The sequence below is a fragment of the Urocampus carinirostris genome, chromosome 7, assembly GCF_059441175.1.
Source record: "Urocampus carinirostris isolate Australia breed hairy pipefish chromosome 7, RoL_Ucar_1.0, whole genome shotgun sequence".
NCBI lineage: Eukaryota > Metazoa > Chordata > Actinopteri > Syngnathiformes > Syngnathidae > Urocampus > Urocampus carinirostris.
Genome location: NC_142355.1, coordinates 44,599,330 through 44,671,418, shown reverse-complemented (window position 1 = coordinate 44,671,418; position 72,089 = coordinate 44,599,330). Strand labels below are relative to the sequence as shown.

The following is a 72,089-nucleotide window of genomic DNA, read 5'->3' as shown; positions in this document are numbered from 1 at the left end:
TACATAATTATTTTTAATTATATTTCCAGTAATGGAGTAATCTAACTAATTATTAATTTTGCCCTTACAATGTCGTTACCGTTACTGACGGTCAAAAGAGGTTCATTACTTTTTCTAGTAGAAATCAGCATGGATATGCAGGACATTCTCTGTCAGCCTTTTGGCACATTTATTCACCAACAACACGTTTTCATACAACATAACACTGCAGGGGGCGGCAGTAGCTCAGGAGGTAGAGCGATCGATTTAGGATTAAGGGATCCCAGTTCGAATCCCGGCTTGTCCGTGTTACATGTCGAAGTGCCCTTGGGTAAGACATTGAACCCCCAATTACCCCCAATAAGCAGGTTAGCGCCTTACATGGCTGCACAGATCACGGCCGCTATTGGGAAATGTGAAGCACAATGTAAAGCGCTTTGGGAAGTCATTGACTTGAAAAGCGCTATATAAATGCAGATCATTTCATTTCATTGCAGCCATCTACAATAACACAAAACAATATGTGCGTGATGGCATCACACAGTTGATAGCTTGATCAAATTGACAATACTTAATTCAATTAATATCTCATTTGAGGAAACTAGTGTAGGATTCTTTCTCAGTGGTTGCATAGTCGGTTTATATTGTTTTACTGTTGACTTTTGTTGTTGCTGTTGACCAGTTTCCTAGGTTGTGAGAGTTTGATGTATCTAATTTACACTGCAGTGTTATGTAAGCTTTATATTGTTAAACTGTTTACTTTTGTTGTGTGAAAATACTTGAAGTACAGTAGAATATGTCTACTTGAGCAATTGTCTTACTGGAGATTGTGATTTATTCTATAGAGTGAAACTCAATTTATATTGTTTTACATTTGACTTTTGTTGTGTACAAGTTACTTGAGTTATGTAGGCTATGTCTAATTGACCAGTTGTCAAAGGTTGTGAGAGTTATATTCAATTTATTAAACTCACTTTTTATTGTTTACTCCTGACAGTTGTTTTGATATATTCTTTAGTGTTTGTTTTTGTTGCACTTCAAGTGTAGGATAAATCAGTTGCTGGTGAGGTGAAATAAATATGAGAATGTTCTATAACACAACTACCTGTCTATTCTTCTCTATTCAACTGACTCGAATACTGCTCAGAACATTTCTAATTCTTTGACATACAACTTTTTTTTTAAAGCAACGAAAATAGTTACACTTCCTGGTAACTTGTTGTTTACTATGGATTAACTCAGTTAGAAACTCTGTTACTTTTTGGAAGAATTAGTGAGTAACTGTAGCTCTTTACTTTTTCCCAGGCCCAACACTGTGCCTATACAATACTAATTTGTTTTTAACCCAGCAAACACGGGATCTTATTTCAGCTTTAGATTGTGCTTTGTTACAAAACTGTTACAAAGTCATTTATCATTTATTTCCATCATTTGAGTTAACGTTGGGCTCTGTATTATTCAACGGAATGTTTGTAAAATGAGGTAGTTTAAATGATGCATATTGCTATTTGCTACAGTTCGGTTTCATGACAAAGCTATCCAAACAGTCATAACTTAAAACCTGCCAAGCTTAGAATTTGAGACAGACAGAGACTAAATGTTCTATCTTGATGTATCTTGTACAGGCCATAGTCTGTTTTTTTTTGTATACAAATGAATATTAAAGCCTGTTTCCGATCATCATTTAAGCTGCAATTTCAGGGCCTCTTCTGAAATATTTTGGAAAACTTTCTGTCACTGATCAGGCGGATGTGACAACTACCTCCACTAAAAATGGACCATTTTTATGTATATAGTGTATTTGTAATTTTTTATCTAAGCATTCTTCATACAAATTTGCCATTTTTACATATATAGTTTGGTGGGGAATGTTTAGTTGTTTGGTGGGGGTCTCGTACATGGGGTAATTTAGTGTAGAACCACCACTAACTGCAGCCTACATGTGAAGGAAAAAAAAGACTGTCCTGTCCTTTTCTACGCTGCAGCCATTGCACTGTGTCTTATGTATTGATTTTTGCGGGGTATGCTCATCCTGAATAGCCGCTGATAGACTCGCAACTAATCCGCAGTTTAAATAATTTTTTAGGTTTGTCGGTCCCGTTGCTGTTTGCACTTTTCTGAATGACAACATCATTAGGTAGACCCTGTCTTAAGGGTAGAGGGGCAATCATTTGTCAGTCACGCGTCAGCCAAGAATAATAGACACCTAATCAATAGAGCTAATCCCTAGACTACTTTTGTAATCGCCTCATGACAAATTGTAAATCTGGGGCCCATATTGGTCCTCTGTAAATGCAAAACGATTTAATCTTACCATCTGTGCACCAATCCCTGAAGGCGTGAGCTGTAAAAACTTTGTTATTCACAGTAAAGAATCACACATTCTGGAATTAGAGTAGATAGGAGAGCTGGAGAATGATTGTTATTGAAATATTTCACCTGTTATTGATTAGTAAAATCCATCTTCTAGCTGCTTTTCATGAACCAGCTTGAAAGTGACAAAACAAACTCTACCCGGCAGAGTAAAAGCCCACAGTAAACCACACCACCTACATTGCATATTACAGAATCTTATTGCAACATGTATTCTGTGTAGCACTATTTAGTTATTCTATATAACACGCTACAGTGGGCATTTGCACGTCACACTGGGTATTTGTATATTGTATTCTTTTTGCTTTATTATTGTATTGTTCTCAGCTCAGGGATGCTGCTGGAAATGTGAATTTCCCTTCGGGGATGAATAAAGTATCTATCTATCTATCTATCTATCTATCTATCTATCTATCTATCTATCTATCTATCTATCTATCTATCTATCTATCTATCTATCTATCTATCTATCTATCTATCTATCTATCTATCTATCTATCTATCTATCTATCTATCTATCTATCTATCTATCTATCTATCTATCTATCTATCTATCTATCTATCTATCTATCTATCTATCTATCTATCTATCTATCTATCTATCTATCTATCTATCTATCTATCTATCTATCTATCTATCTATCTATCTATCTATCTATCTATCTATCTATCTATCTATCTATCTATCTATCTATCTATCTATCAAAGTCCGACAATTTTACATTGCCCATATCTTTCCTTTTATATCCTTTATGTAATTCCTTTCCTGCCAATTAGTCTGCCGTTTTACCCTCATTGTGTTTGTTTCACTACAAATGAATCTTGTTTTCCTCTCTCAGCTGACTGGCTGGCATGCCTCTCAAGAGTTCAAAGTCCCAAAGTTAAAAGAGAGAACAAATCACACGCACATATGCCTGCCAGGACCAGTTTTGGAAATAACGCCGTAATGAATAACCCTGTTACATAGCGGCATTATTTTTAACGGGGTAATCAAACTCATTATTCCCCGCCGTAACAACGCTGTTATGGTCAAAAGTGGTGTGTTACTTTGGCTGCAGAACGGCGTGCCCCCGCAAACCTGATGCTGTTTTCAGCGGACCAGTTTTCCGCTCTCTGCTGAGTTGTTTACATCACTTTCTTTCAAATCATGTCAGCATTCAAAATATCAACCACCATATAGTTATAACGATTATGAATTCAGTATTTACCAAAGCACCGAAAAAAAAGGTGAATAAGGGCTGAATCGCGGAAAATGTGATCCACCTGTGCTGTTAAAATTCGTGGATGAGATGGCAACTGACCCTTGTCTTCCACGAACGAAACGGCTCTATTAAAGTGAACAAAGGGACCGTGTTCTGCCCCCCACCAATCAACAGCTGGTTCCTGCTAAGATGCTTTTTTTTCTACTTGTGATTGGTTAATATGCATTTTTTGAGGATTCTATGTCGTTGACTTTAAATTTGTTGAAAATGAAAAAGGTTCAAATTGTTTTGTATCTTATCTATTTTTTGTAGATTTATATATATTTCAATTATATTTTCAGTGCTTTTAGTGTCAATATGTTTAGATGAAATGTAAAGTTTATTCTTTTTGTCTTTTTAAATATTGTATTTTTCTTTTGTTTCTTTTTTTTTTTGTTTATGTCTTTTTGTTCTTTGTTTCCCCGCCTTTTTAAGTCATTCAATGCAACATGTTACATAATAATTGGTAATGTAGGGATAAAAGCAACCAAAACAACCGAAAGAGCCTCTTTGTAGTCAGCTCAACCAAAAGAGACGGTTCTCTAAAAATAGTCAAAATTCTCCGGTCAAAGTTTTGTTTTGTTTTTGTTCAGAAAATGTCAAACATTTTGGCATACCCCAACTTTTTTTTTAAAGTTGCAGAAATAGTTACTTCCCTTAGTAACTAGTTACTTTCACTATAGAGCAATTCAGTTACTCACTCAGTAACTTTTGGGGAGAAGTAGTCAGTAACTATACTACTTTTCTAATGTGCCCAACATTGGCTGGTACATACATAATTCTACATTGTCATGCTAATACTGTACATCTTTTAGAAGACACAAATGAATACACAAGGAATATGGCAGACCTGCGTACACTTGGGCGGCCACTTTAAAAGTTGTAGTTGTATGCCTTCTGGACCAACACTTGATGTATCCTGGTGTGAGTTTGACAAAAGAAGAAACAGTTTACACAAGTAAGCTCAGGAGAATTGGAATTATGCCCAAATCTGAAGGGTGCTCAGGCCATTGATGTATAACTCAAAGAACATTTGCAAGGAAATTAAACACTCAGAATCTAGATTTATTTGTCCATGCGTCCTACCACCCTTCCATCCACCGATGCATTCATTGATTTAAGTAACATACCAAATAACAAAATCAAAACAACATGATGAATGAATGGTAGTTATACTTAGAGTTTCACAGTTAATCCGTTCCATAACCGCATTACTGGGTAAGCACTGTTTCCTTCATCCAGGATAATCTGATGTGGCAAACAATCTGGACTTGTAGTACAAAGACGACTAATCGACACCAACTCTAGTTTACTTTGCCAGAAAAACCTAATGTTGCTTTCTTCGAAACATTTTCATTTGGTTTTTTGCCTTTAAAGCGAAGATGCCACAGTTCTATCTATCTATACACTGAAGATTAAAATCAGAGAACAATTTACAGACATTTGAATAATTCCGAAAACAATAAATATCCGTATTCACTGCTCAACAGTTTAAATACATTTTGGTGTGTTTATACCATGCTACTACAACATTTATTTCACAAAATGGATAAGGCATTTGGGCCGCACGGCAGCACAGTGGTTAGCGCGTGTGAGGCACAGTTCTGAGGTCGTGAGATCAAACCTTCCTGTGTGGAGTTTGCATGTTATCCCCGTGCTCGCGTTGGTTTCCTCCGGGCACTCCGGTTTCCTCCCACATTCCAAAAACATGCATGTCAGGTTAATCGGCCGGTCCAAATTGTCCCTAGGTGTGACTGAGCAATTGAGCTGTTTATCAATGTGTGCCCTGCGACTGGCCGGCAACCAGTTCAGGGTGTCCCCTCCCCACTGCCCGAAGTTAGCTGAGATGGGCTCCAGCACCTCCGCGCCCTACTGAGGATAAGCGGTGCAGATAATGGATGGATGGATAGATAAGGCGTTTCAACAAAAAAAAATGTATTTTGCCAAAAATGCACTGATCAAAATTAAAGAACACTTTCATGGTGCTTATTTCCTTGATTATCTGTCAAACCCTATTTAACTGGAATTTTAACAGCCAGTTTAACTGACTTTGCAAGATAGTGGGACATTCTTAAAATCTTCTAAGCCTCCGGCAGCATGTTGTAAGGATCAAAAAAAAAAACGTGTTTCCCTGGGACACCTCTGTTGGCGATCAACACCCGGTCTCCCAAGACGAGGGGTGATCCTTTGGCCCCTACAGAGGAAGTTGCACTCCAACGCCTGCAGATGATGTTTACTCGCCTCAAGGAACACAACCTCAAGCTCGCACCCAAAAAATGTTTTTTCCTCAGACGGACTGTGAAATTTTTTGGGCATGTCATCAGTGAGGATGGAATTCGGACTGACCCCGAGAAGGTGAAAGCGATAAATGGCCTAAAAGTCGCTGACCTAATGGAGTCTGACTGTAAGACGCCGTGCCCTAGTAAAATCAGATATTTTCTAGGCATGGTGATGTATTACCAAAGTTTCATTTAAGCATGTTCTGCGAAGGCAATGTTGTAGAAAATAGACTTGCATTTGTAGAATAGGTTTGCATACATTTAGAAAGAAATGTAGAAAGACTTGCTTACAGTTGTGAGAGAAGTCATGTTGACATCATTTCGGGAAGGTCCTTGGCAGACAGTTGAATTTCCTTAAAAGGGCATGGGACCTGCAAGGACTCTCTGAGCAAACTGAGGCGAACAACATGTCCTAATAAGGGTACGACAGCATCTTCCTTGATGTTGCGTGAGGACCGGGCCGCCTCTTGGGTTGTACTCAATTGAAGCTATAAAAGCATTGTTATGTCTAAAGTTCTCTGAGTTCTTTGGGATGATGCAATAAAGAACTCCCTCTCATGGCAGCCTCCGTGCATTTGTTGAACCACGTACGAGAAGACTTAATCGATTATCGAACCTGCATTTTCTCCAACATTGAGTGGCGCCCAACGTATTGATTGGCTCATATTGACTTCTCGTCGTGAACGCTGCCCCGACGAGCGGTTGAGGTAAGGACAAGTTTTTTCTCTCCTTATTTAGGTTTGCTTGTCGGGGTAAGTTGAGGTGCATTGGGACTGTGACGTGAGAGCTAAATTTGAAAAGTCGTGCACGTGGATTTTATTATTCGTCTGTAGTCGGGCCACAGTTCGGACGGATTGTATAAATTGAGTTGAGATTTATGTCCGGCAACAATCTTGTGCTCAGGGATTGTTGTGGTGTTTTTTGGACGGGCTGCGAAAATCTGGATAAGAGATAACAGCCAGAGTTGTGTCGGTATGTGTACGTTTAGAGACGGTTAATTCCGGTCCGTATAATTGTCTTGAGATCTGTGTAAAAAGCGGTGATGAGACATCATCATGGCTGAAGTGACAGTTCGGGAGTAGACCATCTATATATAGTTCATACGGGGCATGTTTTATATGTGTTTCCCTAGTCGATTGAGGATTGGGGGGCTGACATGCAAGTTACATTTAAAGACAAGTGTGGTACATGAAACCTCGCCATTTTCTGCAATCTGAAAGGTAGGAGAAAATGCAGGTTCGATAATCGATTAAGTCTTCTCTTACATGTTTCAACAAATGCACGGAGGCTTGCCATGAGGGGGAGTTCTTTATTGCATCAGAGAACTTTTGACATAACAACGATTTTATAGCTTCAATTTGAGTACAACCCAAGAGGCGGCCCAGTCCTCACGTCCCAAAAAGTAAGATGCTGTCGTACCCTTATTAAGGAAACTCAACTGTCTGCCAAGGACCTTCCCGAAATGATGTCAACATTCTCTCACAACTGTAAGCAAGTCTTCCTACATTTCTAAATGCCTGCAAATCTATTCTGCAAATGCAAGTCTATTTTCCACAACAATACCAGCGTTAGAAAAATGAGTAGTTAATCAGATGTTGTATTATTGAGATAAATTCGCATATGAAAAGCGATTAAGAGACTGTATGTGTGAATTGCTGACATATTTTCGCTCTGAACGATATCTTGCTCGGAAAATTTTTGGCTGATAGTGTGTGCGTGAGTGAGGCTTGTGCTAATGGTGATGTGCTCTTTTGCCTTTTATGGTCTTTCGCGTGTCTTAATGTGTGTTAGAGACGGGAGTATGTTTGAAACATGTGTAATCAGAGCGTGGAGTGGGCAAGTTAATTTAGCTATTGCTTTTCTCCCCCTTCTCCGTTTGACCCGTTCTGCTCTCCATCCACCCCCCCACCCCCCCCCATCTGCCTTCTTATCTCCCTAGACAATGGTTTCAAAACAAGGTGCGAACAAATTTTGTAAGAATTTCACAAAATACTCACGACGAGGATACCTTTTTTACCTTGGGTACAGACAGCACTGAAAAGGGGGGTATTTGGGACGAATGGTCATGCTGTGTTTTTTAATGAATGTTTTTTTTTTTTCTCCTTGGCTGCGCGTGTGAGTATTAACAATTTGTGTGCTGAACGGGTTGGTGTGAGAGACACGCTGGCGAATTTAATTATTTCTTTTTTTGCGGCTGGGGAGGGGGGATTTGTAAAGAAAAAAAGGAAAAAAAGGACAAAATAATAAATATTGAGTGGAGTGACTATTTTTTATTGTATGCAAATCTCGCCCACTTCGTCTGCGTGTGGCCTCTTGATTTGTGAGATCTTGTTCCGTTAAACATCTTGATGCTTAGGCAGTGTGATGGTTTAAAATTTGAATTTGAGCGTGTTAAATGTTGATATGTATAGTTTGGGTAAATTAAGAAAACGATTTGTCAATGGAGAGAGCATTTTCAAAAGACAATGAGGAGCAGATTAATCGATCTTGAGGAAGACCATGGAAAATTTAAGAATATAATTGCAAAGATAATGTCTGCATGGTCATTTAACCTAGAGTAAACATCCGAGTTTGTAAACGTGACCGATTTAACAGGATTCTGAAGTCGAACGGACTGTTGAAAAGGACTGAAGATGGACAATATACTGGTCGCTGTGAGGGGATTACAGCAGGGAAAAAAAACAAACAAAAAACAAACAAGGACGTTCACTCATCCATTGTCTGCGCCGCTTGTCAACGGCAGGGTCGTGGGGACACTGGAGCACATCCAGGCTGTCCTTGAACAGTGAGCAGGGGGCAATCTGAACTGATTGCAGCCAGTTTCAAGAAAAAAGAGAAAGAAAACCGACAACGACCAAGGTCAGTGTTGCACTGATAAGGCTCATGGACACATTCAAGCAGCGTATTACGGGTGAACGTCACAATGGACTGAGCCAGACGTCCAAGGCCGTCAACGAGGCGGGAAGACAAACAACACGAGTCTGCATTAAGTCACATTAGGGTCTTGTTGATTGACGAAGTGTTTACAAATCTGAGGAAGATTGATACATTTGGATTGTAAATTATTTTATTTTTAACACAGGAATACTGCTAAAATTGTATTTTGAATATGCTTTCCAGGAAACGGTGATGTGTCTTTCCAGATGCAGGAGCATCAGGAGGATTTTTAAGGAGAATAGGTATCAGGGAAATTCCTTTGATTTTATATCAGTTGACAATAGCACAATTTAGATCATTGTGCAAAAGGGGGAGGTTGTAAAATAGCTGAAGAAAAAAGGTTACAGGTCTCCTTATTTACAGGCCACGGTAGACGAAGTGCTCAACCAGTGTGAAATCGGTGCAGAGAATAATATCAGGAAATGTAGCAGTTCCATCAAAAGATCTAGGTGCGGAAACAGTAATTAAGTTTTTGATCAGAGAAGTTATTCCGCGATTTGGTATACCGTCAGAAATAAGCTCAGATAATCATAATAAGCATTTGTTCAAAAGGTCGTAAAGGGCATCCTACAAGAATTACACATTAAACAACGGTTTGGTGCAGTGTATCACCCACAAAGTCAGGGGACGTGGAAAGAGTAAATGGAACATTAAAATCAAAGATAAACAAGATCTGTGTGAGTACTAGGCTCAACTGGGTGGATGCGCTACCGTTAGCGGTGATGAGTTATCGCATGCAAACTTTTCGGATCACACATTTAACACCGCATGAAATGCTAACAGGCAGACCAGACCAGCGCCGCATCTGGGAGGTCCCTATAAGGGGCCGCCGCTTGAGCAACTACAAACTGAACTGAGAGACTTTATGAGACAATTGACGGCTGTCCAGAAGGCCATCTACCGGCTGGTGAAGAGACAAGAGTCCAAGGTCGAACAACCATTCGAGAAGACGGTGGTCCCAGATGATCTCGTCTACATCAAGGTGTTTCGACGAAAGTGGAACCAACCGAGGCGTGAGGGACCGTACACCGTCGTGAGGGCAACGCCGACCACAGTCCAGGTCGAGGGCAGCTTAACCTGGTACCATCTGAACCACTGTACCAAGGATCACGCTGCCACCGTCAATGGGACCAACCAAGATCAACAGGGCAGTAATGTTAAATTAGGAAAACAAGATGTGTATGATAAAGTTGTGTGTGGTAATAAGTTGTTTGATATGGTTGTTACTAGGAGCAGAGCTCGAGAAATTGCAACGGCGGATGGAAATCGCGGGTCCGGATGTGCAGCCGGAGATCCGAACAGCGGCGCTGCAGTTGCAGACCTTGACGCATCAAAGAGACAGCAGCCCGGTTAAGTGTGACACTACTGTACAACATGCCAAAATGGTTGAGAATTTGGAAAGTACAAGTACGTTTTACCTCATGAAAGGCTCACTGGCCCCAAGGTATGGAAGCTCAAAAGTACCAAAATGAAATTATTACGGGGAAAAAAAATAAAATGTGAGATAAGACGAAAACGTGCAAAACTGAATACCAAATTAAGTGCAAGCAGGGCATTTCTGAGCCGGCTCTCTTTAATGAATTGAGCAAAAAAAGCCGTTTTGTCTAATGAACAAGACTGACTTAACCAATTGAATGAATGAATGAATGAATGAAAACTTTTATTTCGAACATAAAAATAAAAACAGAACAAAAACAATGAGTCAACAACAAAATAATGTCACATAACATGTTCGAAAAGGGGTAGTCAGAAGCAGATGCTTATTTTTCCTACCCCTTTAACTTCCCTATTAAATACATTTTATAGATAGCTCATCTTACCAACAACAATGACGTAATCTCGAGGCGACGAAATCTCGTTAGACAGATATATTGCAGAAATGTTCGTACAGAAATTCTAAAAAAAAAAAAATACAAATGCAGTAACACTACAAAATACTACATGAATACTACAATTATACCACAAGAAACACTACTAAAGAAATCCTTCAAACATAAAGCCTCAGGTGTACTACAACCTACGTCAAAAATATTACAGAATCTTATTTTGTAAATATTATAAGATACTACGGCAAAAATTGTTAAATTAAGTGCAGACCGGACCAGAACTCAACCGCGTAACGACCAGTTACTTTTATTTAGCAAAATTGTCCAACACCCAGGGACAAAACAAAACAAAAACAGGCTTACAGGCACACAGGAACTCAGACAAGGAATGCATGACAGAAATACTACATACATGCACTACAGTAACACAGTTGTACCTCTACTTATACGTTTAATTGGTTCTAGCAGTAAATATGGAATAATGAAACTGTTGTAAATCGAAACACGTTATCCAATTGAAATTGATTGAAACGGGATTAATCCGTTCCAAATGCAACCGAACCCTGTTAAATCAACTGCAACTGCCCTGAAGGTATGCTGGTGTTCAGTAAAGGTTCATACATATACACAAAATAAATAAACATGAATTAATATAATGAAATATAACATCATAAATGTAAATGAGAAAAACTGGATGTGTCCCCAGGCCCGTGACGCCAAAAGTTTGCCCACCCCTGACCTAGAACCTTTTTTTTGGGATGATGGACTGGTGGTTAATTGCACTTTTAATGACAGATTTCTTAGGTTCTTTCTAAGAAGCAGAATGTTGGCAAAACTTTGAGCTGTTTATAGGTGATGATGAAATAAGTCAATGTATTCTCTATAGAGCGTGCCGTCTCGTTTGGTCTCATGTTATAGTCAGCATAGTTCCATTCCACTCTATTTAGTTATTAATATATCGATACGACAAAACACACACACACACACACACACACACACACACACACACACACACACACACACACACACACACACACACTGCTTTCGTCTTAATAAAACTGAATCGTCTCCTTTTTTTTCTTGGTCTGGAAGCAAATCTATCTACTCCTCAAACACTTCATCTCGAAAACATTCAACTTTCTTCTTAAATCTGCGTTCAGGCTCCAAGTCTCTGCACCACACAACACAGTCGGCACAATCACACTCTCATACAGTCCACTCTTAGCATCCATACTCATACTCTTGTTGTTCATCACTCTCCTCAGAGCACCCAAAACCTTGTTATCTTGATTAAGTAGAAAGACGTGTATAAATAGTGCAATTCGCAATAGAAGACAAATTTGAACTACTGAAATCCTGAGTATTATGGGATGAGTCAGACAAAAGGGAGACGTGCAACCAGTCGAAGTGCCGACTGAATACCAGAAACCAAATATGTTAACGACAGTACAGACTAAAGTGACGGATAATAAACCAAACCTTAACAGCTGGTGGACCAATTGGTGGGTCACTCCAGCGCCTAAAGTGACGATACAGACGAGAGTGGTAACGACACACCAAAGATCAGAGAAGCCTACACCTACGGCAACAACACTGAAGAGTGAGGTTACAACGCCAACGGACAAAAATGAGTACACTGCCAGTGTTGTGGAAAATAGACTTGCATTTGTAGAATAAGTTTGCATACATTTAGAAAGAAATGTAGAAAGACTTGCTTACAGTGTGACAGAATGTTGACATCATTTCCGGAAGGTCCTTGGGACCTTCAAGGACTCTCTGAGCAAACTGAGGCGAACAACATGTCCTAATAAGGGTACGACAGCATCTTCCTTGTTGTTACTGAGGACTAGGGCCGCCTTTTGGGTTGTACTCAAAATGAAGCTATAAAAGCGTTGTTATGTCTGGAGTTCTCTGAGTTTCTTTGGGATGACGAAATAAAGAGCTCCCCCTCATGGCAGGCTTTGGTGTACTTTATTAAATCACGTAAGAAGACTTAAAAGATTATCGAACCTACATTTTCTCCTACACCAGTACGTAAAATTCAGGAAAATTGTGTAGAAAAGGAAAAAAATAACCAAAACTCAGTAATTGTGTAAACGCATGGCTTCAATGTGCACTGACTAAGTCAGCCAAACTAATTTTTCTGGGCCCTCTGTCTTGTCAAATGTTTTACGTTTGTTCAATGTTGTAAATGTTTGTATTCTTTCCTGTATTCTTATCTTTCTTGTCTTATATGTTTGTCCAGCGCTGGCGTTTAATCGGCCCACGTAACTGAAAGAAAAAATAGAAAAAGATTTTAAAAAAATGTCGCAAACGGAAGTGCTCATAGAAACGAGAAAAACGTTTTTTAAAGAGTAAGACCGTTTAAAATGTATTGTTTTAGATGGAACCGATAGCACATCTCGTAAGGAATCGAAAATGTTCACTTTTTGGGAAATTGGCGTTTCACACGAACGGTGCGCAACGTAATGACCGCGGGCCTATGGAGTTCCCCAAAAATATTTTTTCCGGTCCAAAATGTTTTTTGTTTTTCAATTGGAAAACGATAAATTTAGGGGTGAAAAGTTTAGAAAAATTATGTTTGAGTTATTTTAGATGCATTAAATTATGTTAATGCCAGAATAACACCAAGAAAAGATAAAATAATAACAAAAAACAAATACAAATATTTCGGTTTACAGTTCAAAATTGGAAAATTAAGGAATGTAAAGACGAGGAAAAAATCCAATTGAGTGAATTGGGATGGATTAATTTGAGATGAAAGCATTGTTATACGAAAGTAGTGAAAAAGCGTGAATAAATACTTTCTTTTCAATGAATATGGAGGAAAAAATTCGTTGAGTGGAATACAAATGAGTAAAATAACCCGTTGTAGATCAATGCACGTCATTTTCACATTAAATAGGTAAAGCTAAAATAGTAGATTTAATTCGTTTGAAGGAAAGAATTTTTTTTTTTTAAGGGAGGTAGTTATATGTCAATCTCCTGTTAAACTGGTGGGCTAAAAAGTAAGTGTTGTAAGGCGCAGGAGAAGGGAATGTTATGTTGAAAATGATTGTTGGCAGAGCAAGTAGGGAAGTTACAAATACAGAAAGATAAAAGTTAGTAATAAGGAAGTATAGAGGGGAAAAGAAAGTAGATATTGAGGAAAAGAGAAGAGAGGGACATACAAGTAAAAAGGAAGGAATGTAAAGGGGAAGAGTTAATTAAATAAAATATTTTTGTTGACAATTGGCCGGAGTTAAGAGAGCATACAGTCCGGATGGACGAGTGAATCTAGATGCCATCGGACAACCGAGAGGAATTCCAGATGAATTTAAAGCTAGGAATGAAATTAAGTCTGGATTGGAATCAAATTTTTTTGGATAACGCCGAATAAGAACGCAGAGTGGATTAATTACATTTATTGAATTATTACAACAAACAACGTTTTATTAATTACACTAACGAGGCCTTTAGTACAATAGGAGAACTTCATGATTTTTATCTGGCAACATCAACAGTCGGGAAAACCTACACTAGATAATGGAGCATCTGCGGGAAGGGACACATAAGATGATCTGGACTAAGTGAAATATCTAATAGTACTTTCGGTTGACACACAACACACTATAGCGCTAGGAATAATAGCTACAAATATGATGTTTTCTAATTGTGATCCTCTTGTTGGTATGTCACACTGCCGGGGAGTAAGCTGCTGTCTAGGACGGTCAGGATGCATCGTCGCTTCCGGGTTTTGGGCTGCATGGAAACTGCGTGTGATGCCTGATGGGATGATCTCTCACTCCAACATCTGACTTCACGACACCCGATGACGAATACGGCAAAGCATGGTCTTCAAAATGTTCACGGGGGTCAGGCCAAAGGCCAATGTGTATACTGTATCACTATCCAATCATGCACTCATATTGAAATGTATCAACGACTATTACCAAAATTTGTTATCACTTATCAGTTCATTTATTCATTTACCTTTATCACGTACCGATCAACCATCGACAGTCTACGTGTATAATCCAGTATGTACGGATAAAGATAAATGAAGGGGAGGTCAGGTGTTTGGAGTGTTGGAGGTTTTTGTAATCAAAACATGAATAACAAGAGTTGGGATAATCGCAGCAGGCTGACCGCCAGGATTTTATTTTTATTTTTGATTCCGATAATTCTGTCTGTGTAGCTACGATTTAAGATATTTTACCGCTACCCTGTAGTGATTTTTCATTTTTAATTTCCATTCAATGTGTGAGATAAACTCCCAAAGGGGGGATATGTTGTAGAAAATAGACTTGCATTTGTAGAATAGATTTGCATACATTTAGAAAGAAATGTAGAAAGACTTGCTTACAGTTGTGAGAGAAGTCATGTTGACATCATTTCGGGAAGGTCCTTGGCAGACAGTTGAGTTTCCTTAAAAGGGCATGGGACCTGCAAGGACTCTCTGAGCAAACTGAGGCGAACAACATGTCCTAATAAGGGTACGACAGCATCTTCCTTGATGTTGCGTGAGGACCGGGCCACCTCTTGGGTTGTATTTAATTGAAGCTATAAAAGCGTTGTTATGTCTAAAGTTCTCTGAGTTCTTTGGGATGATGCAATAAAGAACTCCCTCTCATGGCAGCCTCTGTGCATTTGTTGAACCACGTACGAGAAGACTTAATCGATTATCGAACCTGCATTTTCTCCAACAACAAAACCTCTGTTCAGGCTCACATCTGAATCTGGTGCCCAGCATAAGCGCAAGAGAGGCAGCAAACTAGTGAGGAAAGGTCAAGTGAAGCTGACGCCTGCTGATTGGTCCGATGCATGCCAGAACGCATTTGAAACACTTAAACACGTCCTCGTGACAGGTGTCACTCTGGCCCACCCAGATTTTGATGCGCCGTTTATTCTGGCTGTCGACGCATCCTTCGATGGGATTGGAGCAGTCCTGTTACAGCTGCTACTTGGTGTAAAAGTAGCCAGACCAGTCGCTTTTGCAAGTAAAATGCTCTCTTGCTCCCAGCTCAACTACCCTGCACACCGGCTCGAATTTTATGCCTTGAAATGGGCGGTATGTGATACATTCAGCCATTGGTTGAAAGGATGACACTTCACCACGTGGACCGACAAAACCCCTACATTTTGACCAAACCAAGACTTGATGCGTGTGAACAGCGGTGGGTAGCGAAGCCTACCTTTCCTCTCTAAAGTACTTGAAAAAGTAGTGGTACAGCAGCCGAATGTTTTCATATCCGAGAATAACCTTTTTGAATCCATGCAATCAGGATTCAGGGCTAACCACTCTACTGAGACAGCTCTGATATAGGTAACAAATGATCTCCTACTGGCAATGGATTCTGGCGCTTCATCACTTTTGCTGCTGCTGGATCTTAGTGCTGCTTTTGACACAGTGCACCACAATTTCCTACTAGAACGGTTGGAAAAATGGATTGGTCTCTCAGGAACCGTCCTCTCGTGGTTCAGATCCTACCTCTCAGACAGGACGCACTGTGTTAAATATGGTGAAATGACATCTGAGCCCTTTAATGTTACCTGCGGTGTTCCGCAGGGTTCAGTGCTTGGCCCCCTTCTTTTCAGCATTTACATGCTTCCATTAGGTGATATTAGTCGCAAGTACAATATCAGCTTCCACTGCTACGCAGACGACACTCAACTATATCTTCCGTTGGAGGAATCTCCCACACTAAACTGTGGAAATTTGGAGGCCTGCCTCATTGAGATAAAAGAGTGGATGTCACTCAATTTCTTGCGTCTTAACTCTGAAAAGACCGAAATGTTAGTCATTGGCCCATCTAAATGCCGTGACTTATTCTCAAAAACTGCTGTGAACATCGACAAATATCACATCACACAGAGTGACTCAGTTAAAAATTTAGGTGTCATATTTGACCCTGATCTATCCTTTGAAATGCATGTAAAGAAAATTACTAGAACCGCTTTCTTCCATCTTCGTAACATTGCTAAAATCCGTTCAATACTGTCTCAGTCTGATGCGGAAATTATAATTCATGCATTTGTTACCTCCCGTCTCGATTACTGTAATGCACTACTCTCTGGTCTCCCGAAGTCTAGAATCAAGTCTCTTCAGCTGGTACAAAATGCCGCAGCGAGGCTTTTAACTAGGACAAAAAAGTAGGATCACATAACACCGATTTTGGCTAACCTGCATTGGCTCCCAGTTAGCCATAGATGTGATTTCAAGGTTCTCTTAGTATTGCACAAAATCATACATGGACTTGCTCCCTCTTATCTTTCAGATCTGATTTGCCCCTATGTCCCGGTCCGAAGCCTACGATCTGAGAGTGCCGGTCTTCTGGTGATCCCAAGAGCAAAGAAGTGTTCTGCTGGTTCGAGAGCGTTCTCCATCCGGGCACCGGTGCTGTGGAATGCTCTTCCCCCTGAGATCCGATCTGCAACCTCAGTGGAAATGTTTAAATCCAAACTTAAAACTCACTTCTACTAGCATATGAATAACCTACTCTTCTCAATATTATATTATTATTATTATTATTCTCGTCGGCTGAAAAATAGTCTGTGTAATATAGTGTAATAATCTGTAAAGCCCTTTGAGACTCTTCGTGATTTAGGGCTATACAAATAAAAATGACTTGACTTGACACATGTGTGGGTCATCGCCTTGTTACCGAGCCCTATACCTCGCTGTTGGACTAGGTCAACAGGGTGAACAACAGTACTGTGCAAGAGGTGTTCAGAGTATCTAACAATTCTCACGCTGTTGTAGACGAGAGTGCTGAGACATCAGATGAGTCAGTGAAAAGGGCAGTTCCACCAGGCACATCAGAAGAAGTTGAATTTTATTGCAATATGTGACATCAGAAGAACTTGCTGCTGTCCTCAGTGCTCAGTCCACTGGCGGCGTGGGTCAAGTGATGGGAACGGATGCTAACTTCAATCTTCTGCAGAAGGAAGATCAGTCAACGGCACTGCCACAGAGTCAGCTTGTTGGTCTACAAAAACACGACAACACAATAAGCAGAACCATGTACTTTGTGCATAGACACAGGAGACCTACCAAGCGTGAGAGAGCTGTCGAGTCGCCTAGTGTGATGAAACTACTGAAACATTGGAGCAGACTCACCATACAGAATGGCATGCTCTACAAAATAAGGATAGATCCTCGCATGGCCAAGAAGATCTTCCAGTTTGTGGTGCCTGACTCAGTGAAGCAGAAAGTCTTCCACGGTTTCCATGACTCAGCAGGTCACCAAGGCCAGAACCGTACTTTGTCTCTAATGAGGCAACGATTCTACTGGAATGGCATGGAACGTGATGTTGTGAACTATGTTAAATCCTGCCAGCGTTGTTTAGTAGGGAAAACACCGGAACCACACAACCGTGCACCACTCAAGACTATGGTCACCTCTGAGCCTATGGAGTTGGTCTGTGTAGACTTTTGGCCTGCTGAGCAAGAGAACAAGTCTGTAGATGTCCTGGTCGTAACTGATCATTTCTCCAAGATGGCGCACGCCTTCCCTTGCAGGAATCAAACCGCCAAACAAGTTTCTCGCCGTCTGTGGCAGGTTTTCTTTCTTGTCTATGGTTTCCCTCGGCGTATCCACACTGATCAGGGAGCCAATTTTGAGAGCAAACTGATCAAAGAGCTTCTAGAGATGGCTGGGGTGCAGAAATCCCATACGACTCCATACGATCCCATGGGAAATGGTATCGCAGAACGATTTAACAGAACATTGGGAGATATGATCAGAACCCTTCCCTCAGCGCAAAGCAAAGTGGCCACAAATGCTGCAGCAGCTCACCTTCTGCTACAACTGCACAGAGCATGAGACAACAGGGTTTGCACCGTTCTACCTAGTGTTTGGGAGGATCACTCGTCTCCCTGTTGATGTCATGTTTCAACATGCTAGTACCAATGATGCTACTCTGACTTTGTAACCCATCTGAAGAAGGATCTACATGAAGCTGCTCAGATTGTACGGAGGAATACTCTCAGAGAACAGACTCGCCATGCCAAGCTGTACAACCGTGGGGCCAAAGGATCACCCCTCGTCGTGGGAGACCGGGTGTTGATCGCCAACAGAGGTGTCCCAGGGAAACGCAAGGTTGCAGATAAGTGGGAGTCGACCCCGTATGAAGTCATATCAGTCAAGCCTGATCTCAATGTCTATAGAGTCAAGGATTGCCTGACGGGCAAAGAGAAGGTAGTTCACAGGAATTTGCTGCTCTCTGTTAGCTTCTTGCCCTGTGAGGGAGATCTGGCCAGCGAATCTGAACACTCAGGGTGTGACGCTGCTATGCACGGAAGTGATGTATGCCCTGATGTATCTGACGCGGTCGAAGACAGTGATGTCCGTACAGTAAACTGGGTGATACAGTCAGGTGCAGAGCAAGTTCATTTAGAGGTGGAGGATAACTCACTCCACAGCAGATCTGATGCTCAGTCTGAATCTCTCACAGTCGATACATCCAGTCAAAGAAGACAGCACATCCCCGAACAAGATGTTGATTATACTGCAAGTGACAATGCGGAAAGCCCATCACGGTGCTCTGAAAACATGATCCTTTTGGGTATGGGCCCTCAAGACACTGTCCTCCGAGACGAGACCCCATTGAACACTGAACCCCGGGACATTGTCTCCCCTGATACTGACTGTTTAGACTTGACTGTCCCAGGCCCTCAAGCTCAGGTTATTTGTGCTCAACCGAGCCGTTATGATCTTAGGGTCTGCCAGTCCATCAGGCCTCCCAGTCGTCTTATTTGTCAGATGAATGACCTGTTGGTAGGTGACAATTCTGTGTCCGCAATTTCTGCTAGTTCCTTGTTTAAGTTCTTTAGAGATGCACTTTCAGTTTGAGTAACAAAGCTTGAGCAAGAAACAATAATTGTGCCTATGTGAGTACTTGAAACTACAGGAACAATGTTTTATATTTCAGAGATGTAACAGTCATCTTTGAGTCTGTGCTGAGTTAGGAGTTTGATCGCCTCCTTTCTTTTCACGCTCCTTTTTGGGAGAGTTTTAGAACTGACATGCACTTCAGTTTGTTCCTTGAAATACTGTACCAGTTTTTGTGTCCTTTTTTTCATCAGTATTTGCACCTCTGGATGTGATTTTTTTCCGTTTAGTGTAGCACTCCCATTTTTAGCAGAATTTCAGGGGGGTATGTAACGCGTGTAATAATAACTTTTGTTTTATTGAAATTCCTGCTGAAATATGTGTATAGTTTTTGGTAAGTGTTCTGCAATGATGAGTCCAACAGTGCCACCTGCTAGTATGGGGTAGGGTTTGTTTTGGCGTTTGACATGTGACCGGAAGGCGGGGTTTTGTTGGCAGTCTACAGTGCGAGCTGCCAACGGTAAGACACATCTTTTAATTTCAAACATTATAACCACAGCTGACAAATCTCTCAACATGCTCAGTAATGTGATTGATGTTGTCAAGCTGTTTGGATTTATTTCCGTTTTGTTTCTGTTGTGCTAAAATGTTAATTCCCCTTGTAGAGATCAGAGATCAAAGCCAGCAGAGAAGCTAATGCTGTGACACATTTCATCTGCAGGTAAATTGTATCCGTTTTTATACTCATTAGTTGTGATTGCTTCAGCAAGGCACGACTACATTGCCAAATGCTGTAAGCACAGGGCAATGTAGTTGTGCTTGCGAAACTATTATAATCCCCTGAGATATTATTATTATTAGTTGTGATTGCTTCAGCAAGGCACGACTACATTGCCAAGTGCTGTGTGCTGTAAGCACTTGGCAATGTAGTCGTGCCTCAGAAGCAATCACAACTAATAAGAAGAAAACGGGGGATTATAATATCAAGATCAACAACTGGCAGCTTGCACACCCCGACGGCAGCTTGCACACTCCGACGGAGCTTCTATCGTCGCCGGCAACTTTAATCAGGCATGCTTAAGGACTGTACTTCCCAAATTAATTCAATACGTGGACTGTGCAACCAGGGGGGACAAAACACTGGACTATGTTTACAGTAACATCAAACTTATGTACACCTTACCCCACCTAGCTGGATCCGACCGTCTCTCTTCCTCAGCCCCTCATTCAATACCATTATCCCGGAGATCCTGGTGGAGAAACTCTCTTACCAAGGACTCTCTTCCTCCATGTGCTACTGGATAATGGACTCCCTCTCAAACTTCCCACAGTCCGTGAAACTCGGCCACCACGTCTCTCCCAACTTATTACTGAGCACCGGCTCCCCCCAAGGATGTGTACTGGGCCCCCTGCTTTTCACCCTCTACCGCCGGCTTTTCGTGGACCCACCTCAAAAACACAATTGCCAAGTTTGCCGAGGACACTACCATGGTAGGCCTCATTTTTGAAGGGGATGAGGCGGCATACAGGGATGAGATGGATTCACTGACAATGTGGTGTTCGAAAAACAACCTCCTATTGAACACCAAAACAAAAGAAGTCGCACTGGACTTAAGGAGGCAAAGCAAGGACCCAGCACCACTCATTATAAACGTAAACTGTATGGAGAGAGTCCACTCTTTCAAATTCCCTTGTGTGCACATCTCCGACCACCTCTCCTGGTCTGCACCAGAGATGTGGTAGGGAAGGACCAGCAGCGGCTCCATTTCTTGAGAGTGCTCAGGAAAAATAATCTGTAACAGCAGCTTCCGGTGTCATTCTACAGAGCCACAGTGGAGAGCATGTGGCGTACTGCATCAAGGTGTGGTATGCTGGGTGCACAGCAGCAGACAGGAAAACACTTCAGAGGGTCATCAACACAGCCCAGAGAATCGTTGGTTGCTCTCTGGCCAGATTGGAGGACATTGCCTGTTCTCACTACCTCAGCAGAGTAGAAAACTTCAAGGACTCCTCTCACCCCGGCCACAACCTCTTTGACCTGCTGCCCTCCGGCAGATGCTACAGGTCACACAAAACAAAAAACAGATTCAGAGACAGTTTCCTCCCCAGAACCATCACCACCCTAAATACACACTGCACAAAAAAACTAAAACTCCCCACAAACGCTCTTTAAGAAGGAATACCAATACCAACACATTACCTCATACAGATGTAAAATGTTATTCATGCCTATGCTTACTTTGCACAATGTTGCCTATTTGCACTACTGCATATTGCACTACTACTATCCCCTGTATTTAAACACCAAATGTAAATATCTTCTGCTTTTACGTGCCCACACTTTATGTAAATATTTTCTGTCCATATACATACAAATTATTTTTATCCTTTTTTTTTAATCTTTTATCTAAAGGCCCGGTCACACAGCCTTTTGCGTCTGTATTGCGGGTAAAATTTTGGCCGGCGACTGTTCCGTGTCCTTCCGGCGACTGTTCCGCGTCCTCATCGCTGGTAACCGCGGCTGCATCGCTGTGCCGCCCGCGGTTACCCATGGTCTAAAGTTTCGAGCAGCGCAAAAATTTTTCGCGCGGCCAACCGCGTGTGAATTTCTTACCACGTGTAAAGCACGGCTGTATCTCGTCTGTATCACGATCTCAAAAGCGTCCAACAGCGTCTGCTTCACGGGGAGAAATTTCTGGCCGTGATTCAGCCTCGATATGCCCGTCAAAAAGGCTGTGTGACCGGGCCTTTACCAGCTCGGTGAACTTGGGGGTGGGGCGCCCGCCCCGAGACTGGTAGGTTGCTGGTTCAAGCCTAAGTCTTACAACATTGAGACTCATTGCCTCCCTGCTTTGCGCTGGGTTGGAATTGGGGGGTTTGTCACCTAATGACTCCCAACACATCAGTTGGGTTGAGCGAAGGGGCTGAGAATCCCCTCCTCTGTATCAACCTCCCAGAAAGAGTCAGAAATATGAATGTGTTCTTGACTCTAACCATCTCCCACTAGGTGGATATGGCTCCGAGATATATATATATTTTATAGTCTTTATAGTCTTATAGTCTTTATCATCTTTGAAGATGATGGCGGCGCGCATGGATGCAGCGGCTCACAGCTCTTCAGCTAATTTTCTATTCATTACCGTTCTCTTGTCTTTTTTACTTTCTTTTCTGGACACCTGCGTGGCCAATAATACCTATAGTCGGGAGGAACTTATACATTTGGGTCTGCGCCTAAATTTCGACCATTTAGGCACTTTTCATAGCACTTTTGATATCCCGCAAGAAATACAAAGGCTTACGGGATCTCTGTGGGTGGCCAACCCACTTACTAAGCGGCAGAGATGGCGTATGGATCGCCAACAAAAGTGGGGCTGTCGCTCGGGCAAGTGTGCTAAACGGCAGAGAAGGACACAAAGATGATGGCCTAATTCCACCAATATTTCTTTATCGATCTTGCCTGTCAACCGACGCCTGAGACTCAACACGCCCAAACAGCGTCATCTTGTGACGATTTCTACAAAGACTTCAGCTAAGTTAAACGATTCAGCAAAGCTAAACTTTGGTCTTTTAATATTAGATCGTTTGCTCCTAAAGCTTTACTTGTTGATAATATTATTCGTGATTACAAACTTAACCTGATTGGTTTGTGTGAAACTTGGTTGAGACCAGATGAGTTCCACCGTTAAAAGAGGCTTCTCCTCAAGACTACGTGAGCTGTCATGTGGCACGCTCTTTGAATAAGGGTGGAGGTGTTGCGCTAATTTCTGAAAAAAATACTCAAACTTACTCCCCGTACCTCTAAAAATTATAAGGCCTTCAAGGTTCTTGTTATGCGGTCCTCTTTAATGTCAATTTATGTAGTAACTATTTATCACGCACCAGGACCATACTCAGTTTTCTTAGATGAATTATCTGAACTGTTGTCTGACTTAGTAACCTATGCAGAATAAATAGATAGATAGATACTTTATTCATCCTCGCAGGGAAATTCACACTTCAAGCAGCAGCCCTGCGCTGAAGAACAAAACAATAATAAAGCATAAAGAATGCAATACACAAATACCCAATGTGACGTGTTAATACCCAATGTAGCGTGTTATATAGAGTATCTAGATAGTGCAACAAAGAATACACACTGCGATAAAAATACGGTAATATAATAACAATAATTATGGGGGACTTTACCATTCATATGAAATCCCCACTCAGTTCACTTGCTGTTGCGTTTTGGTCTCGAATTGATACATTTCATTTTGATCAACTGATTGATTTGCCGACTCATAAAAATGGAAACACGCTAGACTTGGTTCTGGCTCGAGGAGTTTCAACTTCAAACGTGACGGTGTTACAGTGTACTACCGTTATTTCTGATCATTATTTAGGTACATTTGAGGTGAATGAATGAAAACTTTTATTTCGAACATTAAAAAAAACAGGACAAAAACAATGAGTCAACAACAAAATAATGTCACATAACATGTTCAAAGGGTTAGTCAGAAGCAGATGCTTATTTTTCCTACCCCTTTATCTTCCCTATTAAATGCATTTTACAAATCCTCCTTTCCTCTTATGTCTAATATAACAAAATCTCGTGGACACTTATTACATAGGTCAGATAACAATGAATGAATGAATGAATGAATGAAAACTTTTATTTCGAACATAAAAATAAAAACAGGACAAAAACAATGAGTCAACAACAGAATAATGTCACATAGCATGTTCGAAAAGGGGTAGTCAGAAGCAGATGCTTATTTTTCCTACCCCTTTATCTTCCCTATTAAATACATTTTCTAGATAGCTCCTCTTGTGTCCAATACAACAAAATCTCATGGATATTATTACATAGGTCAGATATCAATAATTATAATAGTTACAATAATCACATATTTTATACACTAATCTTCGCAAAACCCATCCCTCAACGTCATAATGCGCATAATGTCACTGCGGCACCAGTGATAATAAAAATAAACACAATACTTATAATAACAGTTCTGATATAATAATAGCAACAATAACAACAAGTTAACCATAGTTTGAAATGCAGTATTTCCAATCTCCCTCATTTCCCATTTTCTTCATCCCTGTATTTCTCCACTAATGCTTTTTTTGTATTTAAATTTGAACACATGGATAGTTGGACATTGTTTGATCTCATTTTGCAAATTATTCCAAAGTCTGACTCCACACACAGACACACACATACTTTTCCTGGTGGTTCTCACCTTTGGGATTTTGAATTCACCACAGCCCCTCAAGTTATAATTTCCCTCTTTCCGAGTGAATAATAATTTGTATGTTTTCTGGCACTATGTTTTTGTTGACCTTAAATAACAGTTGTGAAGTGAAAAATTTTATTAAATCATCCAATTTCAATAATTTGGACTGCATGAATAAAATATTGGTATGATCCCGATATCCTACCCTGTGTATGGTTCTTATTGCACGTTTTTGAAGGATAAAAAGGGGCTGTAGTGAACTTTTGTAATTATTGCACCAGACTTCTGCACAATATGTTAAATATGGCAGAACGAGAGAACATTATGATAAATACAATGCATTATAATTTAAAAGAACTTTGGCTTTATTAATTATTGAAATGCTTTTAGATACCTTAGTTTGTATGTGTCTGATGTGTGTTTTCCAACTTAATTTATTGTCTATTATGATCCCTAAAAACTTAATTTCTGATACAATGTCTATTGCGACACCATCCAATTTGACTTCTAAATCTTGATTTGCCTTACGATTACCAAAGAATATTACTTTGGTTTTATTTAAATTTAAAGATAATTTATTTATATCCATCCATACTTTTAGGTTAATTAGTTCACGATTAATAGAGGTTACCAAATCAATATAGTTATCATTTGAATAGAAAATGTTAGTGTCGTCTGCAAATATTACTATTTTCAATAGTTTTGAAACATTTAAAATATCGTTAAAATATGAATTAAATAATTTTGGTCCCAGGAAAGAACCCTGTGGTACTGCACAACAGATGTCCAAATATTCAGATGAAAACTCTCCCATTTTTACATATTGCTTCCTCCCCGTCAAATAACTTTTAATCCATTGCAAAGCCACTCCCCTGATGCCATATCTTTCCAGTTTTTTTAATAGTATATTATGATTAATGGTATCAAATGCTTTTTTTAAGTCAATAAATACCCCGACTGCGTATGTCTTCTTTTCTATACTATGGGGGATTTCTTCTACTGCATCAATAATTGCCATTGTTGCTGATCTGTTTGCTCTAAAACCATATTGACTTTCATTAATCAATTTATATTTATCTACAAATTGTTCTAGTCTATTATTGTAAAGTCTCTCTAATATTTTAGAGAACTGAGGAAGCAGAGATACCGGTCTATAGTTTGTAAAAATGTGCTTGTTTCCATTTGTGTATATTGGTATAACTTTTGCTATTTTTGTTTGATTTGGAAATTTGCCTGTTAGAAACAATAGATTACATATGTAGGTCAATGGTTTCACAATGGTATTTATAATTTGCTTAGCTATTACCATATCGATGTCAAAACAATCCATAGACGTTTTGTTATTACAGTTGTTAACCACGTCTAAGATTTCTGATTCCGTAACCCCAGATAAAAACATGGTCTTGGAATTCATTTGCTCTCTGCACTATTGTACTTACAGCGTTATTGTTACAGTGTTAATGTTACTGTTTACCTGACTTGTTAACCTGACTGCCCATTTTGCACATCTGGTTAGCCACTCCTCTTGCACTATCGGCACTATGGTAAAATACTATACGTAGCCATAATACAATACAACTTTTACTTATATCTGTACATTCGAGGAAACTGTGCGGGTCAGATGTATCGACATTTCGTTCTGTATACACGTGTACTAGAATGACAATAAAGTAGATCTGAATCTGAATCAGTGACTCAAATTGTTTACCACTGCACTCTGGGATATTTGCAGCGAGCTCTGGTCCAACATTTACAAAGTAACTATTGAAATTCTCCACAACTTGATTTAAATTATAATTTTCACTGTTCTTATCAATAAAATAGTTTGGATATGCATTGCTTACATTCTTTCCTTTTATTACACTATTTAATATATCCCAAATACCTTTGATATTACTTTCGTTATGATGTAATAAATTGGTATAGTATAATTTCTTGCTTGCTCTTAATATTTCTGTCAATTTCTTTTTATACGTTTTGTATCGGGATTCGGCTTCCTCAGTTCTTAATTTAATACATTTTCTATATAAGGTGTTTTTTTTCTTACAAGCATTATATAAACCCTTAGTTATCCATGGATGGTTTACAGATTTATTCTTAATATTAGTTTGTCTCATTGGGCAATTTTTGTTATACTTGTTGGTGAATATTTCCCAAAATATGTCAATCGCACGATCCACATCATCTGTACCATACATAGCATTCCAGTTTTGTTTAACTAAGTCATCATAGAGTGATATAATAGTCTCTTCAGTTCTAACACGTTTGTAAACATAATCCTTGTTGATTCTTGTCTAGGAACCTCTTCATCCTACACTGTAAATACTGGTAGGTGATCAGAAATATCACAAACCAGTAATCCGCTGACGTTTGTAAATTCCATATTATTTGTAAATATATTGTCAATGAGTGTTGCACTGTGAGAAGTGAATCTACTAGACCTTAATATAGTTGGGTACAAACTCATACTGTACATCATATTAATATAGTAATCAATGTTTTTATGTTTGTTTGGATTCATTAGATCAATGTTGAAATCCCCACAAATGAATCGTGTTTTGGCGCCGATTGCTGAATATGTTTTTTCAGCCCAGTTTGTGAAGGTTTCCAGATTTGAGCCCGGTGAGCTATATACACAACTGACTATAATATTTTTCCTTTTTACATTTATAATTTCTATTTTCAAGTTAAGTCAAGTCATTTTTATTTGTATAGCCCTAAATCTCGAAGAGTCTCAAAGAGCTTCACAGATTATTATACATTCAAGTAAATCGTCAATGACAAATGACATGTTTTGTATTATTTTCGATTTAAATCTTTTGTGCACATATATAGCTTCTCCTCCTATTTTGTTTGTTCTATTTACATAGTTCAAATTATACTCGTTTAATTCAAAATTAACACCCCTTTCCTCACTGAACCACGTTTCAGAAACTGCAATCACACTAAACGGGTTCTTAAATTGCTGTAAGCATTCAGTGATGTCATCAAAAATTGTGTACATGTTTCTACTGTTAAAGTGTATTATTGAGAATTTGCCTTCAGATTTAACAAAAGTATTATACCGTATTTTCCGCACTGTAAGGCGCAGCTAAAAGTCTTAATTTTTTTTCAAAAGCTGACCATGCGCCTTATATATGGCTCAATATTAAATCGCAAGGTCTCGCAACTTATGCAACAGCCGCCAACTCGATTTTCCCCCGAACGTGGAGTAGTCCGCGGTGTATGCTGGGATTTATATACCGGCGTTTCATTGGCTAACCAATGTGTCAATCATCATTTGAATCGATCGCTATTGGCTAAAGTTATTCGGAGCCTCGGATAGGCTAGAGGGCCGAAACAAACCCTGCAATTGGCCGAAAAAGATGTGTCAATCATCATTCAAATCGATCGCTATTGGCTGAAGTTATTCGGAGCCTCGGATTGGCTAGAGGGCCAAAACAAACCCTGCAATTGGCCGAAAAAGATGTGTCAATCATCCGTTAAATCGATCGCTATTGGGTGAAGTTATTCGGAGCCTCGGATTGGCCAGAGGGCCGAAACAAACCCTGCAATTGGCCGAAAAAGATGTGTCAATCATCATTCAAATCGATCGCTATTGGCTGAAGTTATACGGAGCCTCGGATTGGCTAGAGGGCCAAAACAAACCCTGCAATTGGCCGAAAAAGATGTGTCAATCATCCGTTAAATCGTTCGCTATTGGGTGAAGTTATTCGGAGCCTCGGATTGGCCAGAGGGCCGAAACAAACCCTGCAATTGGCCGAAAAAGATGTGTCAATCATCCGTTAAATCGATCGCTGTTGGCTGAAGTTATTCGGAGCCTCGGATTGGCTAGAGGGCCAAAACAAACCCTGCAATTGGCCGAAAAAGATGTGTCAATCATCCGTTAAATCGATCGCTATTGGGTGAAGTTATTCGGAGCCTCGGATTGGCCAGAGGGCCGAAACAAACCCTGCAATTGGCCGAAAAAGATGTGTCAATCATCATTCAAATCGATCGCTATTGGCTGAAGTTATACGGAGCCTCGGATTGGCTAGAGGGCCAAAACAAACCCTGCAATTGGCCGAAAAAGATGTGTCAATCATCCGTTAAATCGATCGCTATTGGGTGAAGTTATTCGGAGCCTCGGATTGGCCAGAGGGCCGAAACAAACCCTGCAATTGGCCGAAAAAGATGTGTCAATCATCCGTTAAATCGATCGCTATCGGCTGAAGTTATTCGGAGCCTCGGATTGGCTAGAGGGCCAAAACAAACCCTGCAATTGGCCGAAAAAGATGTGTCAGTCATCCGTTAAATCTATCGCCATTGGCTGAAGTTATTCGGAGCCTCGGATAGGCTAGAGGGCCAAAACAAACCCTGCAATTGGCCGAAAAAGATGACTCTGAATAGCAAGCTTGCTAAACTACGCCATAAAGAAACATGTTTCATTAGTCAGTATTTGTAAATATTTTACTCTCCTGGATTTACTGCACTCACGGTTGTAAGAAGAGCATGATTGCGTATCATTACTGAACGTGAGAACTAGGTGAGCTATGCGGCTTTATATTTTCCCGGTATCTTGTTTTAGAACGATCTTGATGTTGCTGTGATGAGTTGAGTGAATTCAACTCAATTCTAAGTGTTTATTGTCATATGCACAGTAAAGTTGCGAGCGAACAAGAAAATAGAAACTAAGGAATGGTTGGCATTTCTTGAATCCCAAGACTTTAACCTTCCGAATGATATTTGAAATGATGCATTTGAGTGATATCGTACGGACACCGCATCCGCACGTGTCTACAACACGTATTTGCTTCTTTGCAAGCTTTGGGAATGTTAAGGGGGTAATCAATTTGACTGAATCATCTGACTGTTTTGTCGACGTTCCCATTGTAGCGCCTTATAATCCGGTGCGCCCTATCTATGGAAGATGTAGGACCAAAAACTATTTTTTGGGGGTGCGCCCTATAACCCGGTGCGCCCTATAGTGCGGAAAATACGGTATTCATTTCCAGTATATTATTTGCAATTGTCTGAGCTAGCTGATAGAAATTTGTGGTCAGGATCGAAGTCATCTAATCTTGAATTATTGGAGTCAGTGTGAGAAACAATGCTCAGTTCCGGTAGATCATGGCCTAATATATTATGATGGATTTTTTTATAGTGATCTGTAATAAAGGTGTCCATATTTTCAGTTCAGGATGCCATTGTTACACTTCAGGCAAATCTGTCGAGCTCCTGCATTTCTCGGACCCAAAGTATTTTTGCTTCTTCTGGAGTGCCGTTTAACTTTATGTATACTCTACAGTTTGAAGTCCAAGTTCCTTGTATCTTGTTTGTTTTCCTCAAAAATGGAGCCCGTCTTGCAATGTCAGAGTTTTTTTTGTTTAAGTGTTCATTTAAATAAACATTTGTCCCTTTTAGTTTTTTTCCTTGCTTAAGGATTTCATGTTTTCGTTTCCTGTTGTCCGACTGACTTGTTGTGATGTTGTACTAAAAAAAAACTGAATGATTTTTTAGCGAATGCAATATAAGCACTGGGATAGTTTCCGAGCTCTCTCATCTTCTTTCAGGAGTAGTTGCATCATTTCCTTTAAATAAAAGCTCTATTGACTCACTCATAAACAAGTTTAATGTTACCCTGGCTGGTGTCCTGGATTCAGAAGCGCCTATACGGCTTAAATCACGACCTAAAAGACGCACGTCTTGGTTTACTGATGAAACTACATTGCTTAAACAAGAATGCAAGAAACCTGAAAGATAATGGCACTTTACCAAGCTTGAGGTTTTTCGTCAAACCTGGTGTGTCAGCTTGTTAAAGTATAAAGCAGCCCTTGCCTGTGCAAAATCAGTCTATTAAGAATATCCCCAAAATCCTTTTCGACACAGTAGCATTGCTAATGAGGCAACAGCTCATCCCAGATAGTTCTACCCATTCAGCCCATGACTTTATGGTCTTCTTTAATAAGAAGATTCAACGAATACGGGAAAACATTTCTAAAGACAATGTTAATACAACACATATTAAAGGCCTGGCATCTATAGATGCGCAACAAGGTGGCTGTTCAGGGAATTTTTCCCGATTTTGTGATCTGTCACTCGATAATCTAAATCCGGTGGTGAATTACGGCCAAACCCGCTACTTGCCTAGTTCCAGCGGCATTTAAGTCCGCTGTTATTAAACCTACACTGAAACGACCCATCCATGATCCAGAAAGCTTATGTAATTGTAGACCTGAGTCAAGCCTACCGTTTTTTTCTGAAGTACTTGAAAAAGCACAGCAGCTGAATGATGTTATATCCGAGAACAATCTTTTTTAATCCATGCATCAGGATTCAGGGCTAACCACTCAACTGAGACAGCCCTGATTAAGGTAACCAATGATCTTCTACTGACAATGGACCCAGGCGCTTCATCACTTTTGTTGCTGCTGGACCTTAATCTGCCTTTGACACTGTGGACTATAATATCTTACTAGAACGGTTGGAAAAATGGTTTGGTCTCTCAGGAACCTCCCTCTTATGGTTCATATCCTACCTCTCAGATAGGACGCACTTAAATATAGTGCAATGACATCTGAGCCCTTTAGTGTTACCTGTGGTGTTCTGCAGGGTTCAGTACTTGGCCCCCTAATTTCAGCATTTACATGCTTCGATTAGGTGATATTATTCGCATGTATAATCTGAGTTTCCTTTGCTTAGCTGATGACACTCAACTATATCTTCCGATGGAGGACTCTGCCACACTAAACTGTGGAAATTTGGAGGCCTTTTGGAGGCTCTGAAAAGACTGAAATGTTGGTTATTGGTCTATCTAAATGACTTGTTCTCAAAAACTGCTCTGAACATTGAAACATGTGATATCACCCAGAGTGAAAATTTAGGTGTCACGTTTGACCCTGATCTCTCTATTCAAACACACATGAAGAATTTTACTAGAACAGCTTTCTTCCATCGTTGCAACATTGCTAGAATTCATCCTATGCTGTCTCAGTCAGATGCGGTGATTATGATTCACGGGTTTGTTACTTCCCGGCTTGATTACTGTAATGCACTACTCCCCGGTCTCCCGAAGTCCAAAATAAAGAGCCTTCAGCTGGTACAAAATGCTGCAGCGAGGCTTTTAACTAAGACAAGAAAGTTTGATCACATTACTCCGATTTTAGCTAACCTGCATTGGCTCCCTGTTAGCTTAAGATGTGATTTTAAGGTTCTGTTGGTATTGTACAAAATCATGCATGGACTTTTCCCCCTTATATCTATATGTTCGGTCCGGAGCCTTCGTTCTGAAAATGATGGTCTACTAGTGATCCCAAGAGCCAAGAAGAGATCAACAGGTTCGGGAGCGTTCTCCATCAGGGCCCCGGTGCTGTGGAATGCTCTTCCCCCTGAGATTCGATCTGCAACCTCAGTGGAAATGTTAAAATCTAAGCTTAAAACACACTTCTACTCTATAGCATATGAATAACCTATAGTTCATGTTGATAATATGTGTATTTTTTGCCCTTATGTAGGTTTTAGATGTGGGGATGGTGTCATAATAGTCTGTAGTTTGCATTAGTCTTTGATCTGTGCAGCCCTTTGAGACTCTTTGTGATTAAGGGCTATACAAATAAACATGACTTGACATGACTTGTCTAAATGTGTAACTGGAGTGCCACGTCCAATTTTGTTGTCACAACATGTTCAACTCATTTTGTAACAATGATAATAAAGGTATATTATATTCTATTCTAATATGTTTTATCTAGGGGGGCATCAAATCTCAAATCGACTGTAACCTAGAGCATGCTCAAATTGTTTATCATCTATGCTCATTTTGAATAGGCCAATGCCTTTATCCACAGAAGGCATCCGACAGTCATAGCAGCACCGGCTAACTAATTGGTAGGTGTGTTGAATGTCTTTGAAATGACTCGTAGCTTCTCAACATTAAATTGTTTGGAAATACATCAAATGCACCTTGTAGAAAAGTGCTCACTTCAAATCCTGGAATAAATTTGAGGGCTGTGAAATAAACATTGATCCCTTCCATCTTCATCAAAAGGTATACAACAAAATGGCAGATTAGGCTTAGAACCTTGTGGGTTCGCACAGTCCACCGCACAGCCATAAATTACCATCGTAAAATGTTGTGGGTGTAATCATATCTTGTCGTCATTTATATTTTTTTCAACTCAAATGCTCATTCTTGTGCCGACTGCTAGGGTTTATTCTGCTGTCCAAGGTCACATGAAGTCACATGCAGAGGATCCCTAATTAAAATTGATATTATTTATTTTACAGTCCATTCAGAAGTTGTTGCATGTGTAAAAAAAAAATATTCGAGCAAACCTTTGTAAATATTTTGAAATACAGACACACAATTATTGTCAAGCTATATTGGTATTTATTCAGCAGCTGAACAAGGAAACTCAATATTTTAGGTTTAAACAAGTAGCAAGACAAAAAACTCCCACATTGTCTTATAGATGACTTCATTTCATTAAGTACAAACACGGAAGATATGATGCCTCGTGTTGGACCAGGAATTGCATTTTTTTTTTCAATATAAACAATTAATCCTATTCAATTTGAGGTATGAGTCTGTCACTTTAGATAAACTGGCCAACCAAACAAATGATAGTGCTGCCATTGCACAAAAAGCAGCGCATTTCTGTTGGCCCAAGAAAAACTACGGGGTAACACCATTGAAAAAGTTCATATATTTTAAAACCGTTCTGCCCCCGAAAGTAAAATGGTCGTACAACTGATATCGTGGAAAAGCCTCATGTTATGACCACGATTTTGTCAGGGTTTGAGGGATGTTTGATGACTTATATACAATAGGGGCCAAACAAAGTGACCAAATAATAATTTAAAAAACATTCGTGACATGATGGAGGCTAAACTCAACGTGGTAACATGGCAAACAAGTCCATTCTTACAAGAACAGAAACAACTGGAGGAAACACCTAAATGGCCAAGTGGCAAGGTAAGCTGATTTTTAGACACGACACATGAGGGATTACTTAAAAATGTGGACACAAACCTGTACAGAAACACAAGTTACAAGAAAAGATTTTTAAAAAAGACCAAACATTATCATTGACATCATTGCCTCCAGATGTTTTTGTTATCACGTAAAAGACAGGTTCTTTTCTATAAAAAGCTGGGGTTTGATGGGCCGATGACGCTCCACCCCAGCAGTGTCCTTTGTGCAAAAGCTTCATTTGTTGCACCAAGAATGACTTCGAGAGGAGCTAAAGCCGACGGACAATCATAGCCTATCAGTAGACCCACACTACAGTCTTGGAATGGTGGTAATTTGTCTGCCAAGTGTGCTAGATGTGGCCATTGCAGTGCTGAATGGCTGGTAGGAATCTGGCCTTTATTCATTGGAATAAAGTCACGGGCGTATGCTTGCTTGATGTGAATTTGACTCTCCAAGCTGAGTCCCCTCACTTGTAAATCCTGAACATTCTTGCTGGCTATTATTGTGTCAGTAGCAGTCATCGTGCTAAGTTTTAGTTTGACAGACTGAATACCCACATTTAATTTGTCGAGGACATCTTCTAAGATGAATGTTGAACTGCTCTGAGCATCTAAAATTGCATAAGTGAGCACTTCGTTTTCTGGCTCCACAATTGATGAGATATAAACAGGAACAATACTTGATGTAGCAGAAGAACGTTTTGACGAAGAGTGAAATAAAACCTTGTGCATTGATCTCCTGTGACTTTCGGTGGAGCTGAAGTCATTCTTAGCAATACTTGCAGATTTTTTCATCGCGTCTGTATGGAGGCTGGTTGGATGACGCCGTAGACATGTGTTACAAACGTGTCTCCGTTTGCATTCTTTGATGAGGTGTCCCTTTTTCAAACATCCAAAACAAAGGTGATTGCCATGTATGAACGTTTTCTTCCCCTCAAGGGTCTTTGCTGCAAATATGGGACATAGAGACATGTCATGACCCTCCTTTTTGCAAAATAAGCAATATGATTTTATTTTGCAGCAGGACACTATTTGGGAGATGGAATTTCTTGGTTGTGGAGTTGGTTTAGGACTCTTCTTCAGCTTTAGTGATGGATTTTCCAAGCATATATCATTCATAAAGGGCATCAATGCGAAATGACAGCACATTGTTTGTAGTTCTGCTTTTAGAAAATGTGTGAATTGTAAAAAATTAGGATATTGGCCAAGGGTTTCAAGTTCGTCAAAAACAACTTGGCTCCACTTCTGGACAAGCCACTCTGGCATTTTTTCGAGTATCTTATAGTTTTCCTCACAGTTGTTCAAAAAGCTCAGTCCTTCACCATGTCCAACCGCTCCATTGCAGCTTTTCAAGAAGTCCACAAAATCTTTCAGTGCAAGCGTGTCATTATCTCTGATCTTGGGCCATCTCATCAGTTTATCTCTGAAAGCTCTTTCTATAAAAGATGTGCTACCTTTTTTTTCTCTGTGTACCGCAAACTCTTCGTTGCAAGCTTTTTGTGTGTCTTTGTGAAAACTTTCAGCCTCTTGACATATATCACTAACAAAATCTTTCAGTGTAACTGTTTTTTCTGTTGTCGGTGGATTTGTGTCTGTTAAGGACTTGGAGGATCTGTCAGGGTCATTATATTTCAAGGGTCTATTACAGATGGTTTGTGTCTGTAGAATATTACTGCTTTTTGAACTTACTCGAGACCTACTTAAAGAATCCCTAGCTGGTGAGATTTTTGGTGATAACGGTTGAGCGAGGAATGCTATTGAGTGGTCTGTGGTGTTACCTTTAGTTTCCTTATTGTAGGTGTCAGCTTCAGTTTCATCCCAAAAATGTTGAAAACTTTTGCAACTTCCGCATGCCCTGCCATGCGTCGGAGCTTTCATGGTTTCCTTCTTCTCTTGCAACTGTTGCAACTTAGTTTTCTCTTCCTCAAGCCTGAGCTTCATCTCAATCTCTTTATGCTTGATTTCTGAGAGCAGTGTCGTTTCTCGAAGTTTCCATTCTTTCTGCTTTAATTCTGACAACAAGATGGCTTCTTTAAGTTTCCATTCGACTTCTTTCTGATTCATCTCGGACAACAACATTGCCTCCCGAAGTTTAAAGTTGTTTTCCCATTTGTTGAGTTGTTCCTGATGATGTTCTCCGGCAGCTTTTCCCCTAGTGGTAGTATCAGAGTGTGAATGCTCATTAAATCTTGGAGAGACTGACATCACAAGGTGGTTTGTTTCCTGCTTTGCAGGGGTATGGCATTTTGCTTTTGTAGAACTATTGTACCTTATTATATTACAAAAATCCTTATCTTAACCAAAGTGGCATTTCCATGGACTGCAATAAGTTTGGAAGTTTTCCTCCTGCCCCTTTAAGTATGGAAATCCTTTAAGATCTTGAGTTGAGTTTAACTGGTGGCATATGTCTGCATAATCAAACTTAACTTGGCTTGAACTTTTGCAACTGAGTTAATCTAAGTACACTATATTCTTGGATTAACGTATATTGATGCTATGCAATTTACATTTACTTACAATGTCCCACATTTGCAACAACCTCCCCAACGTGTATCAGCTCTTTACTCTATGACATCATCTAACATCGTCTTAGTATTCTCACATTAAAACAGGTTTATGTCACCTTAAAGGCTCAAATTGCAATAAAAATTGACATCAGCAGTATTGTCACAGCGTTGGTCACTTGACTACTATCTTAGGCAACGGAAATTGTGAATATGCTTGATTGCTATAATATTGTGAATGTGCTTAATTGCTGTTGAGATTTTCATGATTGTTTTCTGTTTTTAGTGTCAATAAATTTGTTCAAACCAAACCAAAAAATTGCTGTTGAGATTGTCATGATTGTTTTCTGTTATTAGTGTCAATAAATTTGTTCAAACCAAAAAATTAAGATTTTCGAGAAAGGTTGTTCAAACTTCACATTGTGTTTGCTGTTAAAAACGTCATATTGAAATATAATATTGTGAATGTGCTTAATTGCTGTTGAGATTGTCATGATTGTTTTCTGTTATTAGTGTCAATAAATTTGTTCAAACCAAACCAAAAAAACAGGTTTAATAATATAATATTCAAATAACATAACTTCTCATCTTTAATAGGAGTGAATTTTATTTAACGTACATTCATAATTAATTCAATGCAAATCAGTGAAGTTTACATCATATTAAGAAAACATCCTGTTGTTTTTTTGGCACCCATTTGAGGGGTCATAATGGCCTTTTTTGGGTGCAGTTTCAAATTAAATTCCCGATAACGATTGAGTCCAAATCTATGTCTGGCAACATAATGGGTATTACACGGTTTACCCACTATTGTTTCAAGAAAATAGAACAAATAAAATAAAAATAACTTGTTTAGGTTGATCACCCAGGACTCAAATGCTTCTTTAAAACTGTACATTCATTTTAGAGTTTACATTTAGGATATGAGTAAATGCATGATTGTTTGATCTGTGTAAGAGGAAATGCCATGAGATCGTACAGTTTTTTTAGGAAAGCTGGAGCAGCACTTGACCCAATCACGTGTGGCCCCATAAATGATTTCCTGGTTCACGCGGGGAGTGGCAAACAGAGGTAAAGTACAGCCTAAGAAGCTCATTGTTGGTTTAAGTCTTTTGGCTATTGAAAAACGTAAATGTGAGCACATTTCAGTGCAATGCTTACAATGAGGGAGGATGTTCTTCATATGTTCGTACAAAAAAAAAAAAAAAAAACAACACAAACCACTTCAATACAAATAACAGCTTGAAACTCAGACGTCACGGTTGCCATGGCGCCCAATTGGTCCCAGCCGTGTGGCGCCAGGTTCAGTCACGGTTGCCACGGCGCCCAATTGGCCCCGCCCATGGACACCGGCTGAAATGCGTTGACAGATTGCTGCTGGACTACTTAAACGCTGTCTTGCGAAGTGCCTGGTGTCAGGGCGTCTGTGAAACTTCTGCAAGACTCCTGTTAAACTCTGTGTGAAATGCCTAGTTTGGTGAATTTGCCTGTGTTTTGATTCTGTTTTATTTTTGGCCTGATCTGTTTGATTTTGACAGCTCTTTTGTTCATATTTCAATCCACTTCCGAGACCATCGATCCCCGGATCAAGTGTGCGCGCATTCCTCCTCTCTGTGAGTACGTTACGCAATTGGGTCCTCCATTCCTGTTTCCTGTCCTGGTCCGTGACACAGACAAGCAGAGTAAAAATAAGATTTATTTTTTACTTTTTTAAGTGCAACAATGGACATTGTCAAAATGTTTGTTGTTAACACAGGGGGGGTTTTAAGGGTTATTGTTCTATCTTCGTTATTCATTATCCATTATCCGTTATCGGTCAGTTCATAATACGCTACAAAGCCTAAGAGCCGGGACACTTACTCTCAGCCAAAAGGCCAAGCTAAGGTCCTAGCCCTAAAGCCTTGCTGCGATCATTGCGAATGCACCGTTCCCGGAGGTACTGCAATACCGGGCCGATGCGTGGAGTGGACAGAGCAAGCTCTTATTCCATCTCCGGATTGCAAAAATCAAAGATCATGGCAAAGGCCAAGCTAAGGACTGACATAGCATCAAAGCCACAGTCCAAAAACAACAAGGCCAAGCTAAGGACCTAGCATCAAAGTCAGCGCTGAATCCTAACCAACAGGCTTTTGGCTCGCATGGACAAATACAACCAGCAGGGCCTGCAAATGGACTAAGACCATTTCAAATGGTTTCTCTCGGCCTTGCGATGTCTCTTGAATAACTGCTGCGCATATTCATTGAAGAGCAGGATGAAGCTTTACACCAAAAACAACAGCGACCAGATCGTAAAGGTGCTTTATCTGAGTGAGAAGGATGCTTCTCCGGCTTCTGCTAACCATGGAAACCAGTACTGTCTGTTTTATGTTGGGAGCTAACTCCTACCCAAGAAAAAGGCCTCTAGAGGGGATAGGCGCCGCCAGGTTGTACTTCCCCAAGAAACACCACAATAAGTGGTGCCCCGATGTCTCTGGCGGTTAAAGGATCCGTGAACCATGTACTCATGGAACTTATTACATCCTGACCTACGGAATTCAGCCCCCCTGTCCACCTTCAAATCTGGACTCATAACCTACCTCTTCAGACTTGTCTATTCATGATAATCTGCTTCACATAACGCCCCCCTTTTTTAACTTTACTTAGTTTTTATTTGGGATCTGTTACTTGCTTGTTTTTATCTTGTTTAATTGATTATTACACTTGACACCGAACGACTTTGGATGGTCAACAGAAGACCCCGAGGACTGGTTGCCAGCCAACTGCACTTAAAGCCAAGGTTGATCGTGCAAACATTTTGTAATGTGTGCATACATTGATTAGATATCACATGTTTTTGGGTATCGTAGCCAATTTTTTGTAAAAGCAACCAATCCAAAATGTGCTTGAATGTGGTTGACCAAAACACTGGACTTAGGGGCCGGTCACACAGACATTTGCGGCTGAATCACGGTCAGAAATTTCTGACTTTGAGGCGGACGCTATAGGACGCATTGAGATCGCCATTCAGACAAGTTTAGGCAGTGCATAACACGAGGTCGGAAATTCGCGCGCGGGTGGCAGCGCGAAAAAAATTTGCGCTGTTCAATTCTTGAGAGCGCGTGGACACAGCCTTTTACGAGTTTATCGAGGCTGGACCGCGGCCGTAAACTTCTGGCCGTGAAGCAGATGTCGTTAGGCGCTGTTGGACGTTTTGAGACCGCCATATAGACGAGATAGAGCAGTGCTTTACTCGCGGTCGGAAATTTTCACGTGGTTGGCCGCGTTCAAAACTTTTGAGCTGCTCAAAAGTTTGAGCATGTGTTAAACCGCGTGCCGCACACGTGGTCAACACGAGGTAATGACGCGGAAATGACGCGGAACGACGTGCTCTGGCCGCGGCCAGGGCGTAGTTACACATGGGTAGGACGGGAAATTTCAGCGGGTAATCGTGGGCGGAGCATGGTAATAGCATGTTCTGCGCCTGTATCGCGGTGTTATTACGTGAAATTAGCGTGTTACGCGTGTGACAGTCAAACGCCTTTCTCCGCATATATACAGCGCGATTTGCCGAGCACACCATTGTGCTCGTGACGTCAAGGGGGTGAACATGGATCACCGTCAGCGTAGTTTCTCTTCATTTCGAATAAATCTTTCGGTGCATTATCAATGGTCGTAGCAAAGCTTTGATGCTAGGTCCTTAGCTTGGCGTCTGGGTCAAGGCTAAATAGAGAAAAATCACAAGTGAAGTTTTATGGAATGTGGAAAGAGACAGAAAAGGCAGGACTCCCGCTGACGGTGTTAAAGACAGACCAGAAAATCCTAGGGATAAAATTCAATGCGGATGGAGGAGGCGAGACCAACTGGGATGACGTGACAAGGAAAGTTAAGCAAAAACTTGTTTTTTGGTCACTAAGAAAACTGACAATAGAGGGGAAGGTCCTAATCATCAAAGCGATCATCCTCCCAATGCTTTTGTCAATCAGTTTAATTTTTATGCCTAAAAGAAACGTGCTGTTACAACTGGACCGAGCCATCTTTCGCTTTGTCTGGGGCTCAAAGTGGGAAAGGATAAAAAGAGATACAATGAAAAAGAAAAAGGAAAAAGGGGGGAAGGGAGTGCCTGACCTCCAGCTTTTCCTGGGAAGCAAATATGTCTCTCTCCACTTCCAAAACGCTGTGGGCCCACCCAACAACCCGAAAAGTCAAGCAATGACCCGGTTTTGGATGGGCTCATATTTGCGGAAGCTAAAGCTTGTACCAGACAATCGTTTGATTCCAGTTTCGTTTAACTTGCCACCAACACATCTCTTTATTCGGGATTTTTTGAAGAAGTTTGATTTGGAAACACAAGAATGTCACACTTTACAAAACCACAGGGCCCTTATTGCTATTGTGCAAGTGCAAGCAACAGTAAGCCCTGTGCGGGGGCTTGCGTTTGGCGAATCCACAACGGTTTGGAGCAACGTCAATCATCCTGCCCTCCCAAACAGACTACGAGACTTGTCATGGATGGTGGCTCATGAAGTTCTCCCAGTCAGAGCTGTAATGCACCACCGAGGAATGTCAGCGGCTTCGACGTGCCCTCGACCTGGCTGTGGCGCCCAGGAGTCGGTGAAGCACCTTTTTTGTGAGTGCAGCGCTGCCCAGGTCTTGTGGACAATGGCCGAACAACTAGGAAAGTTCCCGGACTTGCCAGCAGGAGAGGTCCCTGATGCACAGTACGTGCTTTACGGGGTGAGTCGGTCGAGGAGGCCTCGGAACGACTTTGCCAGGGACTGGCTCACTCTCGCCGCCATCAAGGACGCCATCTGGACCTCCAGAAACCTGCTGGTATGGAGGTGCAGGCAGATCCCCCCGTGGCTGTGCTCCAAATGGCTGCAGATACCATACAATCTGCGAGCGGCGGGCCTAGGACGCAGCCATAAAGAAGACTCGTCTGCACCCACCCGGAGGGGGGAGCCGGAGCTACACTGTGGGAGTCCCGGCAGCAACTGCCTGGGTTGTGGAACCCAGAAGGGAGAGGACCCACGCAGAAGGGAGAGGACCCACACAGAGGACTGGAAGAATGCTGCTTGGGAGGGTGGGATAGCAGAGCTATGCCCTTGCACAATAGTATTGCCTTTTACACGCTGGTTAACTACTGTTAAAAGAAAATAACTCTGAAATTGTTTAATTGATGTTGAAAATGTCAGGAAAAAATGTTAAAACGTCATATCGTCACGTCATATTGTCAGATATAAAAAAATTGTGAATATGCTTGATGGCTGTGTTTTGCTGCTTTTGGTGTCAGTGGATTTGTTCAGACCGAGGACAATCGACTTTGGCCTGGACGGATCTGATGACACTAACAAAGATGTTGTATAATGAGATTGTGAGTATGTTTGATTTTCGAGAAGGTTTGTTCAAACCTCACTTTGTGTTTGCTGTTAAAAACGTAATACATTATTGGAATATAATATTGTGAATGTGCTTAATTGCTGTTGAGATTGTCATGATTGTTTTCTGTTTTTAGTGTCAATAAATTTGTTCAAACCAAAAAAATCTGCTTCACGGCCAGAAACTTCTGGCGGTAGCAAGCCTTTGATGCTAGGTCCTTAGCTTGGCCGCAAGGCTTTGATGCTAAGTCCTTAGCTTGGCCTTGATGCTGAGTCCTTAGCTTGGCCTTTTCTGGCCTTGATTTTTGCATTCCGGAGATGGAATAAGAGCTTGCCCTGTCCACTCCACGCATCGGCCCGGTATTGCAGTACCTCCGGGAACGGTGCATTCGCAATCATCGCAACAAGGCTTTAGGGCTAGGACCTTAGCTTAGCCTTTTGGCTGAGAGTAAGTGTCCCGGCTCCTAGGCTTTGTAGCGTATAATGAACTGACCGATAACGGATAATGGATAATGAATAACGAAGATAGAACAATAACCCTTAAAAACCCCAAAACCCCTTTTGGCCGAGAGTAAGAGTTCCGGCTCCTAAGCCTTGTAACGTGTTGTGAACTGATCGATAATGAATAATTAGCAAACTAGATAAAGCAATTACCTTCAATAAACCCCTCCCCGTCAGCGTAGTGATCTCGTCTTAACCCATATCTATTTCTTGACATTTCTTTTCAAGATAATAAAATAAATATGATGCCATAGCTTGAAATCTTGATATTCACGGGAATGTGTCTAGAGCGTTTATGAATTCTACAGCCCGAGAAATACATCCCTGCCGAGATTTGCATTTCCCCGCTTCTCCAACCATTTTTACCTCGTTTTATCTCACTTATAGGGAATGCAATGGCGAACATATAACCAAATCCACTTCGTCTTGCATTCGTTGGGAATGTAATACAACATAATCCATTCCGTCTTTATTTTTGTTGTGAACGTATTCGAACGGTAATTCCTTCCCCCCTCGCGTGAATGCGCATTCTGCTGCGCTTTCATCAGAAGCGATCGTATTCTATATTAAACGCTTATTTAAACAATAAAGCGAGCTAATTATAATAATTGGGAGATCCTAGTCTATATAACGCGTTTATTTAAACAATAAAGTGCGATCGTATTCTACAAAATGCATTTGTTAACACGGATGAAAAGGTCAAAAGCGATCGCAGCAGAATGCGCGTTCACCCGAGGGTGTGTGGGGGGGGGGGTGTTGCGTAGGAGTCGGATTTGGGCACAACACCGGCTCGGGAGCTTTTATACCCATGGTCCACACGAGAAAATGACGCAGAAATGACGCGATGAGGAAGCGGAACAGTCGCCGGCGTCTTTTTTCCGGCCATACCACAGACGAACGGCGGGTTGTCAAATTTTGCGCATTTTCCATCCCGGGCAACCACGGGCAAAAAAAAAAACGCAAAATTTTAGCCGTGATTCAGCCGCAAATGTCTGTGTGACCGGCCCCTAACAATATACAGTGAAGAAAATAAATATTTAAACACCCTGCTACTTTGGTATTTCTCCAACTTAAAAATCATGGAGCGTTTGAAATTTTCATTGTAGGTGCATGTCCACTGTGAGAGGGATAAACCCAAAGGAAAAATCCAGAAATCACAATTCATGATTTTTTTAACGATATATTTGTGTGATATAGCTGCAAATAAGTATTTGAACACCTGAGAAAATTAATGTTAATATTTGGTACAGAAGCCGTTGTTTGCTATTACAGAGGTCAAACCTGTAGTTTTCACCAGGTTTGCACACACTGCAGGAGGGACATTGGCCTTCTCCTCCACACAGATATTCTCTAGATCAGTCAGGTTTCTGGGCTGTCGCTGAGAAACACAGAGTTTGAGCTCCCTCCAAAGATTTTCGAATGGGTTCAGGTTTGGAGACTTGCTGGGCCATGCTAGAACCTTGATATGCTTCTTACGGAGCCACTCATTGGTTTTCCTGGCTGTGTGCATCGGGCGTTGTTGTGTTGGAAGACCCAGCCACGACACAACTTGCTCTGACTGAGGGAAGGAATATATTCCCCAAAATCTCGCAATACACTGCTCCAGTCATCCTATCTTTAATGCAGTGCACTCGTCCTGTCCCATGTACAGAAAAACACCCCCAAAGCAGATGCTACCACCCCCATGCTTCACTGTAGGGATGGTGTTCTTCTGATTCTACTCTGCATTCTTCTTCCTCCAAACACGCTTAGTAGAATTATGACGAAAAAGTTCTATTTTGGTCGGATCTGACCACTTTCTCCAATGACATCCAAATGGTCATAGACAAACTTAAGACAGGCCTGACATGTGCTGGTTGAAGCAGGGGAACCTTTCGTGCCGTGCATGATTTCAAACCATGACGTATTACCTACAGTAACTTTGGAAACGGTGGTCCTAGCTCTTTTCAAGTCATTGACAAACTCCTGTCGTGTAGTTCGGGACTGATTCCTCACCTTTCTAAGAATCATTGAGACCCCACGAGGTGATATCTTGCATCGGGCTCCACTCCGATTGAGATTGACTGTCATGTTTAGCTTCTTCCATTTTCTAATGATTGCTCCAACAGTGGATCTTTTTCTACCCATCTACTTGGCAATTGCTCTGTCGCCCTTTCCAGCCTTGTGGAGGTGTACAATTTTGTCCCTGGTTTCTTTGGACAGCTCTTTGGTCTCCGTCCCAAGTTAAAGTCTTACTGATTGTATGGGTTGGACAGGTGTCTTTATGCAGCTAACGACCTCAAACAAGTGATTCAGGATGATACATTGATTGCAGGGGGACTTCTAATGGGCGGACTAACAGGTCTTTTAGGGTCAGAATTCTAGATGATACACAGGTGTTCAAATACTTATTTGCAGCTGTATCACACAAATTAATTGTTAAAAACTAATGCATTGTGATTTCTGGATTTTTCTTTTTAGTTTATCTCTCTCACATTGGATATGCACCTACGATGAACATTTCAGACCCCTCCATGATTTCCAATTGGGAGAAATAGCAATATAGCAGGGTGTTAAAATACTTATTTTCTTCACTGTATATGTATTGATAAAACGGTGGCATTTTCTATGTGAGGACAGAAAACAAAATAGAAATTTGCGGCACTAAAGAAGAGAAAAAATATCTTTGAAGGAGGAATTGAGCATCCACCCTAAAGCAGCCAGACTATTTGGATGGATATACATGCACGAGTAATCAATCGGACTGTTAACAAAATTTAAATTCTGATAAATCTGGCATGTAAACGTAATGAAGAATATGCTGTCTTAGTTATTTGGCGACGTAAAGGAACCAAGTTAAAGATAATGAACCATTCAACTTTTTCTAAAGTCTTTGCCAGGTTTTACCATTCAAACAACCATCAAATATGTCATGAACAAACAGCATTGAGGATCACGCCACACTTAGTGGGAAAAGTGTGTGGGTGGCTACAACTTAGATGTACTTCTAGTTTGACTTAAGTACTTGCTTTGCACTGTTATTTCCAGACTGTAAGATTATATATATATGTATGTATATGTATATGTATATATATATATATATATATATATATATATATATATATATATATATATATATATATATATATATATATATTATATATAAAATCTTCGTGGACATTTTTGGGATCATCTATTTCTCAATACCACTAGTTGCCATCAATATGGAAATACTGGGGGGTAGTGGCACTGAGCCATTAATTTCCCATCCCAAGGAACTGTCATCTTAAAAAGCACAACCTGCTTGCTGGCTTCAGACATTAGCACCATGTCTGTCTGGGATGTTGTAGCTGCAATGATGTGTGGAAATCACATCTGCTTCGTATGTCCACCAGGAGCTGCCAGTCCCTTGCAGTTGTGAGCAGACCCCCATGGGTCTTCTTGGAGAGTTGAGGTTTCTCTCCTGCTCGGACAAGGGAAATTGTATTCCGGGTTTGATGATGCTGCTTGCTGATGTTGATGCCAGTGCAGTGAAGATTGTGTCTGCTATTGCTCGAAGGACTTGGTCGTGGCGCAATCTATACCTGCCATCTCTCAAGGACTTTGAGCAACAGCTGAGGATGTGTTCTAAGGATCAATTTTTTCTGACAAAGCTGACACAGATGATTCCATCAGGCCCCAGGTAAACAGGTTGGCAGGGCTTGAGAGGAGATCATACACTGATTTGACCAGGAATTTGGTTTGGCTCCACTTTCCAAAGTTCGGTCCAGGTGATCTTCCGGCCTGCATTGTGCTCCCACATTGCTGATCACATGATATGGTTAGGGTGGCGACAAGTTTGACATATGTGCACTAGATAAAGAATGGGCAAACTACGGCCCGTCTGGCTTTTTAATCCTGCCCACCCCGATTAATGGTAAAATTATCAGAGCTTAACATGCCATGTACACAACATTGGTTGAGGGCAATCCTGCTGTTGCATTGCAATGGCTGTTTTTTAATAATGAGGGCAGATTACCCATTTTTTAAATCACGCCAGGATAATGGTTACGTATTTTCACGACTATAAGGCGCACCTGGTTATAAGGCGCACCCCCCCAAAAAATATTTTTGTCCTATATTTTCCATACATAAGGTGCACCGGACTATAAGGCGCTACAGTGGGAAAGTAAACAAAGCAGTCAGTCAAACTTATCAACCCCTTAAGATTTCGACGTCTTTCAAAGAAGCAAATACATGTCTCAGACACGTACGAACACTGTCTCTGTACAATGTAACCAATCACTCAAATGCGTCATTCCTCATATCATTAGGTAGGTTAAACTCTTGGGATTCAAGAAATGCCAACCATTTCTTAGTTTCTGTTTTCTTTTTCGCTGACATCTGTGTGGACAGCAAAGTAAGAATTTCATTTTGCAGGGAAACATGGTTCTTTACTGTGCATATGATAATCAACACTTTGGATTAAATTGAATTGAAAAATAGACTCATCACGGAAACATTAAGATCAGTCTGAAACAAGATACTGGAAAAATATAAAGCCGGGGTAGCTCACCAAAGTCGTCTTGCACCCATCACGTTCAATAATAATACACAACCATGGTCCTCTTACATTCGTGAGTGTAGTAAATCCAACCATGTAAAATATTGACACACTCCAAAACACGCAACAATGCCGACACATAAAAAAAAAAACTCCGCTGAGAAGCATCTGCATGGATGACGTTGCTTGTAGCTAGCTGTCTGTTTACCCCCATAATTCCTGTTACAAATACAGACTAGAACAAAATATTTTCTCCAGGGCGTAGAACAACCTAACTTGTAATTCACATCTTTTTCGGCCAATCCCAGGCTTTGTTTTTCCCCGCTTTAGCCTACGTGAGCCTGTAAATGCTAAAAAGGACCCACCTCCTTTACCTCCCAATAACTTTAGCCAATAGTGACCGATTCAAATGATGATTGACACATTAGGTAGGAAATGAAACGCCAGTATATATATCCTAGCATACACCGCGGACTTCTTCGCCTACGGGGGAAAATCTAGTCGGCGGCTGTTTGCCTTAGTTTCGAGACCTTGCGACTCAATATTGATCCATATATAAGGCGCACTGTATTATAAGGCGCATGGTCAGCTTTTGAAAAAAATAAAGGCTTTTAGGTGCGCCTTATAGTCGTGAAAATACGGTACGCAAACGCTTACCATCAAATTCAATAGCAGTAAGCAGAGTTGTACAGAATAGTGGTGTAGAGAATTTTTGTAATCATTATTATTACAGCAGCTGAGTGCTCATCACGTACGCGGCACAGTTCTGAGGTAATAGGTTTAAATCCAGCTAACAGCCTTCCTGTGCGGAGTTTGCCTGTTCTCCCCGTGCTTGCGTGAGTTTTCACCGGGCTCTCCGGTTTCCTCCCTCAATCCCAAAAAAACCCATGTATGTCAGGTTAATTGCCTAGTCCAAATTGTCCCTAGGTGTGAATGAGCGAGTTAGTTGTCTGTCTCGGTGTGCCCGGCGACAGGCTGGCAACCAGTCCAGGGTGTCCCCTGCCTACTGCCCGAAGACAGCTGGGATGGGCTCCAGCACCCCCGTGACCCTAATGAGGATAAGTAGTGCAGACTATGAAAGGATGGATTATTATTTGAGCAGCTGAGTGCTAATCACGTACGCGGCACAGTTCTGAGGTAATGGGTAAGCAGTGCAGATAATGGATGGATAGTTTCTTCTTATTATTATCATTTTTATCTATTTTCATTGCTTTTGCCCAAAAGGATAGACAGGGAAACCACAAATTTGGCAAGTCAGTGGGTAGGGATCCACTATGAGCCATCAAAGGGAGGCTGTGTAATATATGGGTCTCCAACCTTTTTCAATCGGAGGGCAACTTTTTGTTACTAATTAGAGCAAAGGGCACCCAGTTTGGTTTGCATTTCTAAAATAACAACTTATCATGATATTATTAATAAGTTGTAAATGTATTATAAGTATGTTATTACAAGGGTAATTTTTGGAAGTAGGGTTAAATAGACTAGGTCAACCAAAATAGAAATTTTACTAGAGAATCACAATGACTGGTGAGTCATATTCAGAACAGGTCCACGGATACTTCAGCTGATGTTAAGAGACCCCTGATGTAGTACAACAAAATCAGAGCGCCACAAAGCACAGGAAATAATGCAAACTACCGGGGACTTAAAGTGACAAGCTCCATTTTCCTTCTGATTTCTTTCCCTGCTTTTCACAAGGTTTTTCTTTTATGGGGGTAACCGCAACAGCAAGATGGCGGACAAACATGTCAGCTCTCTCAAGTTGAGACTTATGTCATCTAAAATCAATACAGATATCTAGACCTATGTGTATTTAAAAAATGCTTCATTATATGATAATTCATATATTGGGCCTAATCCTCAAATCAACATCACTTACTTAAAGATTGAGGTGTTAAAATGTTGTTTATGATACATTACAAAACGTTAATGGAGCGTACAATATTGCATACTTTTCTCCTGCCACATCTGAATCATCCATTAACAACAATCAAGAGTTTTCGTGTTTCCCGACCGTCCGTGTTAAGTGGCACACAGTGCTAAAGAAGGTATCTGAGAGGAGTCTGCTCCTTTTTCTGCATTTTGCAGAATCTCTTTCAACATTGTACAAAGGTTTGGATGTATGTGTATGCCCTCGGGTGTGAATCCGTATTCATAGCAAAGCACAGTGCTTCTCTGCATTGATATTCTTCTGCTGGGAAGAAGAAAAAAGAAAGAAAACAGGAGCATGGTGGCAAATTAAATGGCGCTGCCAGCTTACTGGAAGACTGTATGGCCTAACTCAGACCGCAGCTGCCCAGGAAACGCTGGAAGCCTGGGCCTGATTTCAGCACCTTATATGGACAAGAGAACCGTAAAGACATACATAAAAATAAATGTATCTCTGAGATGTAATTCCCGTTACATAGTGAGTTACAATACAGATAAAGGATAAGATGACATCTCAAAATTGGTTGGAAACACATTATAATAAATAATTACCCATAAAACCAGTGTTGGGGACGATAATTTATTTAGTAATTATATATAGTCACTCAATACTTCTTCCAAAATATAACTGAGTTAGTAGATTCATCACTCTCTGGTAAAAGTAACTAGTTAATAGTAACTTAAGAAATAAGTTGTTGTATGTCAAATAATTAGAAATGTTTTAACTAGTATTTGGGTCCGTTGAATCGAGAAAATAGACAGGTTGTGTTACAGAACCTTGTAATATTTTTTTCATCCCACCAGCAACAGATATATCCTACAGTGCACCAGAAATAAACAGTGAACTGTCACGGAATCGAGGTGGAAGGGGGCTGTCACGAGGCGTGGTGGAGGGAAGGGGTGACCGGACCAGAACGGAGGCAGGAGGCAGGAAGGGAGAACTCAATTGCGTAACGATCCAAAAACTTTTATTCACAAAAATAAAAGTTGTCCAAAACTCTGGGACATGACAAAACAAACAGTTGATTCTTCCAACTCAACTAAACAGGACAAGGCATAACAGAACGGACAAAGTTTTAAACTAAAACAGGACAAGGCATAACGGACCGGGAATGTGTATATATATAATGAGCCAGCGCCCGCCAAACCCACAACCCAGCCGTAAATAGCAGACCAGCAATCAGCTGATCTGCTTCAGCTTGAGTTCGGGGGCGCGGCAGACTGGTCGCCATGGCGACCGTGACAGAGCCCCCCCTTTAAGGGACAGCTCCTGAGGTCCCCAAAAAAAGAAAAAAAAAATACTACCTCAGGCCCCGGAATGGTTCGACGCTTGGCAGGGTATGGGGGGTCCGGCAGGCAAACTGGACCGGCGAACACGAGGACAGACGGAATCAGAACCGGCAAAACAGGCGAGAGACAGACGGAATCAGAACCGGAAAAACAGGCGAGAGACAGACGGAATCAGAACCGGCAAAACAGGCGAGAGACAGAATCAGAACCGGCAAAACAGGCGAGGGACAGAATCAGAACCGGCAAAACAGGCGAGAGACAGAATCAGAACCGGCAAAACAGGCGAGAGTCAAAATCAGAACCGGCAAAACAGGCGAGAGTCAAAATCAGAACCGGCAAAACAGGCGAGAGTCAAAATCAGAACCGGCAAAACAGGAGCAGCAGAGTCGGACAGGCAGGCAGCGGAGTCGGACAGGCAGGCAGCGGAGTCGGACAGGCAGGCAGCGGAGTCGGACTGGCAGGCAGCGGAGTCGGACTGGCAGGCAGCGGAGTCGGACTGGCAGGCAGCGGAGTCGGACTGGCAGGCAGCGGAGTCGGACTGGCAGGCAAACGGCACGGGAGTCGGGCAGGCAGGCATGAGAGTCGAACAGGCAGGCGTCAATTCTTCCCGGGACCCCATTCAAGGCACAGCAATGGCCACGACGGGCGGGGCCGTGGTTCGAACGGGCAGGGAAGGTTACCTCAGTAGGCGCTTGCCAAACTGCGTTCTCCAGCTCTCCCCAAGTCGCGCTGGGATCGTTCGCTGAGTTCAAATGTTGGCTGGCTCATTCTGTCACGGAATCGAGGTGAAAGGGGGCTGTCACGAGGCGTGGTGGAGGGAAGGGGTGACCGGACCAGAACGGAGGCAGGAGGCAGGAAGGGAGAACTCAATTGCGTAACGATCCAAAAACTTTTATTCACAAAAATAAAAGTTGTCCAAAACTCTGGGACATGACAAAACAAACAGTTGATTCTTCCAACTCAACTAAACAGGACAAGGCATAACAGAACGGACAAAGTTTTAAACTAAAACAGGACAAGGCATAACAGACCGGGAATGTGTATATATATAATGAGCCAGCGCCCGCCAAACCCACAACCCAGCCTTAAATAGCAGATAAGCAATCAGCTGATCTGCTTCAGCTTGAGTTCGGGGGCGCGGCAGACTGGTCGCCATGGCGACCGTGACAGTGAACAATATCATAAAATAACAATCCGCAGTAAACAATATGGTGTCAGTTTAGTAAAGTAAATCTAACTCTCACAACTGGTCAAGTAAACAAAGCCTACTGTACTCCAAGTATTTTAATCACAACAAAACTCAACTATAAAACAATATAAAGTGAGTTACACTCTATAAGATACATCACAATCCTTAGTCAGACAACTGCTCAAATATACATATGTTACTGTACTCCAAGTATTTTCACACAGCAAAGGTAAAACAGTTCTACAACATAAAATGCGATTAACACTGCAGAGTAAAATAAAAAAATAAAACTAACAACCCGAGACACTGGTTGAGTAGAAATATGCAACTGCACTTTAATGTTTCTTTCACAGCAAAAGTCAACAGTAAAACAATACTAGACAATTCCCGCAGCAATTGTAAAAGTTGTAATTGATCTGGAAGATGATTCCGGCATGTACTGTATATATAACCCTGGTTGTTAGCATTATGAGTTAGCCCAACTACGCCAGCCCAACTCGTCACCAACAGTTTTTACAGCTGGCATAAGTAAGCATAGCATCAACCTCTCATCGCTAACACTTGGGCTGGCTGTGCCAGCCCAACCAATCACCAACAGAGTTTACAGCTAGCTTGCGCTAATACTTGGGCTGGCTGCCCCAGCCCAACCAATCACCAACAGAGTTTACAGCTAGCTTGCGCTAATACTTGGGCTGGCTGCCCCAGCCCAACCCATTGCCGACAGTGTTACAGCTAGCTTGCGCGAATACTTGGGCTGGCTGTGCCAGCCCAACTCGTCACCCACAGTTTTTACAGCTAGCATAAGTAAGCATAGCATCAACCTCTCAACCCTAACATTTTGCTAGCGGCGCACATAGCTGTTAGCATCCTCTTGCTAGCATCCACTGTTTGGTATTCACCATTTACCCATGGTTATTGGTAATGTGGGTTGGGCCCCCTCAAGCCACCCTGGACAGTCCCTGATTACTATGACTATCCTCTGGAAAAGCCCCCATTTCCATGACTACCCATAGATATGAATGGGCCCATGTATTCCGGATGGGAGATTCTCAAAACCCATTATTCCGGATGGGGACTTTTTTTGGTCTCCGGGCCCCGCAAGTATCGAAAATCTGTATTGTCGCAGGAGAGGCCTGATTCGGCCGGAATTTTTGGTATATGAATCATTGGGCTACTCCAAAAGCACTGGGAGAAGAGGCCCGTCAAAATTCGGCGGAAGAAGATAGATATAACTAGACAATTCCCGCGGCAATTGTAAGAGTTGTGATTGATCTGGAAGATGATCCCGGTATGTATATATAACCCCGGTTGTTAGCATTATGAGTTAGCATAAAGTTTTTAACTCAGAGAGATGTTTTTGTCATTTTTTACTTGGTTCTGTGGGGGGACTCCGCTACCCATTAGCATAACTCATCAACATGAGCCCATTAGCATAATTTGTGAATATGAATTCGTTAAAATATAGCCATTACCAAATTTTTTTAGCATGAAGCAGTGAGCATTTAGCCGTTAGCATTACTTTTCAGCATGTATCCAATAGCATAACTCATCAACATGTACACATTAGCATAGTTTGTAAATATGAAGTCGTTAAAATATTGCCATTACCAAAAATGTTTAGCATGAAGAAGTAAGCACTTAGCCGAAAGCATCACTTTTTAGCATGTACCCGTTAGCATAACTCATCAACATGAGTCCATTAGCATAAATTGTAAATATGAAGTCGTTAAAATATTGCCATTACCAAAATGTTTTAGCATAAAGAAGTTATTATTTAGCCGTTAGCATCACTTTTGAGTATGTACCCATTAGCATAACACATTAACATGAACCCATTAGCATAATATGTAAATATGAAGTTGTCACAATATAGCCATTACCAAAATGTTTTTGCATTTAGCCGTTAGCATCACTTTTTAGCATGTATCCATTTGCATTACTCATTAACATGGAACTATTAGCATAATTTGTAAATATGAAGTCGTCACAATATAGCCATTACCAAATTTTTTTGGCATTGCCGACAGTGTTTACAGCTCGCTTGCGCTAATACTTGGGCTGGCTGTGCCAGCCCAACCCATTGCGGACAGTGTGTGCAGCTAGCCCAACTAATCACCAACAGTGTTTACAGCTAGTTTGCGCTAATATTTGGGCTGGCGTAGCAAGGCACAACTACATTGCCCTGTGCTTAGAGCAATTGGCAATGTAGTTGTGCCTTGCTGCAGCAATCACAACTAACTAGACAATTCCCGCGGCAATTGTAAGAGTTGTGATTTATCTGGCGGATGTTGGTAGAGAACAGGTAGCGTTGAGTTGTTAGCATTATGACTTAGCATAACGTTTTTAACTCAGAGATGTATTTGTAATTTTTAACTTGGTTCTGTGGGGTGACTCTATTTCTCTATTTCTGTTTTTGACCCTCAGAAACGGTAACGATGTCAAGGTTTCCATGGCGCCCAGTTGGTCCCAGCCGGGTGGCGCACGAGTCTGTCAAGGTTGCCACGGCGCCCAGTTGGTCCTAGCCGGGTGTCGCCGGATTCTGTCGCGGTTGCCACGGCGCCCAATTGGCCCCGCCCATGGACACCGGCTGAGACGCATTGACTGATTGCTCTTTGGCAGTACTTAAACGTGCTCCTTTGAGCCATAGGTGTCTGAGCATTTGTGAAACTTCTGTGAGACTTCTGACTTTTATTAAACTCTGTTAAATGCCTAGTTCTGTGATTCTGCCTGTGTTTGATCCTGTTTTATTTTTTGTTTTTGACAACTTTTCTTTTTCAGATTTGAATCCGCTTCTGCGACCATCGATCCCCGGATCGAGTGTGCGAGCCCTCCTCCTCTCCCAAATAAATTGTGAGTACGTTACCCTATTGGGTTCTTTTTCCTGCCCTGGTCCTTGACAGAACGCTCAGACCACGACATGAACCCAGCGAACGCTTGTTCAAGCGCGGATTGGGGGGAGGTAGATACTCCCTACGCTCTCCAGCAGTTGGATCGGACAGAGGGCACAGTCTGGCGATTGCCCAGTGATGTCACCGCCCTTCAACTGCAGGTCGAGCAAACTTAATGGAGCATACAGCGCCAGATGGAGCAATTAGCTCATTGGACTGAGTTCCTGTCGCGTCAGCTGAATTAGCTCCCGCCTCCCAGGGCCTCTTCTCCGTCACCTTTCCTGCTCATTCGACCCACGGACACGCCCGCCGTGGCAATTGCTGTGCCTCGAATGGGGTTTCCGGGAAGATTTGGTGCCGAGCTGTAGGAGGTCCCCATCGGCCTCAACGCTGCGTCTGTCGGCCTCATCGCCGCGCCTGTCGGCCTCAACGCCACGCCTTTCGGCCTCAGCGCCGCGCCTGTCGGCCTCAACGCCGCGCTTGTCGGCCTCAACGCCACACCTGTCAGCCAACCCTCCATACCATGTCAACCAGACTCCCCGGCTCGTCTGTTTGACTCCGCTGATCACCTGTCCGACTCCCCGGCTCGCCACTCCGAGTCGTCTGCCCGCCACTCCAATTCTTCTGACTCGTCCGACTCTCCCTCAATGCCTGATCCGTCCAAGTCTGACTCGTCTGCTCGCCACTCCGGCTCGTCTTCCCGCCGATTCGTCCGCCTGCCGGCCCTGCCTCTGCCTATTCCTTCTTTTTCAGAGGCTGAAGTGGGGTCACCCTCCTCGGGAGCATCAGCCCATTTTGGGGTGTGATGTATTTTGTTTTTTTGGGGGGATTTCAGGAGCCATTCCCTGTTTCAATAAAGTTTTGTATCGAACACATGTGTCCATGATAGGACACTATAGTCACCAACTAACTCATCTCATTATCAGCCTTCGATGGTCAACTGTAAGCAAGCAAGCAACGTTTGTAGGAAAATACATCTAAGACATCAGAAATATCATGGCAAGAACCAATAGCACATCTTCATTGCCTGCTGCGGGCAGAACACAAAAGCCAGCGTATAATGACAGAACCTGTGATCATCAAAGTTATTGTTAGCAATTAAAAAAACAAATCTCTCCGTTTCTTTGTTTCTACCACCTGTTGATTCACAAAAGATGAACAATCCTATTTCGTTTTGGCGGAATATTTTTCCCTCTGGCACTTGGAAATATATGTGATCGAAGCAGCGAACTACCTCCAACAAAGATCTGATTCACCATAGTGCTATGTATCAAGGTAGAGGTAGGAATTGGATTATTTCTTTGTTCTTGACTGTGGACTGCTGGACTTTCAGGAACATTGATACCGATGGATTTGTGATTAACTGAATGGGAGAGCATCAAAATTGTGTTTTTGTCATGATTACCCATTGCCCTCACCTGTGCTCGCTTGTTTGGCGCCAGCTGTTTCTCGTTGCCTCTCTGTTCCTCTCCTATTAAAACTCAATACTATAAGCCGCACCCACCACACTTTAAGAGGAAAACCGATTTTGTACATACACAAACCGCACTTGTATTTGTGTATATATATATATATATATATATATACATTTCAGAGGTGTGGAGACGAGAGTGTGTCCCGCAACTTTTGAAAGATGCCAACATTGTGACCATCTTTAAGAATAAAGGAGATAAATCTATCTGCTCCAACAGTAGGGGTATCTCTTTGTTGGCCACTGCTGGAAAGGTCTTGCCAGACTCATCTCCACAATATCGGAACGCGTCATCCCAGAGTCACAGTGTGGTTTTCAAAAGGACAGGGGAACAGTCGACATGATCTTTGAGACACGTCAGCTCCAAGAGAAATGCCGGGAGCAGCACAAGGACTTGTTCATCGCCTTTGTCGATCTCTCAAAGGCATATGACACAGTGAACAGGGACCTACTGTGGCAAGTCCTGAAGAGATTTGGGTGTCCACTCAAGTTTCTCACCATTCTTGCACGGTTCCATTCAGGGATGAAAGCCAGAGTGGTAGTTGGAAGACACAGCTCAGAGCCCTTTGGTGTGGAAACTGGAGTGAGGCAAGGCTGTGTGCTGGCTCCAGTTCTCTTCAACATCTTCCTTGTCTGTGTTACAACACTGCTACGTAGAAGGATGGAGAAGCAGGCTGGAGTTACCATCAACTTCAGGGTTGGTGGTAACCTGTTTAACATCAGGAGGCTACAGGCAACTACCAAGCTGACTTCAGAGACCATCATTGAGCTACAGTATGCTGAGGACTGTGCCCTGGTTGCCCATACACCAGAGGCTCTGCAAAACATTCTCTCGGCAGCTGTAACTGCATACACCAGAATGGGACTGGCGATCAACACCCAGAAGACAGAGGTACTCTGTCAGTCCAGTGCTGACCTCTTACCAAACCCAATAATCTTCACAGCAGCAGGGCAACACCTGCTCATGGTGCCCACCTTCAAATATCTGGGGAGCATAGTGTCTGACACCTGCTCATTGGATGATGAGATCCAGAGCCGTCTCAAGCAAGCATCAGCATCTTTCGGTCGACTAAGGAGAAGGGTCTTTCAAAACAATAACCTTAGACTGCACACCAAAATGCTGGTCTACAGAGCTGTATGCATAACTACATTACTGGATGGATGTGAGGCATGGACTATCTACAGCCGCCATCTGAAGAGCATGGAGACCTTCCATGTAAGATGTCTTCAGAAGATCCTTGGCATCACATGGAGGGACAGAGTGCCGCACACAGAGGTGTTGGAGAGGGCAGGCGGCTGCAGCATGGAATCCATTATGGCCCAACGCCAACTCAGGTGGCTGGGGCATGTTGTTCAAATGCCCAGCCACAGACTGCCATGACGTATGCTCTATGGTCAGTTACATCTAGGCCAACGCAGTGCTGGTGGGCAGAAGAAGCGGTTCAAAGACCAAATGAAGAACATCCTGAAGAGATGTCGGATAAACCCTTCCTCACTGGAGGAACTTGCTTCCTGCCGAGACCTCTGGCGCTCCCACTGCTCACAGGGAGTGGATTACATGGAGGAACAGCTCATGCAACACCGTGCAGCAAAGCGTGCAAAGAGACATGCTCGCCAGGCCACCCCTGCTCACCCCAGCACCCCCTTCACATGCTCTGTCTGTAACCGCATCTGTGGATCCAGGATCGGACTGTTCAAACATCAGCAGACTCACAATTAAAAGAAGATGGTCATCATCGAATCGATGGACAACCCCAAGCAAGCATGTATATATATATATATATATATATATATATATATATATATATATATATATATATATATATGAATTTCCTTCTCCTTGTCACTTCTTCTCCAGTTTTGCTCCACCCACGACTGCTGAATTATCCAACCTCATACTCAATTCCAAGCCCACCACTTGCCAGCTCGATCCCCTCCCTTCATCCCTTGTTAAATCCTGCCTCCCTTCCCTGCTTCCTCTCATATCTGCTATTATCCACTCCTCACTCTCTTCTGGTATTGTCCCATCACTATTCAAAACCGCTCCTGTTACCCCTACACTGAAAAAACATGGTGCTGACCCCAACAACTTTGACAACCCCTGCCCCATCACCAACCTTCCATTTATTTCAAAAATCCTTGAAAAAACTGTTCCTGCTCATCTCCACTCCCACCTGTCCCTCCACTCTCTCTATGAACCCTTTCAGTCTCGTTTCCGCCCCCGCCACAGCACAGAGACTGCCCTAATCCGTATTGTAAATGATCTCCTCATAGCATCTGACTCCGGTTTAGTCTCCATCCTCATCCTCCTAGACTTGAGCGCCGCCTTCGACACAATCTCTCACCCTATCCTCCTCAATAGACTCTCCTCCATTGGTCTCACCCATACTCCCCTCAGTTGGTTCTATTCCTACCTCACTGGCCGCACTCAGTATGTCCAGCTGAAATCCTTCACCTCAAAGCCCTCCCTAGTCACCACAGGTGTACCCCAGGGATCTGCCTTAGGTCCTCTTCTCTTCATCGTCTACCTCTTGCCTCTTGGTCATATCCTCCGCAAATTTAATATCTACTTTCACTGCTTTGCTGATGACACCCAACTCTACCTCTCCTGCAAACCAAACTCCATACTCCCACCTGCCTCCCTCACCTCCTGCCTTTCCGAACTCAAAACATGGTTCACAACAAACTTTCTTAAATTAAATGCCAATAAAACAGAATTCCTTCTTCTTGGCACCAAATCCACTTTATCCAAAGTAAACAATTTCTCTCTCAACATCGACAGCTCCTTAGTGTCCCCCTCCCCCCAGGTCAAGAGTCTGGGTGTCATCCTGGATAGCATGCTTACCTTCCACTCACATATCAACACCATCACCCGCACTGCTTATTTCCACCTCCGCAATATTACCAGACTCCGCCCTTCCCTCACCCCCCGCACCACTGCTATTCTCGTCCACAGTCTTGTCACATCCCGCCTTGACTACTGCAATGCTCTCCTCTTTGGCCTTCCTCAAAAGTCCCTCCATAAAATTCAGCTGGTTCAAAACGCCTCTGCTCGCATCATCACAAAATCATCTTCCCAGCAGCGCATCACCCCCGTTCTCCAATAGCTACACTGGCTTCCTGTTCAACATCGCATCAGCTACAAACTGATCCTATATACATATATGGCTATTCACAACCTGGCCCCTCCTTACCTGTCCGACCTTCTCCAGGTGCATGTCCCCACTCGCTCCCTCAGATCCTCGTCCTCCCTCCGACTGTCAGTGCCCCCTGCCCATCTGAGCACCATCGGAGCCAGAGCCTTCAGTCACGCTGCTCCAAAGCTTTGGAACAATTTACCTCCGGACCTCCAAAACTGCACACCTCTCTCCACTTTTAAGTCCCGTCTAAAAACACACCTGTTCAGGACTGCCTACAACACATATCTTCTCCATTTCCTATGATTTTATGTCTTGTTTTTATTTATTATTTCGCTTACAACTTTTTTAAATTGTATTTTTTCATTGTATGTACAGTGTCCTTGGGTGGCCTGAAAGGCGCTTTTAAATAAAATGCATTATTATTATTATTATTATTATATATATATATTATATATACATATATATATATATATATATATATATATATATATATATATATATATATATATATATATATACATATATATATATATATATATATATATATATATGGCAGCACGGCAGCGCAGCGGTTAGCGCGTGTGTGGCACAGTTCTAAGGTCTTGGGAACCTCCTGTGTGGGTTCAAATCCAGCTACCGGACTTACTGTGCGGAGTTTGTACGTTCTCCCCGTGCTTGCGTGGGTTTCCTCCGGGCACTCCGGTTTCCTCCCACATTCCAAAGACATGCATTTCAGGTAGATTGGCCGGTCCAAATTGTCCCTAGGTGTGAATGAGCGAGCGAGTTGTCTGTCCCTGTGTGCCCTGCGATTGGCTGGCAACCAGTTCAGGGTGTCCCCTGCCCACTGCCCGATGATTGCTGGGATGGGCTCCAGCCCCCCCGCGACCCTACTGAGGATAAGCGGTGCAGCTAATGAGATGAGATGAGATATATATATATATATATATATATATATATATATATATATATATATATATATAGGGCCTCCCAGAGAACACAGTCGAATGCCTTCTCCAAGTCCAAAAAACACAGTCTGTCGCTGAAGCCGCTCTTCCATTTTTGGAGATGATGCTGTGTAGTGGATGTAATGAATTGAGTACCATGGTCTCGGACTTAGAGGTGCTGATCCTTATCCCGGCCGCTTCATACTCAGCCTGAGGAAGCCAACAGCACCACGTCATCTGCAAAAAGCAGTGACGCAATGCTGAGGCCCCCAAACCGGACTCCATCCCCACCAAGGCTGCGCCAAGAAATTCTGTCCATAGTTATGAACAGAACCGGTGAGAAAGGGCAGCTCTAGCGAAGTCCAACCCTCATCGGGAACAAATCCGACTTACTGCCGGCAATGCGGACAAGACTCTGGCACCGAGCATACATGGACCACACAGCCCGGATAAGACTGCGCTGTACCCCATACTCCCGAAGCATCCCCCAGAAGGGCCTCCCAAGGAACACAGTCGAATGCCTTCTCCAAGTCCAAAAACACATGTAGACCGGACAGGCAAACTCCCATGCACCCTCAAGGACCATGCAGATTGTGTAGAGCTGGTCCAGTGTTGCACGGCCAGGACGAAAACCACACTGTTCCTCCTGAATAAGAGATTCGACCTCCTGGCGGACTCTTCTCACCAGTACCCCTTAATAGACCTTACCAGGGAGGCTAAGAAGTGTGATTCCCCTGTAGTTTGAACACACTCTCCGGTTCCCCTTCTTAAAGAGGGGAACCACCACCCCAGTCTGCCAGTCCACAGGCACTGTCCCCGATGTCCACGCGATATTGCAGAGGCGTGTCAACGATGGCATGCCCACAACATTCAGAGCCTTAATGAACACTCCCTTGCTTGCCTGTCTGACTCCCCTGACTGCCTGTCCGATTCTCCTGCTGTTCGCCTGTCCGATTCTCCTGCTGTTCGCCTGTCTGATTCTCTTGCTGTTCGCCTGCCTGATTTCCCCTGCTGCTTGCCTGTCTGACTCTCCTGCTTGCCTGTTTCACTCTCCTGCTGGTCGGTCTGATTCACTTACTTCCTGTCTGACTCCCTTGCTTTTCTGTCCGACTCCTGCTTACCTGTCTGATTCACCCTGATGATCGCCTGTCTGATTCCCCCTGATGATCGCCTGTCTGATTCCCCCTGATGATCGCCTGTCTGATTCCCCCTGATGATCGCCTGTCTGACTCTCCTGATGATCGCCTGTCTAGCTCCCCTGATGATCGCCTGTCTGACTCCCCTGATGATCACCCGTCTGACTCCCCTGATGATCGCCCGTCTGACTCCCCTGATGATCGCCCGTCTGACTCCCCTGATGATCGCCCGTCGGACTCCCCTGCTGATCGCCCGTCGGACTCCCTTGCATATCGCCCGTCTGACTCCCCTGATGATCGCCTGTCTGTCTCCGCTGCCGATCGCCTGTCCAACTCCGCTGCCGATCGCCTGTCCGACTCCGCTGCCTATCGCCTGTCCAACCCCCCCTGCCGAGCGCCAAGTCCGACTCGTCCGATGCCGACAGCACCTGCCTCTCCCCGTTCCTGCGTGTTCGGAGGAGGGAGCGGGGTTGCCCTTATCGGGAGCGTAGACCCATTCTCGGGTGCGAGGTACTTATTTTCTTTTTTTTGGGACCTCAGGAGCTGTCCCTTAAAGGGGGGGGCTCTGTCATGTCCAGCATGGTCGCTGTGGCGACCGGCTGGCCCCGCCCCCCTGGCACCGGCTGAAGCAGATTTCCAAATTTGCTTGTGTGCTTCTTAAGGGCGGGTTTTGGGGATTGCCGGTTGCGGGTTCATTGCATTACTTTGCATTATTCTGTTCTGTTTGACTTGAGGAAACTTGTACTTGCCCGTTCTGAGTAAAAGCCTGTTTTGTGAGTATTCCTAGTCTGAGTTCCTGTTTGCCTGTAAGCCTGTTTGCATTTTGGTCCCTGAGTGTTGGACGACTTTTATTTCCTTAATAAAAGTAACTGATCGTTAACGCGAATGAGTTCACCCTTCCTGCCTCCGATCTGGTCCGGTCTCGTGACAGAATGAACCCACCAAGATGTGAACTCAGCGAACGATCCCAACAAAATTTGGGGAGAGCTGGAGGACGCCGTTTGGCAAGCGCCCAGTGAGGTCACCTTCCCTGCCCATTCGAACAACGGCCATGTAGCTGTCAGGCAAACAAGAAAGTGATAAACAGTCACACTGATGATCATAACAACAATCGAGTGGATATTTTTAATCATAACAGGTAAACTGAATAAATAAAAGAGCAGCCCTGTGGCGTGTCCAAAAACTTATGCAGTTGAGTTTCAGTTGTAAAGTTGACTGTTTTTGGATGTGTATTTCAGACTTCAGTGCTATGGAATTGACCTGTTTTTATATTTAGGAATATAAAAACCATCATCACACACATACACATGGTCACGTTTCAAAGATCAGTGTAACTCCATTTTCTTTGTAAATTAATTGATTATTGCTCCAGCGAAGGTCGGGGGTCCCGTCCCTGTGCGTTGAGCCGACCAGATGAACCAGGTTTTTCCAATGCTGGCGGTCTTGTGCCAGCTGTTCTGCATCCTCTACAGCAACTCCGTGTTGTTGGAGGTCGCCCGCAACGACGTCGAGCCATCGAGTGCGGGGTTTCCCTCGTGGTCGTCTCCAGCCTGCGGCCTTTGGGTCAAACTGGAGAATGGCTCGTGTCGGATGGTCTGGTGGTAGACGAAGGACATGGCCAAACCAGCGGGTGCGGCGTTGTGCGACCAAGGAAGATGCTCGGGGCTGGCATGTGCAGGCTCTGAGCTCTTTATTGGAGACTCGCTGGGGCCACCTGATGTTCTCGATGGTTCGAGAGCCCTGCTATCAAAACCGTTGATTCTTGTGGCCAGGGTGTCGTTCAGGGGCCATGTTTCTGAGCCATAAAGCAGGATAGAGAGTACGGCGAGGTTGTAAATGCGGAGCTTCGTCTTGCGTGCGATGGTCTGGTGCCGCCAGAGTGGTTTCCAGAGAGACTGCAGAGCAGATGCTGCCAGGGCTCTTCTGCAGAGAATCTCTGGTTTTAGGTCCCCATTGTCCGTCACCATGGACCCCAGATACACAAAGCTCTTGACAGGCTCTACGATGTCGCTACCAATTTGGATGGGAGGTGGATCTGGTCCATCACCGACATACATGAACTTGGCTTTCGTCCAACTCACTTGGAGGCCAAGCCGCGCTGCCTCTTCGCTGTAAATGCCTAGAGCGTCTCTCAGCTGGCTGTAGGAAGTGCTGAGCATGATGGTGTCGTCAGCATACTCCAGGTCAGTCAGGTGGTAGTTGCCGAAAGACACTCCGGGGATGCGCTCACTAACCCTGAACATCAGATGGTCGATGATGCAATTAAAAAGGTCGGGAGCAGCCACGCAGCCTTGACGAACGCCGCTGGAGATAGTAAACCAGTCGGAGTCAATGCCGTTGATACGGACACAGCTCTCTGCGTTGCTGTAGAGCAGCTTGAACAGGGCTATGATCTTGGGTGGTGCTCCGAGAGCTTGGAGGATGTTCCACAGTGAAGAGTGGCAGGCGGTGTCAAAGGCGGCCTTCAGATCAATGAATCCGATATATAGATGGCGATCTTTACGAAATTCACGGGTCTTCTCTATCAGTTTCATAACAAAGGGGGTTTCTCCTGGGTGAGTTGTTAGCCCTCCGCAGGATAGTCGGTTGGTGGGGCTGCCACCTCAAAGAGTACCGACACGCTGGGGTCTTTGTTTGTCTGGAACTTACCCCGGAGACCGGCCCCCCATGGTCGACCCTACCAGGAGCAAGCTCCCGACGGTATCGCTCTCCAGGGTCACTGGAACACGCAAGCCCCCTCGCCGCATCAATGCTGGACCCATCCGAGGGGGCTCTTACGTTTATACGTAAATATAACGTAAATACGTTTCTCAATTGTATTTCATTTTCTCGTCAAGTCGCACTTATGTGTGACTTCATTTCCTGCTCATGTGTCAAGAAAATAAACCACGCCTTCTGACCGAGTGGGACATGTACGGCCGGAAATTGGGGGAAGATGGCTGCACGGTCGTGCACGTTCTAATCGCGAGAGAGATTAAAACCTAAATCAGTGTTTTCATCTGAGTAATTCTGCCAACAGAGAGTTTATATCTAGTATATCTCTCACACAATTAAATGGGATACAGTATGACTGAGCATTTGAAACTATATAATCAGGGGTAGATTGAGAAAATAAAACCTAGTTGTCAAAGGGAGAAAAAAAAGAGTAAAAGTAAATTAATAAATAAACAAAGTTTAATAACTGACAATACAAACACGATACCGAACAGAAACTCTGGGACCCTATATTAGTGGTGTGGCATTAAGAGGCAAAAATAAGTAGCCAGGAAAAAAGGACGGCATGTCAATTTAAGGGGAGCAAAAACCAAAACAACAAGGCAAACAGTGAAGAGGGAAATGTCAACGTTACTGACTTGTAGAGTTAGATTGTACTGTCTAAAAGACGCGTGCACTTATGTAGCTCCAGCAAAGCAAAAATCTTATGGTGCGTCCAGTTCTTCTCACTTTCCCTCGCTATTTGCCCGGGTCACTCGTTTTTTGTGTGTGCACGTTAGGGTGGAGCTTATTTTCCAAGTTGTACAAAGTCACTGTCTTAACCCCTAATTGTGTTCCATTACACAAAAGAACAATCGCTGTGCAGTTTAGTCTAAATAATATACATTTTAAAGGTAGCTCAATTGCTGAGAAGTTTTCTATCAGTTTTCTTAAATCGGAGTTCTCGAGATGCTGGGATAAGCCACATATGTGTAAGTTTATATCTCAAAAAATTATTACCCACAAGCAGGGTTGGGTAGGGTTACTTTGACTTGATTACTTTCAATTACTTTTGGATTACTCCAATACCAAATTTGCTAATAAAAGTCAAAAGAAACTAAATATGAATAAAATTACTAAATTTTGTGCAGGCTTGGGGAGTAACGGAATACATGGAACGGCAAAAATTATGTTGGCAAGCTGTTTGGATTTATTTTCATTTTGTTTCTGTCGCATTTTATGTTAATTTTGCCGGAAATCAAAGAGAACAAAGCCAGGAGAGAAAGCTTACCACGTGTTGTGAGTCATAATTTTAATCATATTTAGTTTCTTTTGTCTTTTATTAGCATATTTGGTATTGGAGTAATTCAAAAGTAATTGAAAGTAATCAAGTTTAAGTAACCCTACCCAACCCTGCCCACAAGTCAATGCTCAGCAAGATCAATCTAATTCACCTCATATGATTTCACTTGAGCTACTTTTGAAGAGAAGGGCAGCAGACCTTTGTCTTCCAAGAAGTGATTGACATTCATCGATCAGCATATTTAGTACATTCAAACATTTCTCACTTACATGATCTTCCTGATCACAGCTTGAACAAAATAAATTTATCACACCATGATACAGTTTGATATTACATCTGCATGAATAGTCAGGGAACATAATGGCGAGACTTTCTAATCAATGTTCATCCATATTGCAGTCCAATGAACAACATGGTTTCAACTAGATCACAGAAAGAAGTGTATCTGCTTGGTACTTATGTGTCTGAACTAACTGGAAGCAAGCTACCATCAGTTCGCATGGCTCTTGATTTCTTTCTTTATCAACACTTGGGATTGCACAAGCGCATCAGAGCGTCGTCCGCAGTGACAGTGAAAGAAATATCATCCATTTGGAATAAAGCAAGAATTCCAATTCGAGATCCACAAAATTGTTAGACTAAATTTGAAAAACATTTTTGAGCATGGCGTTTGCTAAAAAAAGAACAAAGGACGACAAACAGCAACATAAAAAGCCAAGGAAAGTGAGTTCGAAGAAGAACTTGATGACCTGTTTGACATTGCTCATGCTAATACTCTCAACATTATGACAATTCCAGAAGACAGAGTGTTTTTGGCTCAAAGAGCAAAGGGAAGAAAGGGGTTAATAAATGGTGTTGACAAAAAATTAGCAGAGAAAAATAAAGACTTGATGAAAAACAAGAAAATACCTTGAAACAACTTCTTCGAATCTGAAGCTGAACAAAGAATTGCGAATGAGTCAGTTCAATTATCATGTTTGCTTGCATGCATGCTTGCATGGCCCTGCAGGCTCAGCCTGAAGTACTTTATGAGTTCTGACTCCACATCGAACCATAAGCACAGGATGAGAACATTCCTGTCCAACCTGTCCACGCTTATGGGACGGCCACTCTGGAACACAATACATAAGATAAACAATTTAGACATAAATGTGTGCATAGAAAAGAAAAAGACTGCTTTTACTGAAATAATGTAGAAATAATCTTTGTTTTTATATCTAATGACAACTCTTTCGAATTAAATTACTTACGAACAAAGGTGTTATGATCAAAGGGCGCTGCACGGAAGGTTTGGTAACGATATTATGTCAGCTTAAGGGTCAGGTGGACTGTTCCCGTGTTTGTTAACTTTTCATCATGTCAAACGTTAAAGACCCCAATTATACTGTATGTCATAAAATGGAATTAAAATACTAATAAGGAGGTTGTCATTTATGTCTACACAAACTTAAGGTATTATGTGAACTTGGGTTGTACGTTAACCGTTACTTGACAATCGCGTCATCTTTTTAGTAAGTGGACGTGCCTTGTAAAGATGAATCAGCGCTACATAGCGCCGAAGCCGTCATCAGTTTAGCGCATTTCTACTCTATTGATTGGAGTGACTGAGAAGGTGATGAGCTCCCAGGCGATTCGTAACACAGCTGTAGCGGGCATTTTCAACGTTTCACAAACTCTCCAACTGCCACACTGCAAGTTGAGACTCGAGTTGTTTACATGTGGCGCGGGCCAATACGTTACTGGGGTCTACAGCCAATTTGTATTACCGCCATCTACTGGACTGGGGTGTAACCTTGCTAGTGTCTTCCCATTTCTTAGACGACAATGTTCACTTGCACATCTCTCATTGAGTGGACTTCCCTGTGGAGGGACCTCACTGGAGGGTTCTCAGGGACAAGTGAGAGGAATGGGATTGGGAATTAGTATTGGGTTTCCCAAGTCATTGAAGTCTGTTCTGATTGCTCAGTATTCATTCGCTTCTTCCACAGATAGGAGCCGAATTATATCACCTTTTAACGTCGTGATAAACCGTTTGACCGGATAGAGGAGTAGGGTTTGAGCCCCCTCAAGTTGGTGCATTACTTCCCGGTAGGCTACGCGTGGTTCCATTACTTATATATATATATAATATAAGTAATCCATATACGATTATACACGTATGTATTGTGTGGGCTTACCAAGGTATTTCATGTCTGAGCGTCTTTTCTGAGCTTTCCTGACGACTTTATCCTTTGCTTGAAAGTCATAAAACCTGACTATAACAGTTCTCTGTGTTTTGCCGGGTTTGTGCTTTGTTGTTGCTCTGTATAAAGTTGGGCGGGTTGGCAAGATGGTGTCGCCGACGATCCTATGTAGAAGGGATGTGAAGAACGTTGTCCGTTCTGCGCCTCCGATCGAATCTCGCAGAATGATGATGCGAATTTTGTTCGGGTACGTGCCTCAAGATCGAACGTTTTAGCTTTAAGCCTAGCGTTGCTAAAGGCTAGCTTTGCACATGTCGCCTCCAACGTGTCAACTCTGTCGTTGAAAGAGTTTGCAAAAAATCTCCAAAGAGGAAATCTGCTCTCTGTGAGTGGTTAAAGTCGACTGCATGATGTCGAGCTTTAGATCCAGGGCGTAGATGGTGGTTTTCAACTCCAGGGAGAGAGGGGCTTTGTGGCTCTCCAAAAGTTTGGTTAGCACAGCCACGTTGATTCCGACATCGGGAGCGTCTTCTTTTGGCGCATAATCCCTTGATATATTTCGCTTTGCTCTCGAAGCCATGGTTTTTTTGACATTATGTGCCTCTTGTTTTATCGTAATTGTGCTTTAATCTACTTCTAACATGTACTTATTTCATGTTATAATGCTCTTTTCTGATTGCTTTAAAAATATTTCATACTGAACTTTTGCGGGGCTTGGAGCGAATTAATGCATTTACGTTCAAAATGCATCTCTACATGGTAAGTTTTCAGGTTTTTAAACTACTCCCAGAACAAATTTGTAAGTAGAGGTATCAGCAAAATATGTAAATTACAATCTGATCATACTTACTCTCAGATGTTATCTTTAGTATATTTTCCAAATCTTGGATGGGCCCGAGTTTCGAAAATTAGAAAGATTTTGTGGAGTCTGTCTTGTGTCTTGGCTGCCAAAAGTGGTTTGTATCATTCGTCTGGGTTGCCATCTGTACTCAAACATAAGTCAGCATAAGAACAGGAGCTAAAGTGGCTACCATTTAAGCTTCTCTTGTCCCCACAATAGTGTTGGACACCTGATGTCTGGTGAATAAGTATGTTCCCTCTGCCAAAAGCAGCCAGCATAGCCCCCCCTGTCACTGGCAGTAACACAGCCAAGCTGACAACAATTATCTACCTCACTGCCCTTGCTAACAAGCTGACAGCATAGGCAGCATCTGTCTGGATGCGTACACAATAGCAATCAAAAAAGGAGTAATTTAAGGATTTTTTTAAAAAGTTTAATGCATACTTTAGGCTTTGAAAAGATATGGGAAACATTAAAAAGTGGCCATCTAAAACACTGGTTCTCAACTGGTCTGAGTTCCGTTCCACCCCAAGCCAGGACACAAATAAAGAAAATAATTTCACTTCTCAAATTAATCCAACGAAAGGATTATGCAGTTTAAAGCGGATAGCAGAATATAGTAACCTTTTTTCCAAATACAAAATGACCAGCAAAACAAAAACGCAGGGAGCCCATCCCAGCGATCTAGCGCGTGTGCGACAGTTTAACCTCCTGTGTGGGTTCAATTCCTATGCGGAGTTTGTATGTTCTCCCCGTGCTTGCGTGGGATTCCTCCGGGCACTCCGGTTTCCTCTCACATTCCAAAGACATGCATTTCAGGTGGATTGGCCGGTCCAAATTGTCCCCAGGTGTGAATGAGCGAAATTGTTCCCGGAAGGCTACGCGTGGTTCCATTACTTATATATATATAATATAAGTAATTCATATACGATTATACACGTATGTATTGTGTGGGCTTACCAAGGTATTCAAGTCTGGGCGTCTTTTCTGAGCTTTCCTGACGACTTTCTCCTTTGCTTGAAAGTCATAAAACCTGACTATAACAATTCTCTGTGTTTGTGTGCCCTGCGATTGGCTGGTAGATTGGCCAGTCCAAATTGTCCCTAGGTGTGAATGAGCGAGCGAGTTGTCTGTCCCTGTGTGCCCTGCGATTGGCTGGCAACCAGTTCAGGGTGTCCCCTGCCCACTGTCCGATGATTTCTGGAATGGGCTCCAGCACCCCCGCGACCCTACTGTGGATAAGCGGTGCAGCTAATGAGGTGAGATGATATATATATATATATATATATATATATATATATATATATATATATATATATATATATATATATATATATATATATATATATATATAAAAAACTGTTTTGACCATTTTCATTTGCCGTGCAAGATGAAGGGGCTGACGAGCCCGCAAGTGGCCCGCGGTCTGTAGTTTGCCCACCATGGATCTAAAACAATGAGAACCACTAACATTCATGATAATGCATGGCTTTTTGTTATGGATACATTGTTATGTGAGAAGTTGCCAATATATATTTTTATATTAATATGTTTACTACAAAGTATAAACCACAATACCATGTTAGAATAAGACAAACCAGATGTCCCTAAAAACTGACTTGAAAATGTTTTGTAAGTAGGGTACAAATAACACTTCCCCATTAATGTTAAGAAACTCTCGCAGAGGTCTGGGAAACAACAGAGAGTAGAGCAATAAAGAACAATAAAAAGCTGATAATGGCTCTGCCTGTGACCCAGATGGACCTTTTCAGACACTCACCTTTTTAACCCCTGTATAAAATTAAAGTGCATGGTGAGTAATAGGACGGGAATCTATTAGAAAATGTTTGAAGACATAGAATTATATATTCTACCTAAAATATTTAATTGCTCTTTCAACCCAGGGCGCATCACCTGCCCAAAAAATCACACAAGATTGTGAAAAAATATCAGAGGTGGGTTGAGTAGCCAAGAATGTTACTGATGTAAAGGTGCAGTCACTTCAGAATGATACATTTTAAGTAAAAGGAAAAAGCAGTCATCCAAATAGTTACTTGAGTAAAAGTAAAAAGTACTTGGTGAAAAAATACTCTCGTACTGAGTAATCATTTTTCTTTAACAACTTTTCGATCAGATCATAAAATCATCAAAATCCATCTTTTCAACAATTACCCTTATTTTATAATAGATTAAAATAATCAAAGGTATTTCGAGTATGTTTCCGTCACATTTGCTTAACACCCGAAAGGTCATCAAATTGAGACCGGGTGAAAACATATTTTGGCCTGCAGAGGGATTAGTGCCACCATGCTGTACTTTAATAAACGATAAATTATAATAATATAAGTCTGAGATATAAATTAAGCACAAGTAGGAGATTCAAAGCCCAAGTACTTTTTAGCAGGCTCTGCAGGCAGAACAACAAGCTAGCCCAGGGGTCGGCACCCAAAATGCATTATAATAAACGCGTTATGAGAAACACATGTTGTATGGATCAATATTAGCCTATTGTCAAAATGACCAAGTTGGATGCAACACATCCTGTGGACAATGACGTGACTACTCTGTTGTATAGAATATAATAGAATATGCCTTTATTGTCATTGTTACAACATGGGATATATTGTGACAACGAAATTGGACGACTCCAGTTCCACATTTTACAGTGAGGATAAGGAAACAAAGAGATAGCGGAACAAAGAAGATGTTTTAACTGTCTTTGTTGTAAATAGGCTTTGTTTCCTCCGGAGGGGGGTGTGTATGAGGGGGGTGAGGAACAAACAGAGATGGGGGATCCAATTGGATGTTTGATCTTACTGTACACACGGTCCAGTGTTTTATTCCCTAATTGTTCAGTCCACGTATTGAATGGATTTGGGAAGTACAGTCCATAAACATGCCCGATTAAAGATTGTATGATACCGCCACAAGTTTAACTTTGTTACTATATTAATGAAACATGGAATGTTAAAGTGTTTTGATAAAATTAAGAAATCCAATTTTTGATGTTGTTTTTATTTTGAGGATTAACGAAAAAAAAACAACAACAAAGGTGCATAATGTGCCCCTAATCTGGCCAACAAAAAGAGTGAAATACAACGCAGCATGCACTCTGAGAAACTATGTGCATACTTGCATGGAGCGGATTTAACTTACTTAGAAACGGCTTCATTGTGGCCTAATGTAGCAGAGTATGAGTACGGTTACTTCTTTACAAATCTACTCAGGTAAAAAAAAGGTACAGTTTAGTGATTTAAAGATAAAAGCTGTATGGAAAAGTCTTGATTAAAAAGTGAGAGGAAGAACAGATGAGATGGTTTAAGGAAAGAAAGAGGATGTGGGGATCAGGTGTTTGCAGTAAGACAGGTGTGTGAAAAATATTTTGCAAAAGGTAAGGATGTTTGTTTGGCTTTCATGGACTTGGAAAAGCGTATGACAGAGTCGAGAGGCATTGTGGCAGATGATGGTAATGCATGCAGTGGGTGGAAGCATTGTGGGTGCTCTAAAGAGAGTGATGAGCAACAAGAGTATGGATGTTAAGAGAGGACTGTATGAGAGTGTGATTGTCACATTTATTTATATAGCCCTTAATCGCAAACATGTCTCAAAGGACTGCCCAGGATTACAATTACACAATTATAATAACCTGTAATTAAGCGTACAGTTTTGAGATGAAGTGTTTGAGGAGTATGTTCGGAGGGACAAGACTCGATAGATTGAGAAATAAAATTGTGAGAGACAGAACTGGAGTTGTAGTGGATCTGAGCAAGCATGTGGATAAGAGAGTACTAGATTGGTTTGGACACATGGAGAGGATGGATGAGGAGCAAATGTTGAAGAGGATCTACAGAGCAGAAGTAAATGGAAGGAGACCAATAGAAAGGCCGCGATTGACATGAATGGATGGTGTTATGAGTCCACCGGAGGAAAGAGGTATAAATGGAGTGGAAGCTAAAACTCTTGTTGGTGAAAGGAATGAGTGGAGAGGTGTTGTGAAAGGATAGTGGGATGTTTGGACACATTCTAAGGGCACCTGTATGATGCGGCAGGGGTAAACCAGTAAAAGCTGTCGGGCCCTGCTGTTGAACAGAAGTGTGTATTGTGTCACCCTGACTGGAGTGACATGGCCGCTTTCTTGTGTCCCTTTTTCATTTCTTTGTTTTTGTGTTTGTGTGTTTGTTTTGCTGTCAGTCACCCCTCTCGAGGAATATGACCAGGGTAGATAGATGAATCCCCCTCGGATGGGTCTGGCCTTGATGCGGCGAGGGGGCTTGCGTGTTCCAGTGACCCTGGAGAGCGATACCGTCGGGAGCTTGCTCCTGGTAGGGTCACCCATGGCGGGCCGGTCTCCGGGGTAGGTTCCAGACAAACAAAGACCCCAGCGTGTCGGTACGCTGTGAGGTGGCAGCCCCACCAACCGACTATCCTGCGGAGGGCTAACAACTCACCCAGGAGAAACACACTTTGTTACGAAACTGACCAGAGAAAGAAGCCGGACTGACCAACACGGTAACGGACCCCAGCCTGCCCCCGACCAACGAGTACGGATCGATCTTCGTCATAAGACCCGTGTCGCCA

At 42.2% G+C, this 72,089-nt stretch overlaps 2 pseudogenes; one reads left to right on the top strand and one right to left on the bottom strand.

The window, feature by feature from the left end:
• Positions 1 to 38,040: 38,040 nt before the first annotated feature.
• Positions 38,041 to 38,160, bottom strand: LOC148363424 (U2 spliceosomal RNA; annotated as a pseudogene).
• Positions 38,161 to 41,728: 3,568 nt separating this feature from the next.
• LOC148363423 (U2 spliceosomal RNA) lies at positions 41,729 to 41,874 on the top strand (annotated as a pseudogene).
• The last annotated feature ends 30,215 nt before the right edge of the window (positions 41,875 to 72,089 follow it).